This window comes from Palaemon carinicauda, chromosome 17 (genome assembly GCF_036898095.1).
Source record: "Palaemon carinicauda isolate YSFRI2023 chromosome 17, ASM3689809v2, whole genome shotgun sequence".
Classification (NCBI taxonomy): domain Eukaryota; kingdom Metazoa; phylum Arthropoda; class Malacostraca; order Decapoda; family Palaemonidae; genus Palaemon; species Palaemon carinicauda.
Genome location: NC_090741.1, coordinates 35167926 through 35240014, shown reverse-complemented (window position 1 = coordinate 35240014; position 72089 = coordinate 35167926). Strand labels below are relative to the sequence as shown.

General features: G+C 43.3%; 2 protein-coding genes across 2 annotated transcripts in view; one reads left to right on the top strand and one right to left on the bottom strand.

Moving 5' to 3' along the window:
- LOC137656665 (complex III assembly factor LYRM7) overlaps positions 1–24787 on the top strand; it is a 36314-nt gene extending 11527 nt beyond the window's left edge. Inside the window, exons 2-5 of the mRNA XM_068390838.1 lie at positions 21181–21253; positions 22629–22699; positions 23475–23556; positions 24412–24787. Coding sequence (XP_068246939.1) covers positions 21181–21253; positions 22629–22699; positions 23475–23556; positions 24412–24536 — 351 coding nt within the window. The 3' untranslated portion in view covers positions 24537–24787. The remainder of the gene's footprint in view (positions 1–21180; positions 21254–22628; positions 22700–23474; positions 23557–24411) is intronic.
- Positions 24788–29834: 5047 nt separating this feature from the next.
- Positions 29835–71558, bottom strand: LOC137656664 (LMBR1 domain-containing protein 2 homolog). Its single transcript, XM_068390837.1, has 11 exons — positions 71033–71558; positions 70319–70575; positions 60740–60904; positions 56389–56599; positions 55584–55760; positions 54715–54892; positions 54394–54575; positions 53965–54204; positions 47116–47317; positions 46675–46771; positions 29835–30325 (listed from the first exon to the last, which is right to left on the bottom strand). Exons 1-11 carry the CDS (start codon positions 71204–71206, stop codon positions 30079–30081), a joined length of 2130 nt encoding a protein of 709 aa, XP_068246938.1. The 5' UTR covers positions 71207–71558; the 3' UTR covers positions 29835–30078.
- Between the last annotated feature and the right edge of the window lie 531 nt (positions 71559–72089).

Here is a 72089-nt window from a genome sequence, read left to right as displayed (position 1 = left end):
GAAGGAGACCACTGCTTTTCCCTCAGGGTGTTCTTTGAGCGAGACAGGAGTATTATATTGCTTTCCTCTAGTGAAGGTAATATCCAAGTTTTCCTACTGTCCCATCCATTGTCGACCTTTGCAAGGTGTGCTGGTACAGTATTGATAGTGCTCCTTAGGTGGATAAGTTCCTGGAGCTGCTAGCAACCACTATATTACTGAAGTCTTCCTGCCTTGTTGCTGGTCCCATCCTGCCTGCGGAGGAGAGCGGTCAGGGGATGCCCGTGGATAAATACATTGTTGTTGTTGTTGTTAGAGATGAGCCGTTGTTGGTAGCTGAATAATTATTATTACTTGCTAAGCTACAACCCTATTTGGAAAAGCAGAATGATATAAGCCTGAGGGCTCCAACAGGGAAAATAGCCCAGTGAGGAAAGGAAATAAGGAAGCTACAAGAAAAGTAATTAACAATTAAAATAAAATATTTTGAGATCAGTAACAACATTGAAATAAATATTTCATATATAAACTATAAAAACTTAAAAAAAAAAACAAGAGGAAGAGAAATAAGATAGAATATTGTGCCTGAGTGTACCATCAAGCAAGAGAACTCTACCCCAATACAGTGAAAGACCATGGTACAGAGGCTATGACACTATCCAAGACCAGAGAGCAATGGTTTGATTTTGGAGTGTCCTTCTAGAAGAGTTGCTTACCATTGCTAAAGTCTCTTCTACCCTTACCAAGATGAAGTAGCCAGTGAACAATTGCATTGCAGTAGTCAACCCCTTGAGTGAGGAAGAATTGTTTGGTAATCTCAGTGTTGTCAGGTTTATGCTGCCTAACCTCAACCTTGGTGAAGGAGAAGCATGGTCGCTCCCCATCAACTGCTCCTTCTGTTCCTGGGCCTTTTTCATCCTCTGCTGAGGAGCTGCCTACTGTCAGGAAGAAGAGGAGTTCACTGAAGCATTGGCTCCTATGCCAGGTTTTGTGGGAGGAGTAGCATTGTACCAAAACGTTCCCCCTGGGGAAGCATCAAGGTACAGGGTTCAAGGGTCAAGGGCCTTGCCTCCAGTAGCAAGTCTCGCTAAGGACATGTTATGGTCACTACTGGTTAGTACAACGAGCTACGCTCTAGTCCCTCTTGTGCCCAGGCATGTTCCTGGATGCTTCTATACCTTCATCTCCATGCGCAGGAACACCTAAATGAATGAAGAAAGCTGTCTTGAAGGCCTCTGATGCTGATTGTGCCCTGGAAGAGCAACGAACGCCTTTTTCATGCGTACCCGCAAAGGTTAATCGTCAGGATTGTTTGTCCATTCTGAAGAAGATGGCTTTCTCCCCAGCAGCTGAGAAGGCTTGTAAAGCCTTCTCAGAAGTCACTGGAGATTCCATGATCTGGATGCTCGTGAGCTTCTCCACAATCACTTCCTTAGGCTAGACATTATTATTATTATTATTACTATTATTATTATTATTATTATTATTACTTGCTAAGCTACAGCCCTAGTTGGAAGAGCAGGATGCTATAAGCCCAGGGGCCCCAACAGGGAAAATATCCCAGTGAAGAAAGAAAAAAAAAGAAGATAAAATATTTTAAGAAGAGTAACGAAATAAAAATAGATATCTCCTATATAAACTATAAAAGCATTAACAAAACAAGAGGAAGAGAAATAAGATAGAATAGTGTGCCCGAGTGTACCCTCAAGCAAGAGAACTCTAACCCAAGACAATGGAAGACCATGGTACAGAGGCCATGGCACTAACCAAGACTAGAAAACAATGGTTTGATTTTGGAGTGCCCTCTTAGAAGAGCTGATTACATACATACATATACCAAGGCACTTCCCCCAATTTTGGGGGGTAGCCGACATCAACAAAGAAACAAAAACAAAAAGGGGACCTCTACTCTCTACGTTCCTCCCAGCCTAACAAGGGACTCAACCGAGTTCAGCTGGTACTGCTAGGGTGTCACAGCCCACCCTCCCACATTATCCACCACAGATGAAGCTTCATAATACTGAATCCCCCACTGCTGCTACCTCCGCGGTCATCTAAGGCATCGGAGGCAGCAGCAGGGCCTACCGGAACTGAGTCACAATCGCTCGCCATTCATTCCTATTTCTAGCACACTCTCTTGCCTCGCTCACATCTATCCTCCTATCACCCAGAGCTTCCTTCACTCCATCCATCCACCCAAACCTTGGCCTTCCTCTCGTACTTCTCCCATCAACTCTTGCATTCATCACCTTCTTTAGCAGACAGCCATTTTCCATTCTCTCAACATGGCCAAACCACCTCAACACATTCATATCCACTCTAGCTGCTAACTCATTTCTTACACCCGTTCTCACCCTCACCACTTCGTTCCTAACCCTATCTACTCGAGATACACCAGCCATATTCCTTAGACACTTCATCCCAAACACATTCAATTTCTGTCTCTCCATCACTTTCATTCCCCACAACTCCGATCCATACATCACAGTTGGTACAATCACTTTCTCATATAGAACTCTCTTTACATTCATGCCCAACCCTCTATATTTTTACTACTCCCTTAACTGCCCCCAACACTTTGCAACCTTCATTCACTCTCTGACGTACATCTGCTTCCACTCCACCATTTGCTGCAACAACAGACCCCAAGTACTTAAACTGATCCACCTCCTCAAGTAACTCTCCATTCAACATGACATTCAACCTTGCACCACCTTCCCTTCTCGTACATCTCATAACCTTACTCTTACCCACATTAACTCTCAACTTCCTTCTCTCACACACTCTTCCAAATTCTGTCACTAATCGTCCAAGCTTCTCATCTACCCTTATCAAGAGGAAAGTGGCCACTGAATAATTATAGTGCAGTAACCCCTTGGGTGAAGAATTGTTTGGTAATGTGTGTTGCCAGGTTTATGAGGAAAGAGGAGAATATGTAAAGAATAGGCCAGACTATTCAGTGTGTGTAGGCAAAAGGAAAATGAGCTGTAACCAGAGAGAAGGATCCAATGCAGTACTGTCCTGCTCGTCAAAAGACCCCATAACTCTCTACCGGTAATATCTCAATGGGTGGCTGGTGGCCTGGCTTACCTACCACCTGAAAATGGGAAAAGATCAGATCGTGAGTCACCATGCGCCCAAATACCTGGTTTGTTGCTAGGGACACTTGATGCACGTGCAACCGTATTGTCATGAGAACATTTCTCTGAGCACTCCCTTTTGGTACCTACAGCAGAGAAGCCTTTCTTCCTGGTAAAGGCATGAGCATGATTACCAGCCCAGTTTAATGGGCACTAAGGAGCAAATGGTTGCAGACTTTAAACCCCCCATCGGCTATTGTGAAGATCTCTCGAGATGTGAGAACCGATCTCTTATGGTGGCTATAGGAGGATAATCTGTTAGTGGGATCCCCTCTACAGGGTTCAACTTCAGACTTTCCAGTCTTTTCAAATGCCTCTTGCCAGGGATAGGTAGCCCATCTAAGAAAGGAACAAATTTCAGGACTATGATCACAGGAAGACAAGTTGTTCCGCATAAATAATCTGGAACTCAAAGCAGCGTATCTGGTGTTACTCCACTTTACAGAGACGATCAAAGGTCACTCAGTAGTGTTGATGAGCGACAACACAACCATAGGGGCTCGGTATCCCACCTCTTCTGTCAGTAGCGATGCAACACTGGGCACATGTAAATGCTGTTCATATCTCAGCTGAATTCATCCTGGGGAAAAAGAATGTGATGGTAGACAATCTGAGCTGACTAGGCACGATAGTTGTTTCAGAATGATCTTTGAATTCTATGGTGGCGAAGAGTCTCCTGACTTTGTGGGGTTCCCCGACCATAGACATGTTCGCCACACATCTGAACAGCAAACTACCCGTGTATTGTTCTCCAGTTCAGGACGTAGCAGCTTTAATGGAAAATGCTTTCCAAAGTTAGCACTTGACAAACCTCTTCTCAGAGGATCAGACAGAGACCTTACATTGAAAACAGTTTGTTCCGTAACCGAAATACAAACCACGCTATTTACATTGGGTTTACCTTTTAGCGTAGCTGAAATGACGAGCCAATAGTTTTTAACAAGGGTCATTTACCCCCGCGCTAGTTAGCGGGGGTAGGGGAAGGGATAGCTTGCTACCCCTCCCCCCCCCACACACCGGTGATTTGCTTCACTTCACTTTTGGCTCCGGCGATGAACAGACATGTCTGTCCATCGTCCTCGTTGACAGCCTTTAATCATTTTCTGCTTTTTCTTTCAGTTTGTGTGTGTGTTTTAGAAGTTGACCTCCTTTATTATTACTATGCGTACGTGCCCTGGAATTGCTGGCCGCCCTTGTGGTACTTTTATGTCGGCCGTGGACACTGATCCTCACACCCTTTGCCCGCAGTGTCGAGGCCGACGCTGTGATCAGGAAAATAAGTGTAGTGAGTCCAGGGAGTGGTCTGTCTCCCAGTGGGAGAGGTTTGGCCGCCGGCGTAAGAAGAAGTCCAAGAGAGACCGTTCTCCTTCCGGGGTTGCCTTGGAGGAGGAAGGTTCTCGGGACTCTTCTTTCGCCGCCCAAACCTCCTCCGAAGCTCCCCCTCGTTCGGCTCCTAAGGAGAGTCGGCCGAGTGGGAGCGCAGGCCCTAGTTCTGTTTCCCGACCTTGGATTGGGGGAGAGGGCATCGCCTCCCATTGCGGGGCGGTTCCTCCTCCTCCCCCGGGGGAGGTTATTGATGAATCTTTGTCTAACGATGATCTCTTTTAGATTTGGGCTTCCCTGGGGCTTAAGGGCCTGCCCTCCAGGGTAGCCCTGATTGACCTTGTCCAGTTGGGGGCTGCCGTTAAGCAGTCGCCGGTGATAGCAGAGGTAGATCCTCTGTCTATCGTCGACGTCGTGGTGGCAGAGGCTTCCGACGGGGCGGGTCAATCCTCTGCAGGTGCAGTTGTGGATGTTGGTGCTGACGGCTCTCCTCCCCCTTCCGTACATCCTTCGAAGGGGGAAGGGAGTCCTACGGGCTCTTCTGCTGTCCAGCTTCCCTCTAAGGGGAGTGCTTTGACTGAGACTCCCCTTCGGAGGACTGATGGTCCTGACGATCTTCCTCGTGGCCGCCTTCGCCGTAAGGCTAGCCGTCTGCTGCGTCGCAAGGGCCTCCCGTCTCCTTATAAGGGTGCTAAGAGGCGCCTTTTTGGATCTTCTCCTTCTTCTTCCGAAGGGGACTCTCCTCGCCGTAAACAGCCTGCAGCTCCAGCTTCCTTAGACCTCTCTGGGGATCAGTCTCCTATGCCTTCCAGACCTTCAACTTCTGGGGCAGATGTTCAGCAACCTGACCTCGTCACCCAACGGGCAACGGTCCCTTCGGGGCAAAGGGATTCTTCCCTTACGCGTGCAGTGTTAGCGCACAGGCGCTCTCCTGCTCGTCAGCGCTCTCCTGTTCGTCAGCGATCTCCTGTTCGCCAGCGCTCTCCTGATGATCGCCACTCTTCTCACCAGCGCTCTCCTGAGGACATCCTTCAACCTGTTGTTCCTGAGGAGCGCCCAGCGCGCTAGCGTTCCCCTGCTCGCCCTTCTGCAGTGTTAGCGCACAGGCGCTCTCCTGCTCGTCAGCGCTCTTCTGACCGTCAGCGCTCTCCTGCTCGTCAGCGCTCTTCTGACCGTCAGCGCTCTCCTGCTCGTCAGCGCTCTTCTGACCGTCAGCGCTCTCTTGCTCGTCAGCGCTCTTCTGAGGACCATCGCCCTTCTGCTCGCCAGCGCTCCCCTGTGGTCTCCGAATATCCTGCAGTTCCTGTTGTGCACCCTGCGCGCCATCAGTCTCCTGAGCGCCCTCGCGACCCTCAGCTTGTTCCTGCACAACATCGCTCGCGTTCTCCAGCGAGTGTTTCTAAAACACACGTTCGCCCACGCGCTTCCTGTTCCTGTTCGTGAACGTTCACCTTTGCGCCCCGCGCCGACTGTTCCCTCACAGGATTCCACTCGTCGCCCTCTTGCTTGCCAGAGATCAGCAATCACCAGCTCGCCAGCGATCACAGACGATTCAACAATCGCCTGCTCGTCAGCGTTCTCCTACGCATCAGCGATCACCTGAACATCGGCGATCTCCAGACCGCCCGCGTGACCTATCGCCTGCACGCAAGCGTTCTCCAACGCGCTGTCGCCCAGAAGATCTGGAAGGACATGGGTCGCCCTCTGTTAGCTCGCCCTCGCGCTGTCGTTCACCTGCGTGGTCTACGCGCTATCGCTCGCCAACGAGACACCATGCGCCAACGCGCCATCGCTCGCCTGCGCGCCAGCGTTCACCAGCGCACCAACGATCGCCTGCTCGCAATCGCGCTCCCACGCGCTACAGGTCTCCTGACCAACGTCGCCAACGATCTTCGGAGCGTTCTCGTTCTCCCACGCGCCAACGCGTTCCCTCGCCGACACGCCAACGCATTCGTTCACTGGCTCGCCCACGCGCTCGTTCGCCTGTACGCCCTCTCGCCCACTTGCCTGCGCGCCCGCGCGACCGCTAGCCTGCGCGACCACTCGCCGGCGCGCCCGCGCGACCGTTCGCCTATGCGCGGCCACCGTTTGCGCCGAATTTCGCAGCCCGTGACAGCAGCAGGAACGCGTGTCACCAGACCGTGCTCAGGATCGCCTCCACCAAAGCGCAGGTCCCTTGTGCAGGAAAGGGAAGACACTTCAGAGAGGTCAGTGCGTCTTTCTTCCCCTTTTCCTTTTCAGGCAGGTCCAGTGGTGTCCACTCCGAAGGATCGCCCGATCCCCTTCCCTCCAGCGAGGATTTTGGACTCTGTGTCCGTGGAGCGACAGACTTGGTTTGGTCCTCTGATGCGGGCGTTAGTGAGGGTTATGAAGCCAGCACTCGCCGATCAGGGGAACAAGCCAACGACTGCCTCACCTCCGCTGAAGAGAAAGAGAGGAGTGGACTTCGTGGTGACTTCCCCCAGGGAGAAGTTGATTCCTAAGAGGACTGTCGGGAAGGCCCCATCCCCTTCGCAGGCGTTTTCTCCTTCTCCCGTGGACGAGGCTTTTCCGTCCTCCTCGGGTGAGTCCAATGAAGTGATAGTCTCCCCCTCGGCACCAAGGGGGGAGCCTTCTCTTCATGGAGGAGAATCCTCTCGCGCGGAAGGGGCTCTCTGAACCTCTTTGTTGGGATCCTGTATCCCTCCCAGGAGGCAACCCAAGGACTCCAAGACCATCCCGAAATCGTCTTCAAGGATTCGCCAGGAACCCGCTGCTCCCCGGGAGAACGTCCACGCTTCGTCCCAGGAAGAGATTCCGGGGACGGGAGACTTAGCTGCCAGCCCGCAAGGAGGAGACCAGCAGGAATCTGAATATGCCTTCTGGCAGGTCCTGAGCCTGATGAGGCAACTCAACGGGTTCATGGATCCCGTGATCGCCCCCCGAGAAGGCAAGGACACGGTCTTGGACCAAGTGTTCGATGTTCAGAAGGCCCCTAAGACCAGTGCGGCTCTGCCCTGGTCTCGGGGATTGAAGAGTGCCAGAGCCCAGATCGCGATTCTTGCCTCCTCCAGTCGTTCCTCTGCCGGGAACAAACTCATCCCACCTCCTCGTCTCCAGCAGAGGAGGTATTTTGAGATCTTGGGTGAGTCTAGTTTCGCTCTTCGTCTCCATCACTCCGTAGAAGAGCTGGCTAAGAGAGTTCCCCTCGAGAAGCTCTCCGCCCGGCAGGTGTCGTTCTCGGCGTCGGAGATCCTGAGCCATGAGAAGGTCGCGAAGTGCGCCATGCAGGCCACTTTGTGGCTGGATATATGGCTGGGAACTCTGGGCATCCTATTGCGCTCCGAGGACTTGTCGAAGGAGACCATTAGGAAGGCCCTGGAGACCTTCTTACTCTCGGGCACCTGCTCCATCGAGTTCCTGGCGCACCAGGTCACCACCCTGTGGGCCAACTCGGTGTTGAAGCGGCGCGATGCGGTGACCGAGAGGTTCCACCCGAAGGTCCCCGCCGTGGATGTCTGTAGGCTCAGACATGCTTCCGTCCTTGGGGAGAATCTGTTGGAGCCACAGGATATGGAGCGAACGGCTGAGAGGTGGAGGAAATCTAGCACGGACTCCCTCCTCCATAGGGCCCTTACAGCTCGGCCCTATAAGCCTCCAGCTCCGCAACAACAGCAGCAGCAGCCTCGTAAGGCATCGAAGGGAGTGGCCGCGGCCGCAAACCCTAGGAGTGGCAGTCCCCCCGCGTGTCCACCTGTGGGGGGATGCCTTCAACGTTGCGTGCACAGGTGGCAGCAACACGGGGCCGATGCTTGGACGGTTTCAGTGATCGGCCAAGGCTATCGCGTCCTGTTCATAACATCTCAACCTCCCCTGACAGCGAATCCAGTGTCGTTGAGCTCCTATGCCACGGGATCGGCAAAGGGGCTGGCCCTTGGCGGAAGTCGAGACCATGCTCAAGAAGGGTGCTCTCCAGGAGGTCGTGGACGCCTCCCCAGGCTTCTTCAGTCGACTCTTTCTTGTAAAGAAGGCGTCTGGAGGCTGGAGACCTGTCATCGACCTCTCGGCTCTGAACGGGTTTGTCAAACAAACTCGGTTCAGCATGGAGACAGCGGACACGGTCAGACTTGCGGTGAGACCTCTAGACTTCATGTGCACACTGGATCTAAAGGACGCGTACTTCCAGATCCCAATCCATCCGTCTTCCAGGAAGTACTTGAGATTCTGCCTAGACAACAAGATCTACCAGTTCAAGGTGCTGTGTTTCGGTCTCTCCCCAGCTCCTCAGGTGTTCACCAGTGTTTTCACCCTGATTTCATCTTGGGCGCACAGGAACGGCATTCGTCTCCTTCGTTATCTGGACGACTGACTGATCCTAGCAGACTCGGAGTCGACCCTTCTTCGGCACCGAGACAGGCTTCTAGGTCTTTGCCAGGATCTGGGGATCGTGGTAAACCTCGAGAAGTCCTCTCTGCAGCCGTCCCAACGACTGGTTTATCTAGGCATGCTGATAGACACCAATCTCCACAAAGCCTTTCCATCAGACGACAGGATAGCAAGGCTGAGGAGGGTGGCGGAACCCTTCCTCAGGCGAGAAGAGCTATCCTGCCCAATCGTGGTTGCGTCTCTTAAGTCACCTGTCCTCCCTGGCTCGTCTGGTTCCCAACGGCCGCCTCAGGATGAGATCCCTACAGTGGCAGCTCAAGTCCCGGTGGAATCAAGGATCCGATTCCCCGGACGTTCAGGTCCCGATAGGATCTTTGGAACGGACGGACCTGCGGTGGTGGCTGGTCGACGAGAACCTGCGAAAGGGAGTGAGTCTTCTTGTCCTCCCCCCGGAATTGACACTGTTTTCGGACGCGTCAAAAGAAGGGTGGGGGGCGCACGTTCTGAACCAGAGGACCTCAGGCCTTTGGTCAGAATCAGAAAAGTGCCTGGACATCAACCTGCTAGAGTTGAAGGCCGTCTTTCTGGCTCTTCAACAGTTCCAACGGACCCTGGCGGGTCATTCCTTGGTGGTGATGAGCGACAACACCACGGTAGTGGCTTACAGTATATCAACAAGCAGGGAGGCACTTTTTTGCAGCAGCCATCCCATCTTGCAGTAGAGATTCTGAGGTGGACCGAAGTCCACTCGATAACACTATCAGCTCGCTTCATTCCTGGCAAGAGGAATGTGCTCGCCGACAGTCTGAGCAGGGCCTCGCAGATAGTGAGTACCGAGTGGTCTTTGGATCCTCAGATAGCCAACAAAGTCCTGACTTTTTGGGGTTCCCCGACCGTGGACCTGTTCGCGACAGCGTTGAATTTCAAGCTGCCTCTATACTGCTCCCCAGTCCCGGACCCCAAGGCTCTCTGGCAAGATGCTTTCCAGCAACGGTGGGACAACATCGACGTGTACGCCTTCCCACCGTTCTGTCTGATGAGAAGGGTGCTCAACAGGACCAAACTATCGGTCAACTGTTCGATGACTCTGGTAGCTCTGCTATGGCATCACGTGAAATGGTTCCCGGACCTTCTGCAGCTCCTGACGGAGCTCCCGAGGGAAATTCCTCCACGACACGAGCTTCTCAGACAACCCCACTCCAACGTCCCTCACAAGGCCGTGGCCTCGCTTCGGCTTCACGCCTGGAGACTGTCCAGCGTCTCCTCACGGAGAGAGGCTTTTCGCAACAGGTTGCGGAGAGAATGTCTCGGCACCTGCGAAAGTCCTCTGAGGGAGTCTACCAGGCGAAGTGGAGAGTCTTTTGTGGTTGGTGTCGTGAGAGGGGTATCTCTCCACTCGATGCCACTATTCCAGCAATAGCGGACTTCCTCGTATATCTGCGGGAGGAAATGCGCCTTTCTGTCTCGGCAGTGAAAGGCTATCGCTCAGCCTTAAGCTTGGCTTTCAGGCTGAAAGGCGTGGACATTTCTTCCTCGCTAGAACTCTCTCTACTCATACGTAGCTATGAGCTTACCTGCCCCCAGTCGGAAGTGAGACCTCCTCCTAGGAACGTGGTTCGGGTCCTCAGGGCTCTTAAGAGACCTCCCTTCGAACCATTACGCCAGGCTTCCGATCGCCACCTGTCTTGGAAGACGGCTTTCCTGCTCGCTTTGGCTTCGGCCAAGCGAGTTAGTGAACTTCATGGTCTCTCGTACGACATCGCCCATTCAAGGGGATGGGGGGAGGTAACGTTCAGGTCCGTCCCTGAGTTTGTGGCCAAGACTCAGAATCCTGGAGTGCCGGATCTTCGGTTCGCCTCTTTCAGGATCGCGAGTCTCCGCTCTGTAACAAGCGACCCAGATCAGCTGCTACTATGTCCAGTGAGGTGTCTGAGGTACTACTTGAAGAGAACGGCTGCAGTCCGTCCTCAAGTGCGAGCATTGTTTGTGAGCACAGGCAGGACGAAGAAGAGGGTCACCAGGAACACCATCTCAGCTTGGATTCGAAGGGTTATCCACCACGCCTTGAATCCAGACCCTCCTCCGTCACGTCGCCCTAGGGCACACGATGTCAGGGGTGTTGCTACGTCCCTGGCCTTCAAGAGAAACTTCTCTGTGACGCAGGTGCTTCAAGCTTGGGTCTGGAAGCGTCAGACGACCTTCACAGCCCACTACCTGCAGGACGTGACCCACAGGAGCCTCGATACGTTTTCTATCGGCCCTGTGGTGGCTGCACAACAGCTGGTCTAACCTCAGGCTCCTTTATGGACAAGTAGCAGTAGGTTGAGGGCGTTGTTACCCGGTTTTAGTCTGCGTGAATGAAAGAGTATGTCTGACCCTTACTTCTTTCTTCATTCTCCCCTCTCTTGGGGAAGCAGCATCCTGGTCCTCGCATAGCTGACCTCGACCTCTGCAGGTAACCCATGCTTCCTTGTGCTCCTAGTATTAAGCTTAATACTGTTGCGTCTCCCATACCCTGACGAGGTGGTATTGGGAACGTCCTATCCTAGATTCCTATCTAAAGGTCTCAAGGTCAACTTCATAGGACGAGTCACACTTTCCTCCACACACAACTTATGTAGGCCACTCGTTCCTAGCGAAGCAAGGAACTCGTGAGGTGCAGGGGCTCCTTCTCTCAAGTGCTACTCACTGAGGGATGGAGTCCCCGGGCAAAGCCGAAGTCAGTAAGGCTGGGGACTTTCCACCCTTCCTAAGGGGTAAGTCACCCAATGTAAATAGCGTGGTTTGTATTTCGGTTACGGAACAAATGACAAATTCGAAGATAATTTGTATTTTTCCTAACCATACAAACCTTAGCTATTTACACATATTTGCCCGCCAGCCCTGGCCCCCAAGTCAAGTCCTACCTCTAAGTGAAGTGAAGAAAATCACCGGTGTGTGGGGGGGGAGGGGTAGCAAGCCATCCCTTCCCCTACCCCCGCTAACTAGCGCGGGGGTAATTAACCCTCGTTAAAAACTATTGGCTCGTCATTTCAGCTATGCTAAAAGGTAAACCCAATGTAAATAGCTAAGGTTTGTATGGTTAGGAAAAATACAAATTATCTCCGAATTTGTCATATTTCTATTAGCTCTAGCATCATTAAAGAGAGTGAGCAAACTACATGGTCTGTCATGCTTAGTGCCACACTCCAGAGTCTGGAAAGATCTGGCTTTTTCTTTTGTGCCAGAATTCATAGCTAAGACCCAAATTCCATCTGTGATGATAACCGATTTGACTCCTTTATGATTTCAGCAATCAAGGAGATAACTGATTATCTGTTATTATTATTATTACTAGCCAAGCTACAACCCTAGTTGGAAAAGCAAGATGCTACAAGCTCGAGGGCTCCAATAGGGAAAAATAGCCCAGTGAGGAAAGGAAATAAGGAAATAAATAAATTATGAGAATAAATTAACAATAAAACATTCTAAAAACCGTAACAACGTCAAAACAGATACTGTATGCCCTATATAAACTATTAACAACGTCAAAAACAGATATGTCATATATAAACTATAAAAAGACTCATGTCAGCCTGGTCAACATAAAAACATTTGCTCCAACTTTGAACGTTTGAAGTTCTACTGATTCAACTACCCAATTAGGAAGATCATTCCACAACTTGGTAACAGCTGGAATAAAACTTCTAGAATACTGTATAGTATTGAGCCTCATGATGGAAAAGGCCTGGCTATTAGAATTAACTGCCTGCCTAGTATTAAGGACAGTCCGTTTTCATCTAAAGAGGACTTCACCCTTTTGTCCCTAACTTGTTTGTGAGCACAGGTCAAAACAAGAAGGGGGTAACCCAGAACTCCATCTCTTTCTGGTTATGAGAGCATACAAATCTTTGGGAGAAGCATGGACTGGGATCTGTCCCAAGGCTCATGATATTCGGGGTATTGCTGCAACTTTAATATTCTGGAAAAACCACTCATAGCACAGGTATTTAGTGCTGGGGTCTGGAAAAGACAGACCACCTTCACAGCCCATTACTTAAAAAGATTGTATCCACAGATCTCTAGACATATTTTCCTTAGGTGCAGTGGTAGCCACCCAACAAATAATTTAAACCTATGCCCCTGCAGGACACTTAACATGATGTCACGTTTTCAGTTATTTTTGGCGCAAGCGCCTTCCTTCCTCTCTTGGAAGTCTCCCTTCCTTGGGGGTACTTAGGGTGATGACCAATTATGACGTTGAGAATACCCATCTGACATTACATATATGGGATGTATTTTAAAATATTAAGAAATTGTTCTTACCCAAATCTCATACTTCTTGTGTTGTGGCTCTAACAATTATCACCAACTTTTGGGCTGACGTCATGACCTCGTATCTCATACAAGCCAGTCATGATAGTAAATTTTTTCTGTTTTTGGCTCAAGGGTCAGACAGATACCCAAACATTGTCACAGTGGGACTTCCACCTCAGGAAGACTCCTATATAAATGACACGTAGTAACAAACTACGAGACTAAAGTGATTATTGAGCCGCAGACTCATAAGCTCCTACCCAGCACAAGTGGGAACAGAGGAAGACCATACAATGTTGCCAGATCCACAGGATTTCCTTAATTTTGTTCGTAGCAAAATGACAAGGCTTTGTATAGGTAGGAAAAATAAAAATTTCTTGAAAAATGTTATTTTCATTAGTAAAATAAATTTTTGAATATACTTACCCGATGATCATGTAGCTGTCAACTCTGTTGCCCGACAGAAATCTACGGTCGGGATACGCCAGCGATCGCTATACAGGTGGGGGTGTACACAACAGCGCCATCTGTGAGCAGGTACTCAAGTACTTCTTGTCAACAAGAACTCAATTTTCTCCTCGGTTCACTGGTTCTCTATGGGGAGGAAGGGCGGGTCCTTAAATTCATGATCATCGGGTAAGTATATTCAAAAATTTATTTTACTAATGAAAATAACATTTTTCAATAATTAATCTTACCCGATGATCATGTAGCTGATTCACACCCAGGGTGGTGGGTGGAGACCAGCATACATGTTAACAAAGAAGCTAAGTATCCCGTATCTTATTTTAGCCGTTATTCAAAATAACAAACATAAAATAAATAAGTACCTGGTAAGGAAGTCGACTTGAACCATTACTCTGCCTTTTTAAGTACGTCTTCCTTACTGAGCCTAGCGATCCTCTTAGGATGCTGAGCGACTCCTAGGTGCTGAAGTATTAAGGGCTGCAACCCATACTAAAGGACCTCATCACAACCTCTAATCTAGGCGCTTCTCAAGAAAGAATTTGACCACCCGCCAAATCAACCAGGATGCGGAAGGCTTCTTAGCCTTCCGGACAACCCAGAAATATTTCAAGAGAAAGATTAAAAAGGTTCTGGAATTAGGGAATTGTAGTGGTGGAGCCCCCACCACTACTGCACTCGTTGCTACGAATGGTCCCAGAGTGTAGCAGTTCTCGTAAAGAGACTGGACATTCTTAAGATAAAAGACGCGAACACTGATTAGCTTTTCCAAAAGGTTGCGTCGAAAATATTTCGCAGAGATCTATTTTATTAAAAGGTCACGGAAGTTGTGATAGCTCTAACTTCGTGGGTCCTTACCTTCAGCCAAGCTTGGTCTTCCTCATTCAGAAGGGAATGAGCTTCTCGTATTAACAGTCTGAAAATAATAGGATAAAGAATTCTCTGACATAGGCAAAGATGAATTCTTAACTGAACACCATAAAGCTTCAGACGGGCCTCATAAAGGTTTTTAAAATAGAACTTAAGAGCTCTACAGGACATAATACTCTTTCTAGTTCCTTTCCAACCATATCGATAAGTTTGGAATAACGAACGATATTGGTCAAGGCCGAGAAGGCAGCTCGTGTTTGGCTAGAAAACCAAGATGTAGAACATGTAGCCGTTTCGGATGAAAATCCGATGTTCTTGCTGAAGGCATGAATCTCACTGACTCTTTTAGCTGGTAAAGCATATCAGGAAAAGAGTCTTAAAGGTGAGATCTTTCAGGGAGGCTGATTGAAGTGGTTCGAACCTGTCTAACATAAGGAATCTTAGAACCACGTCTAAATTCCAACCAGGTGTAACCAAACGACGCTCCTTCGTGGTCTCAAAAGACTTAAGGAGGTCCTGTAGATCTTTATTGTTAAAAAGATCTAAGCCTCTGTGACGGAAGACTGATGCCAACATGCTTCTGTAACCCTTGAAAGTGGGAGCTGAAAGAGATCGCTCTTTTCAGAAATAAGAGGAAGTCAGCTATTTGAGTTACAGAGGTACTGGTCGAGGATACGGATACTGACTTGCACCAGTTTAGGAAGATTCCCCACTTCGATTGGTAGACTCTAAGGGTGGATGTTCTCCTTGCTCTAACAATCGCTCTGGTTGCCTCCTTCGAAAAACCTCTAGTTCTCGAGAGTCTTTCGATACTCTGAAGGCAGTGAGACGAAGAGCGTGGAGGCCTTGGAGTACCTTCTTACGCGTGGCAGACGTAGCAGGTCCACCCTTAGGGGAAGAGTTCTGGGAATGTCTACTAGCCATCGAAGTACCTCGGTAAGTTATTCTCTCGCGGGCCAGAGGGAAGCAACTAGTGCCAACTTTGTCCCAACATGAGAGGCGAACTTCTGCAGTACCTTGTTGACAAACTAGAACGGAGGGAATGCATATAGATCTAGATGAGACTAATCTAGTAGAAAGGCATCTAAAAGAACCACTGCTGGGTCTGTTGAGAGCCTCTTGGACATCGAGGTTGCGAAGAGATCTATGGTTGGATGGCCCCAGGTGACCCAAAGTCTCTTGCATACATCTCTGTGGAGGGTCCAATATGTTGGAATTATTGTCCCTTCCTACTTTGACAAACTGCTAAGACATTCAAGTTGCCTTGGAAGAAATTTGTTACTAGTGAAAAGTCTAGACCTGTTGAACAGGAGAGGAGGTCACTAGCGAACTCGCACCATGTCAGAGAGTAGGTCCCTCCTGCTAGGAGATGAACATCAAAGCAGGGAGTTGTCCGTGTTGATCTCCATTACTTTGTCTTGAAGGAGAGACCTGAAGCTTTTCCAGGTCAGACTTACTGCCAGAAGCTTCTTGCAGTTAAAATGCATTGTCCTTTGACGCGAGTTCCATAATCCCGAGCATTCCCTACCGCCTAAGGTCGCACCCCAGCCTACGTCCGATGCGTCTGAGAAGAGAACGTGGTTGGGAGTCTGAACAGTCAGGGGAAGACCCTATAAAAGGTTGATAAAGTCCTTTCCTCAGGTTAGACCAGACTTATCTTCCGGAAACCGGGATCGAGACCGCTTCTAGCGTCTTGTCCTTTTCCAGTGAAGAGCTAGATGAAACCGAAGAGGACGGAGGTGTAGTCTTCCAAGTGACACCAAATGCACCACGGATGACAGTGTCCTAACCAGACTCATCCACAGCCTGACAGGGCCGTATTCCTTCTTCAGCATCTTCTGGATGGATAGCAGGGCTGGGGATTGATCTTCTTGTTCAGCCATGTCCTCATCAGAGGGTTCCTCATCCGAAACTGATGAGGAAACGGCAACGGAGTGGGCAACGTCTGACTCGCTGAATCCGGTCGCACTGGTGGATGCGTGACGGAGCCGGACACAAGATCATGGTACTGCTGCACAGTCTGTGAACTGTCAACCATGGGGAGCGAGGAAGTACAGCGACAACCCGAAACTGTCTAGACTGTCTGGGTAGTACAGACAACCCCTTATCGGGTTGCTGAGGTTGCCGCACTGCGTCACAACAAGTCACCTCTGCTGGTTGTTGAACGTCTTCCCAGTGACACACTGAACGTCCACAACCACCTCCGAGAGTAGCATAACATCAACGTGCGACTGGCAACCCACACTGGGTCGCACCGGTGGAGGAACCATCTCAACTGGCGGACGTGAGTAGGATACCTCAGCGTCAACAGGGCGTACAACCAACCGGTAGGAAGGTCGTTGGCAAGAAGGGTCTTCTCCGTAAAAAATCCTCTATCAAGGACTAAGCTTGGACTGCATGTCTTGCAACAAAGCCCAAGGTCTATGGGAGCAGGTGTGGCAACAGACGGGGTTAGCGACTGAAGCGGAACCATTTACCCTCCCTGGAAGCATGTTATGCTTAAATAAAAGTCCATAGGAGGCTAAGCAGCTTAAGGCTCCTCTCCAAATGACAGAGTCCTCAAGGGAATATCAGAAGGAGGGAGAACAGCACTTTCTCATCTACAGGAACCATATCCGAGAAAAGCTAGGTTCTCTCAGTGAGGGTTTCACTGGTGCAAAAGCAGCAGACCAGAAGGCAACGTTATGAAACTGCTTGACAGTCTGTGAACTGTCAAAAACTGAACTGTCAACCACAACAGGAGCGTGAGGACATACAGCACTGGTGTATAAGTAGCAGACCAGAAGGCAACGTCATGTAACTGTATGACAGTTTGTGAGTTGGCAACAACCAAAGTTGTGTGGGGAAGCCTCAACTCCTGACTGACTAGTTTGCTGCTGGCGAGTGGCGGTAACCACAGTGTGTTGCGGAGGCTGACACACCGTGTCAAAACACGGCAGCTTGTGGTAGCTCACGCACGGCAACGGAGTGCTCTGTGTGTGGGAGTCATCATACATCTGGCAGGGTTGACTGTGCATGGGTGGAGGAGCTCTCACAACAAGAGTGTGAGAGCAGGAAGCCATGCCGGGCGCACAACCGTGGGAGGTGTAGGCCCACGGGTGCATCGTCAACCTTCTCCGCAGTCGGAGTGTGGGAGCTGGCAACAACAAAAGCAGAGTGCTGGTGCGTGGGAGGGGCTGCGGTGGGTTGAGGAGCATGCGGTATGGTATGCGGAGCATGCTGTAAGGTATGCGGCTCATGCTGCATGGTATGCGGACCATGCTGTAAGGTATGCAGAGCATGCTGTAAGGTATGCAGAGCATGCTGCATGGGCAGCGGAGAATGCCGCATAGTGCTGGAACCCGGCAGCTCTACAGAACCTTCCCACTGCTGATGCGGTAGCTCACGCATGTTAGCAGATGGTGCAGCAAGAACATGCGTCTGGCAGGGTGGACTGCGCATCGGTGGTGGAGCTCTCACAGGTGGAGGGTGGGAGCAGGCAGCCGCAGTATCTGCTGAGCGCACAACCTCGTCGGGTTGTAGGTTAACAGGTGCATTGTCAACCTTCCAGCATGATACTCCTGCATGAAGGAGCAAGCTGAGACTGTATAGTCTGCAGCATGGACCACTAGGGTCTATGAAAGACAACAACAAACGGAGCTACTGTCCGTTGTGACTGAGGGTCTAAAACAGCTGGTGCGGCAACAGACGGAGTTACTGCCTGTTGCGGTACCACCTTGCCTCTCTTGGGAGGTGTGCAGTTGTCGTACTGCAGCGAGTCCGAACTGACCCAGTGGCTACACCTAGGCCGTTGGACTTGCGCGGAAAGGACCGACTTGCACTTAAAAGCTGCAAGATTTGGTCCATGGTTTCTGCGAGAAACCTCTTCCGCAGACGAGGAATAAATGGGCTCTCTCGTCTTTGTGTGGGTGGGGTGATCACGTCGGCAACGTGTGTAGATACACCCGAAACCACGGAGGGAAACGTCTGTTCGTCGATCAAGGCCTGTGGAACCCATAAGTCCTTCGACATTACTTCTCCCCTGGGCTTGGGAGCTTGTAAGAGGTATCGGACTAGGTGAACAACTGGCACGAACAGACGAACCCTCGAACGCAACACTGTAACATTTTGCGCATATCACTTAATCACTTTTGATTTTCTGTTTGCACTTATTTCACTGAACTCGAAACTTTAAGTGGTTTGTACCTGAAACACGCAATCCTACCCTTCATTAAAAGGTAGTAATTGCGAAAACAGTATTACAATGTAACAGAAAAACATAATGAAAGATAAAGAATTCAGTGGCTGGAAAAGAGACTAAACACTAGATCAAATAAACTACGTTTAAAATCTCTCACCGCATAAAGCCTGGGAACAAGAATAAAACTCTAGAAACGTTTTACCTTCTTCCCCTATAGCGACAAGGGAGAAGAGCAAAAAAAACGAGAACAACGTTACCCGCTTGAACGAAACGTTTATCCTCCTCTCTCCCTCCGTCTCTATCTCTCTCTCTCTCTCTCTTGACTTAGAACCTGAGAGATGAGCCCAATTATATATATCGTTAAAACATACAGTGAACCCTCGTTTATCGCGGTAGATAGGTTCCAGACGCGGCCGCGATAGGTGAAAATCCGCGAAGTAGTGACACCATATTTACCTTTTTATTCAACATGTATATTCAGACTTTTAAAACCTTCCCTTGTACGTAGTACTGTTAACAAACTACCCTTTAATGTACAGAACACTTAATGCATGTACTACAGTACCCTAAACTAAAACAGGCACAAATATTAAAGGTGATTTTATATCATGCGTTTCCTAAACATGCTAAAAAGTACGATAAAAAATGGCAACCAATGTTTTGTTTAGATTTATCTCTGATCATAATGAAGAAACAAACTGGAGGTAGAGCTTTGCTTATTACCCAGACATATTTCCCATACTTTTCCCTTAAAACTACATCACATCTTCCTACTTTAGATATATATATATATATATATATATATATATATATATATATATATATATATATATATATATATATATATATATATATATATATATATATATATATATATATATATATATATATATGTGTGTGTGTGTGTATATATATATTTATATATATATATATTCATATGTATACACATATACATACCTACATATATACATACATACATATATACATAAATACATGCATACATATATATATATATATATATATATATATTACTGTATATATATGGGTTATGGAAAAAATCCGCGAAGTGGTGAATCCGCGATGGTCGAACCGCGAAGTGGCGAGGGTTCACTGTATTATTTGTTAAAGGAAAAAAACTGAAAGGTTTCCCAAATAAAAAGTTCCTTTATTAGAATTAAAACCATTTAAGCTAAGAAAGAATGAACGAAACGCTAGAATCGGTTTACTCTTACTGCAACGTGAAACCGTGAAATACTCTCTCTCTATCGTAACGATAGAGCGCAAGTTGAACGTTCTGAACGTCAACAACTGCGGAGACTAAACAAAACGTTAGTTCAACTTTGAAAAAAGTACGAGACTATCAAAGAAATTCTTTCAAAAACATTAAAATTAAAATAGCATAAATTCTTAACAGGAAAAACGATATGACGGGCTCAATGTTAATTAACTTCGGTTCCAAGTAAGGACCGCCTACTATTAGGAAAGGTCGCATATAAACAAACATAAAAATTAATTTTTATAAGTTTATAATAAATGGAAAGTTAATCGAAGAGGCCTATAAATGGCGGAGAGATATAAAATAAAGTGAAAGAGAGTCTAAACTCTCTTCGACACCAACACTTCCGTCTAAGGGAAGGGTCGGCCATTTAAAAGTGAAAGAGAGTCCATACTCTCTTCGTCACCATAATTAAATCAAATTAATTCCAAAAGCTTGCTAAGCTAATGATAAAGCTTCCTGAATAGCGAAGGCTAAACTCTAGAGCAAATACATCACCAAATCGTGAACAATAACTCCAGAATCAACAGCGTATCCAAGTAGGTCTAGCCGGTGGCACGACAGAGGAAAAATTGAGTTCTTGTTGACAAGAAGTACTTGAGTACCTGCTCACAGATGGCGCTGTTGTGTACACCCCCACCTGTATAGCGATCGCTGGCGTATCCCGACCGTAGATTTCTGTCGGGCAACAGAGTTGACAGCTACATGATCATCGGGTAAGATTAATATTGAAAATTTGCAGTGTTACATTGTTAAAAATCTTATGGCTGTTTCAGCTTTGCTGTAGTCCAACTCCTATTAAAGGTCTCAGATTTGTTTGTGTGTTTAGGAAAAATACGAATTCATTTTCAAAATTATGATTTTCCTGTAAGCCAGATGTAACAATGCAGTTGATTTCATTCTGTAAATTCATCTCATATACATGTACTGTACTGTAGTTATTTTAGAACTAAGACAGATCAAATCTTTGGAAACAACTTATATAGATTTTATAAGAAATTAATTTTCCACCAGAAATTTATAGCCACTGATATTTTATTCTTTACATATAATTAAACAGCTAGATACTGTACCTCCAAATATGGACTAAAAAGTCTAACTCATAGTTAAAGTAAACAGTACCAGTTGTACAGTAGCCGTATGTAGAAAATATTTCTTCTATTTGGTGTTGCTTTCAGTTTTTCAAATTCAATTTGCAGTGGTGATTGATGTTGAAAAGATAAGATGCCACTTATTAGATAAGTACAGTATATAACTTGATTTGTAAAGTAACTATTATTTTGCAGGTGTTGTCGTGCTTCAAACAGCTTCACCGAGCACGTGGGGTTGCATTTCGTGGAGATGAAGTTGCCTTGGCTGGTAATATGATACACTGCACAATGACCTTTAATATTCAAATGTTATTGTTATATTATAAGAAATTATTTGATGTACAAGATTATTCTTCCTGAAATTTTTTAATAAATTGGCAGGTCTTAGAAAAAGTAGAGTATTTCTTATACTTAGGCTCACATCTAATTGTGAAACAGAAGTTGAGAGGGCAGTAAGAAAATACAAATAGCTCTAGAATAGATGGGATTTTGAAATATAAATGGCTTCAGTTAGGGAGAGTAGAGACTTGGCTACATGGTTTCTACTACTCTAGGCAGCAAAAACAGGAATTTTGAGAACCTATGGCTGAAGAATGAAAGATTCATGACCAGTACGTGTTGGAAAAATTACATCAAATGATGTGACAGATAATTGGCGTCTAGAAACTGATAAATATATTGTAAAAAAAATCTTAAGAATCAAGTTGTTTTGTCTTGGGACACGCAATTACAAGGAGAAAGCCATGGATATCAAATGATACTTGGGATACTATAAAAAGGAGACAAAGACAGAAATTGGTTGTTTAAAGTTTTCGAGAAAGTACTGAAAATTTCAAGGTAGAGCCTGCTAAGTATTCCAGTATTGATAGTGAGGTCAAAAGAAAAACCAGGAATGACTGGAGAGGATATTTAGACAGTAAAGCAGATTAACTGACGCAGTTATGGAAAATGAGGACTACTGTACTGTGTCTGATTTGTCCAGGAGATAATTCATTTCACATCTGACCGCATAAAATTTCATTGAGGTTAACACATCAGTTAATAGCTACTTGGTTGTATAATTATACTCCTCAAATAATTAGTGAACGTTATAAATTACTACAATTATTAAGCATTTCAATCTGACTAATGAATCAATTCTTTTAAAGCTCATATTGCTGACCAAAGGTTAAATATTCTTTTATCCTTTATTTCAGTGTGATTGTAGTCCTCCCCCAAAGTTGTACATTGGCATTGAATAGCTTCAGTCTTTAATAAGATTTACGGTTTATTCAATAAGTTGCAGTTTTTTCTGCACGATAAAAAGCAACAGGAATTGTTTACCTACCAATGATTTTAAAGCTTTCATAATCAAGCGATAGGAGAGTAAATTAAAAAAAACAATTTAAATAAAATCTCCACATTCTACTGTATCTGTTTTAAAAACTTAAAAATCCATTCTGGAAATATATTTAAAATATGTAATAATTGCAGCTGTCAAGCATTTTAGTTCCATCCACTGAACATTTCTTTTTGTTAATTAACTCTTCATATACAGTTTGATAACCATCTTCATTTTCTAATTTTTGCATTGGATTGCAGATTTAAAGTGCAGTATGATTAAGAAAGAAACTTGAAGGAATTAAAATTCTTTTTTTTTTCAGCTGCACGAATGAAAATAAACAACGAATTTAGCAAGAACAAGTCTGTAACAGATATCAAGGCTATTGAAGAGGTAAGTTTTATGAATATTGTTTGAATTGTAAAGTTAAAAGGTAGTTTTTACAAAGAAATATTTTGTATATAGGAACATGGAAATATTATACTGTAATTATTTGTATGAGAGGTTTATTCATGTAGTGAAATCTGTAGATACAAAATTTTCTGTATACGAAAAATTAATTTTACGAAATGACAAAGATTTTTTTGCCTCATATTACGAAAAAAACACTGGGGATACGGGACGAAATTTGTGCGGCTTTATTTCATTATTAAAAAAAGAATTATGCTACGAAAGCCACTCCAGAACGAATTAATTTCTTATCCCAAGGTACAATATTACTTTATATGCTTTGTTTTGCAACACCCAAGATTTTTAAAATGGAAGCCACGAAAGAAATATGGGAAAATTTATAGATGCGTAGTGGGCTATACTAAGTTGCATTTCTGTTGTTTAAATGATGGTAGGAAATATGAATATATAAGCTACAGGTTGTTTAAAAGAGGTCAGAAGCCAACTAAAAGAGGATTGTGCACACAAACTTTGTTTTGCATGCGCAGTATAATACTGAAATATTGCAAAAAGAATGAAAAATATAATAAAATTTTCATCTACATTTTTCTTTCCTTAATTCTGAAAGTATTTTATTTTAAATGTATTAGATACAGTTTCGCTGCCATATTGAAGTTTCTCCTTTTATTTCTTTCTTACTTAAAAATATTAGCTACTATTTTACTCGTATGTTTCTTGAGATAAGTTGAAGTTGGTAATGCTTAATTACGTATTTCAGCTTCTCACGTTTGGCAGACAGGTAGAGGAGGTGCTGCGGAAACATGTCCTCCAGGCAGTGAAAACTGATGAAACTACTTTCAGTAAGTTTTGATCTTAAAATTGTGTGAAATTGGTTTTGGTTCGTTTTTTAAATTAACACTGAAAACTGCTATGAAAACATAAAAGTAAACTGGTTAAATATGAAATACACTGGGAACTCACCTTAATTATCTACTGTAAAGTTTAACAGAGTCAAGGTCTTCACATTCCCAGCTTGTACTATAAGACAACACTGTTACACCACTAGTGCTACTACACACAAACATCGGCCGAGATACCACAGCAGGAGACAATCGCAGCCCAGCATACCACAGGACAAACATAAACACTGGACAAACAACATGGCAGCAGCAGACAAACACTCACCTTGCCTACTGACAGCCTGCTCCTCCCCCCACCTGTCTAACCCCGTCTGCAATCACCACTCGAGAAAACAGCTTTTCACAAGCTAGCCAAAATAAAACCATATCCAACAGATTCCTGAGCCCCACAATAACAATTCCATCCTTCACTGCCCTCAATACCACCGTTGCCAATCTCACAACTGCAGTGTTCCCAGTGCTTTGCTTTACTGTACACTTGAAACTTACTTATCCTATAACTAGACACTAATAACTTCTACACAATACTAATAACATACTTAAGTCTAGAACTATTCATTAATCTTATTTACCATGTACACCACATAAACTTTATAAAATTCATTATTAGTGAAAGCAACACCTAAAAATTAATTTGGAACTAACAAATTCAAGTGTATTCATCTTTCATATAAATAGACCTATAATTGATAGTACTGTAGTATAGATTTTATTTACAGATATAATTGATACCTGTTTATGAATGTGATTTTTGTACTACTGTATTTATAACGTGTATTGGATATATTTTTTCAGAAGCTCAAGTAAGAGAAGACTTAACTATGATTGATACTGCACCTTACCAAGAGATGCCAGAAAACATGATTGGGCCTTTCAGAAGAAGAAAGAAGTGTGGGGACCCAGATGGCAAGGGTAAATGATTTAACAAAGTCATATGAATATCCAGTGTCACAATACTGTACTCTTGTAAATATGCTAAATTAAGCATGCAGAGAAACTAATGTAATAAATGATCTCTGTTTACTGAATAGTTGTAAATTACTTATAAGTTAAGAGGAAAAATATGGCTTTAGATAAAGGGAATAAGAATCACTCAGAAAGTATTTAGATTTTATTTTCACCGAGTGTATTTGACTACAATATTTAGAATAAATCTATTTGGTTGCTATAATGATCCTGTACTAAATACCCTGTATGTCTTCAGACTAATGTCTAACACTATGAACTATGATGCTAGACCTAAGGGACTGTAGGGTGGTAGTAGCTACTTGGTTATAAGTTTAATATACGAAGGGATCTTGCCAGTGTTCTTTACACTTTCAATTTCCCTTCCTTGTTTTAAGAACAGACCATTTGGCTTAACACTGTTAGTCTAGGAATGTATTTGGTCTATTAGCTGAAACTACCTATAATAATAAAAATTCTCCACACCCATAATTGCCAGATCTAATGAGTTGTCCTTTGGAATTTGACTGCCTTTGCTAAAACATTGGAATAGAATTTTGAATCAAATCAAATTCAGCAAAAACATGGGCTTGCTTCAATTTCATATTTTTTCTAACAAAGTAGAATCACAGAAATAAAACAAAGGCTGATAATACAGTGGGGATATTTCTTCTTCTTTACAAGGCAATACTATACTTGTATTGTAGCTTAGAGAAAGAAAATAAGATGTTTTTTTTTTTGTGGGTACAACACTTTGAACTTATGAAGAGAGGACTTCACTATTGCATCATATTTGTTTACATTGAAATTTTGACATTCTGTAATAAAAAAAAAAGAATTATGAACAAAAGTAGTTTGAGCTATTTTAGCTTAGATAAACTTTAAATCATCAGCTGTACATACAACCATTTATTTGTACACAAATAAAAAACTTTGAGGAATTAATAAATTATATTTGCAATCATAAAAGTAAGTACTACAGTTTTTCAGACAAATACAAATGACAGAACTTAGATATTAATATCACTGGTTCCTTCAAAAAGAGACATGAAAAGGTGTACATTAATCTTTATACAAGGTACTGAATGCAGTTTAATGTGGCTGACTTATCATGGTTCTTCATAAACACAAAGTTTGTTCTTAAAATCAAAAGGGTCTTTACCACCTGAATAATAAACTGCATTTAGTTTTTTAATGTAACAATGCAATGAAGCTGCATTCAGCACCACTTGACTACAAAGGAAGACTAACGGCTTGTCCACCATAATTTTGCTTGCGCTATATCTTCTTAGGTGACCAATGACTGCCCCTGTCTCCTCATTGAACCTCTACAAAACGAGTTTCCAAAACATGTAATGCTTGGTAAACACACAAGATCTATAACCATTTTTGCATGTTAGATTTGTTTTTACAACCATCACCTAGATTGGTAATATTAATCATCCGGTACTGTACTCATAAAAATAAGCAAAGAATTGATTACATTGCATCCTAAATTTATTTGGATAAATGGGTGAGCAAATACATTTTGAAAAGCAAAGCACAGTACAGTATTTGTTCTTTATGATAACTTATTACTTTCTACAAAATTGCTTGAAAACGTCAATATTTTGCGCTCATATTTTATCCTCTTACTCTATGAATATCTTTGCTTTCACAGCAACTTAAAAGATGATGATAATGAAAAATAAGAAGGTAATAGGAGGAACTCAGTTATGATTTTCATGTTGCATTATCTTCAATAAGAATACAGGCAAATGCTGTGAAATTACCTGGTGGTTTCTTTTACTGGTAAAAACTTGTGTACTTGTATGTGTCCATTGCAAACTCAACACATAAAATAAATTGTAAAAATTTAATAAAAACACTAACTATTAAATAATTCTCAATAAGTTAACTATCTAGTTCTGCACTGTTACAGACTCAGGGGAGACAAAAAACATAGGTTTGATAGCTATCATTAAAAGTTAAAATCAAACCACTATTACTGATAAAACGGAATAAAATTAGTTACAAACATATTCCATTCAGACAGGAGATGAATAGTGGTAGTCTATCCATTTATATTTATTCATTAAACTCTTAACCCTGGATAGGTACGGTGGGTCGTTTGCGACCCCGAGCGTCAAAAAAAAACAGGTTTTTCTCACGTGACTCACCCCCGTGACTGAATTTGTGGGTGATCGACCTGCAGGAGGTGTCTCCCCTACACGCTCTAGTAGTGTCCAGATGTGCATTGCTGTAGCTGTACTCCTTCCCCGATTTCTGAGACACGTCGGGGTCGTTCGCGTCCGAGTTTACCCTTCTAGGGTAGTTTGCATAATTATCAAAGTTATTACGTATTATGAAATTGTCGTAGAATGGTGCAACTTGTATAGGTTATCAGTTGTGGAAAGTCTTGGTGGATTGTTTGGCTACCATGTGCATGTTTTTTTTTTTAGTTAAAATGTCGTTCATCACCACGAGGACCATTTTACCGCGAGTGCCCCTTTTTCATTTTTTTTCATTTTTTTGCCAAGTCATTTTTCCGTAAGATATTGCCAAATAGTGTCGTAAAACTTTTGCTTGTTTAGTGTTGGAAAGTGTGTCTAGATGATCTGGCTACCCATGCATGACTTTGTTTTTGTCAGATACGACGTAGTTATTGGTATATTGGGTATTTAACTGCGGTTACCAATTTCTGTTTTTTTTTCAATATTTGTAAAAATTACTACGTAGTAAGGAATTGCCGTATATTATTCATTTTTTTTTCATGTTTATGTGTTAGAAAGTGTGCCTTGATGGTTGGGCTAACACGTGCATGTCTTTTTTTTTATCTGAGATGTCGTATATTAGAATGTCGGGCATTTTACCGCGAGTGTCCCTTTTTCATTTTTTTTCATTTTTTTGCCAAGTCATTTTTCCGTAAGATATTGCGAAATAGTGTCGTAAAACTTTTGCTTTTTTAGTGTTGGAAAGTGTGTCTAGATGATCTGGCTACCCATGCGTGATTTTGTTTTTGTCAGATACGACGTAGTTATTGGTATATTGGGTATTTAACTGCGGTTGCCAATTTGTTTTTTTTTCAATATTTGTAAAAATTTACTACGTAGTAAGGAATTGCCGTATATTATTGATTTTTTTTTCATGTTTATGTGTTAGAAAGTGTGCCTTGATGGTTGGGCTAACACGTGCATGTCTTTTTTTTTATCTGAGATGCCGTATATTAGAATGTTGGGCATTTTTCCGCGAGTGCCCCTTATTATTTGTTTTGCATTTTTTTGCTTAGTCATGTTACCGTAAGGAATTGGCAAGTAGTGTCGCAAAACTTATATTTTTATAGTGTTGGAAAGTGTTTCTAGATGATCTGGCTACCCATGCCTATTTTTTTTTTAGCCAGATATGGCGTATATATAAGTATGTGTTCGATTTTCCTGTGATTGCCATTTTTTCGTTTCTTCCCATTTCTTTCAAAATTACTTCGTACTAAGGAACTATCACAGAGTAATATTTCATTTATATGTTTATTTGTCGGAAAATATGCCTTGATGGTTTGCCTAGCACGTGGCTGAAATTTTTTTTTTTTCTGAAATGCCGTATATTAGAATGGCCATTTTTCCACGAGTGCCCCTTTTTATTTGTTTTGCATTTTTTTGCTTAGTCATGTTACCGTAAGGAATTGGCAAGTAGTGTTGCAAAACTTATAATTTTATAGTGTTGGAAAGTGTTTCTAGATGATCTGGCTACCCATGCCTATCTTCTTTTTTTAGCCAGATATGGCGTATATATAGGTATGTGTTCGATTTTCCTGTGATTGCCATTTTTTCGTTTTTTCCCATTTCTTTCAAAATTACTACGTACTAAGGAACTATCACAGAGTAATTATTCATTTAGATGTTTATTTGTCGGAAAATGTGCCTTGATGGTTTGCCTAGCACGTGGCTGAATTTTTTTTTTCTGAAATGCCGTATATTAGAATGTTAGCCATTTTTCCTCGAGTGCCCCTTTTTATTTGTTTTGCATTTTTTTGCTTAGTCATGTTACCGTAAGGAATTGGCAAGTAGTGTCGCAAAACTTATATTTTTATAGTGTTGGAAAGTGTTTCTAGATGATCTGGCTACCCATGCCTATCTTTTTTTTTAGCCAGATATGGCGTATATATAGGTATGTGTTCGATTTTCCGGTGATTGCCATTTTTTCGTTTTTTCCCAATTCTTTCAAAATTACTACGTACTAAGGAACTATCACAGAGTAATGATTCCTCTAGATGTTTATTTGTCGGAAAATTTTGTTTACTTTTGTTTTGATTGAATATCATCAAATTTTTTTAGCTAAAATATTGTTTTACATTTTTTTTTTCGATTTTATTTCCCTTCAAAAAAATTTTTTTGGGTCAGAATTTTAATTTCATAGTCGTAAAATAATCGACAATTATCCAGCAACCCACCATACAATTTTTATGCATATCCAATAATAATTAGATTAGTAAATAACACCTTGAAATTGACATACCCTTCCTACATTTCAAGTGGCAGATTAGGGAGTCTGAGTCAGTGTGGTTGGCGGCCATTTTGTGGACATATCCGAAGCGTAAGCTGCCCTATCTATATATATTCTTGTTCCCTATAGAATTTGTGATATTTTGGTATATTTTTACCTGCATAAATATCATATTATATATTAAATATATGTATTTTTTTACGGAATTTCTAAGTACTCAAAAAATTACCTTTAGATATGGCCCCTGATATAAATGTAATTTACAAAATAATGAATATTTTTTTACATATTTATATTTTAGGATAACATATGTTTATTCCCTAAAAAAATTAGCCACTTCCTATTTCATTTGGGTACCCAAAAAAATTCATGAAATTTGGACAAATTTTTTTGGCCAAAAAAAGTTACCCTTTTTTTCTCATTTCAGATCTTCACCTCCATGGGTCTGACTTCATCCAAAATACATCAAGATGTGTCCTAAACATTCAAGAATCAATTCCTAAAAGGATTTGTGTATATATGTATAAACTTTTTTTTTATGAATTTTTATGTCAGGTCTTTTTTTTTTTCTACTTAATTTTTTAAAATATTTATAATAAATATTTTTTCTGCAGATGAGTAGTATTTATCTATACAGTTGTTTTAAGCATTCATTGAAGTTTTTTTTGGCAAAAGAAAAAAGGATGTTACTGCAAAAACTGATTTTTCAAGAATTTTTTTTGGCGTCGGGGTCGTTCGCGTCCGAGTATACCCTTAAAGGGGTGTCCGAGGACCGTACCTATCCAGGGTTAAATAACTTTTGGGCACACTGACAGACAAGGTTCACTCTGACAAGCCCATACTGATCTAGGGATGCCAAATCATCCAAAGAGGAGGATGCATGAAAAGAACCCCAAAGGTATTAAGTATTGTAACTGCATAATTCAGGTGCAAAGGGATGGAGTTTTCCAGTCTTATTCTATGGCACAGTCATTTTATTAAGGCTATCAAGGAATGATCTTGTTCACTACAATCAGAGTAGTTCTTTGAAAAGAGGACTTAGATATCATCAAAGAGTCCTTTATCAGGCTTGTGAGATCTAACGCGTGAATATTGCATCCTTCCTGGCATGTGGTTTCCTTGGGTAGGGTCAGTTTCATTTTCCATGGTTAGGGATGAAGTAGTTGTGTGTGAAGCATAATCAGCAATATTATCTGTTCCTCCCAAAAGCTCAAGTTGAGCAGACTCGGCAGAATCTTCTCGTTTCAGCGGACGAACCAACTCTTCCGCTCTTTGTCTTGCAGATCTAAAAATAGATACAATTCTGAGTAACAAAGCTATTGTAATAAGGTTTCAATAAAATGACCCGATGCCAAGATCACTTTATCACTTTCAATCCCAATGTCACATGAATAATTCTATCACTCAAGCTTCAGGGCATTTTAGGGATGTCTTACTTAATTCATCTTAGAACAAAAACTATTAACTTAGGATGAAATTCTTGTTTTATATAGCTGAATAAAAAACCCTTTTTATTGTTATATAGTTATACTGTCCATTTTCTGTAAAAACCTCATACAGTAAAGTAAATCCCCAGGATAAGAATATTTGACTTATAAACTTTATTAGAAATAGCGTAAGAATTCATGATGCATATGTAGGAAAGCTCACTAGTGTTAGTAAACCAGGTGACTGAGAACAATGGAGATTAGGGGTTGAGGTTATGAGCTGGATGTTCAAGTTAATCATGTTGGACTTGAGAGCTTTTCAAATCAAGAATCCTCACTTGGAATGAATCTCTATCATATGTAGGAGACTTAGGAGACTCACTGTAATTGTAAATAATAATGTTATGAAAAAAAAAATGAGAAAATTATCCGACATGCAATGTTAGGGAAAGAAAAAACCATTGGAAATAGATTGTTAATGTCAACAGCAACATTTCCCCAAAAAGCTAAAAATTTCCCATTCTTCCCTTCAAGAGGCCATGCCTCTGGTTCACCAAGGCGACATCTAGTAACTTATGGCAACTTGTCGTAATGCCTGGCCTTACCTAAAGGCCTTTCTTCTTGAACTCATTAATCAGTGGGGAGGAGGGTGGGCATGTATATGAACATCAGGTGAGTAAATAAATAAATAAAAAAAATTGACTGCATTATCTCATGAAGGAAAAATATAGGAAATCTAGTTCTAAAAATGCTCATTAAAGCACCTTAGATACCTCTTAGTCTAGTGCCTCAGTACCAAACCGTTACAACTCAAGTTATAACTCTATTCTCCACATTATGTTCTTAAATTCCTTCATTATCGCCAGCCACTACTAAGGAACGTCAAGCCTAGTATTCTGGATAAGAGAACCAGGAACTTTTAAGATAATGTTACCGAATACCAATTGATGACCTTGAGCTGCAGCTAAAACTCTTTCCAAAGAAAAGATCTTTGCAAAATTCAAGTGATGTACCTGTACTGCTAATATCAAGCACTCTAACCTTCAAGTCTCTTCTTGATTTGGATGCAACTCCTCATGAGCCTATATGACCAATCTTTTAACCAGAAAAGATATAGCATTTAGACAAGAACAATTTGACAACCTAAACCCACATCAAAAATTAGAAAATTACCTCTAATATCTATAGTTTGCTAAAATAATAATTAACAACCCTACCTGACCAAGCAAACCATTCCTTGATGCAGTCTTACTTCTTAATTTTAAAATCTGTGGTTAATCTTTTGTCTTAAAGCAAGTAAAAGCAATGAGGTCGTCATATGTTATCCAAAACCTACCTTACAAGAAAGATCTTGTAGCTCCCCAAATGCATTTATATTATTACTAGCTAAGCTTTAACCGTAACTGGAAATGCAGGGGCTCCAACAGAGAAAATAGATCAGTGAGGGAGGAAAGATAATGAGGAAATAGAAAGAATAGTGTGAGTGTACCTTCAATAAAGATAACAATAACCCAAGACAGTGGAAGACTACGGTACAGAGACTATGGTTTGATTGTTTAGTGCCCTAGAAGAGCTGCTTACCATAGCTTGTCTCTCTTCTACCTTTACCAAGTGGAAAGTAGTTACTGAACAATTACAGTGCAATACTGTAGTCATCTTAGTGTTGTCAGCTGTATGCGGAAAGAGGTAGATGGTGCCTTGGCAAAGCTACTACACCTATAATGATAATGCCAATAGAAAAATTAAAGCTGTGAGAGTATTAATAGAAAAAATTTATAAGGCCTTACATATCCATCCATCCATATACCAAGGCACTTCCCCCAATTTTGGGGGGTAGCCGACATCAACAAAGAAACAAAACAAAAAGGGGACTACTCTCTACGTTCCTCCAGCCTAACCAGGGACTCAGCCGAGTTCAGCTGGTACTGCTAGGGTGCCACAGCCCAACCTCCCGCAATTCCACCACAGATGAAGCTTCATAATGCTGAATCCCCTACTGCTGCTACCTCCGCGGTCATCTAAGGCACCGGAGGAAGCAGCAGGGCCTACCGGAACTGCGTCACAATCGCTCGCCATTCATTCCTATTTCTAGCACGCTCTCTTGCCTCTCTCACATCTATCCTCCTATCACCCAGAGCCTTACATATAATACTGTGCTATATTTAAATGCTAAAAGTTTCCTTTGATTACAGAGTTTTTTAACAATAGGACCCCAATACATTGCAATCATACCAGCAACAGATAAATCAAACCCTAAATGTTTAATACAGTATGCACCATGGAATTAAAATCCCTCAAAAACTGAAATGACAGCATCTTCTAGGAAAAAGATTAGTCAACGATAATTAAGGCTCACAAGGATCTGTCAGATTAGTTTCTATAATGCCAAAGAAGTACAACACACTTATATTTATACAATATAAACATTTAAAGAAAAGTAATAAAGTAATCTAAAATTTAGATTATGTAATCAACTATGATATAATTCATAAACTTAAAAACATATTAGCTTTGAATGCAAAGAAAAGAGATAAGACGATTGAAAATTTTACAAGGTCCAAACTAGTAATAGTTACTGACTTACTTTTAAACTGTATTAAAATGAATCCATTAACCAGGATAATCTTATTAGAAGACTGCATATTCACTTTGCTCCCAGTAGGGGGGCACTGCTTGTTGTTAATCAAAACAACTTAATCCCACCTTGTTTTACCCTGAACTAGTTTAGCTCGACCTTTTATATAAAACTAATTACATTTGGAAGAGACATTAAACACAACATAGCTCATTTCTTTCACTAGAAACTTTGGTACCTATTGGATAGGACCTACATTGAAATAACTAGAGGGGCACTCAGTAAACTGCAGACCTCCATCACGACAGCTTATTTCTTGGCCTTTTGCTTGACCTTGACCTTAACATGTATTAATTGTTGTGGATTTTCATATACTCAAATATGAACCAAGTTTGAAGTCTCTGTGACAATTTCCAATCTTATAGCTGATTATGTGAATTGGACATTTTGCATGACAGCGACCTCGATTTTTTACCTTGACCTTCCAAAATATAATAATTTCCAGCTTTTTACCTAAGTTAATCCCAGCAAGTTTCATTACTCGACGACTAAAAATGCGGCTAGGAAGCTGTTCACAAACAAACGCATAAACAGGGGAAAAAACATAACCTCCTTCCAACTTTGTTGGCAGAGGTAAATATTCAGAAACTTGGCAAAGGTAAAGGTTTGGATATGGGAGGATCGGTAGTACAGAGGGATTCAATGAGCCACTAACATTACTGACAGCACTCACAGCACATGCCTAACCACACGGAAAACTTTCCTCCTATCCACTCAAAACTGCTCAGACTCTGTGATATATGCCCTTTCTTCTTGGCATGGCAGAGCTGAAAATAAAATTACACACAACTTTATTAGTAGTCCGGGCACTTGGTCATTTTTAAATACCCTTATCTCGGCCAAATAAAACCAAATTTATTGAATTAACATCCTATTTTCCCCTTAGCCCAAGTATGTAAAAAATAAAATTATAAAGAACATTCCAATAAAATATTACTGTCGTGTGAACCTGAAAATTATTTTCCACTAAACAAAATAAAAAGAACCATTTCTCGCTGTGCTTTGTATTAACCAGGAACTATTACACAATTCACCATCTGGTCTATATTTATCCATCTATACGGCAAACATCAATGAAAACTTATGCCGGGTAATTATAATGTTACTACATTTATTATCCTAGATATTTATTAAAAGTAAATTCCACCTATGCATACAACTGTCAAAAAATTACGAACATTCACATGGCTTATCACTAGCAAAAAACTTCAAATCCCATTCTGGTTCCATATGCAACCATGTTAAGTAAATGCTTCTTACAAAATTCATGGTGTTGATTTAGTGATGCAAATTTTAGTAATTTCTTTGAAAAATATGTAATTACCTTATTAATTTATTCATATCTAAATAAATCCAAAATAAGATCAAGCAAAATTTCCTTACACCAAAACACTGCCCTTACACTTTTTTACTTTTATGGGAACCTTTGTCCTGCGCAGGGTAATAAACACGTTTTAGCAAATGGATTTCTAGCACTTACATTAATATCAATAGGGGGGAAAACACCATGATGAGCTAGTATCATTGCTTGTAGTTGAACAAAGCGCACTGGCATCTGAATGCAATCCATCAAAAATAGGGACCACATGAAATGCCGCCATAAAAGATAAAGGAATAAATAAGTGATTCCTACTGGCTCTCACTTCAGCAAGTGGAGATACTGTATATTATGATCAGGCTACCAGCTTGGTCTTCTACTGTACGTCATAATTCCAATATAACAAATAATCTATTAGTCTTCAGTGATTGGAATACGAGTTGGGTTGTGCACTAGAATATTCACAAGTAGTCAACAGAGCAAGGCTCTAAGAAACGACTCGGCTCTGTAATGTCCTGTGTACCATCAGAACCCTTGCTGACTGGCACACTAGAGCTGCAAGTCAAAACTAGAATTTAGGCTATGGTTCGAAACTGGGCTGGTGTTTAAATTTTACTCGGGTGAATAACCGATAGACTAAGTTCTGGTTTAATCAAACTAAACTAGAGGCCAAGACCATATTATAAAGCTCATTTTTATCTAAACCAGAAAACTTGTTAAAAGTTGGGTCTTTTAAACGGTTAAGGTCAAATGGAGGCCCAGCGGGGCGCTCCCAACTTCATCCCCTCTAAGACTAACCAGCCTAAAATCTTTGAATTTTACCCTCAACTAAAAGCTAATTTCTTTTACTTTTGGAACTTCTTTATACAAAGTTGAAGCTACATTAAGTATTCTAGGAGTTAAAAAGTCTTTAATTCTTGATTAGTTAGAATTATTCTAGGTAAAATCAGTGAGGGGTAGATGGGAATGGTTTGGACACGCTCTTTGCACTCCCCAAGAGAGATTAGTTCACCAAACTTTCAAATGGGCTCCACAAGGCACTAGGAGAGTTGGAAGACCCAGGCCACTTGGTTGAGGATTATAAAGTGTGAAGTAGGAGGTGATGAATGAAGTACTGATTTAAAAGCTCAAAATAGAGACGACTGGCAAAATCTAACCGAGGCCCTTTGTGTCAATAGGCGTAGGAGGAGATGGTGATGATGAATATTAGTTTAATAATACATTTATCTAAGAATAGGTAATATAGAATCTAACTATACTAAACCAAATTCCATGTTTCTTGGTTCCGTACTGCTCACTCTGCAAGATAAGTTTGCATCCACTCTCTATTAATAGATAAGTGCTAACTTCTTAGTTTCATACTATAATCAAACTTTTTCCTGTAACCACAAATACAAGTTTTGATGAAAATAAGTTTTAAGTTTATCCCATATTTAATGAACACTGATATCAATTATGATAATATTTTTTTCAGTTTTGGCAACCTACTGTGGTATTTTTTAAACTCTTCTTTCAGATTTTTTACCTAACTAATGTATTTCACCCGATTTCTGCGAGGATTTTGCAACACATCCACTCTTATATCCTTTCTTTTTTATTTCATAATTTTGGGCATATAAATAAATATTCTTTGCACCTGTCAAATAAATGATCTATGGTAAATATTTTCTCCTGAAATTTTCCTTAAATTTGAGTACATTTAACCTAGCTTTAAATTGATTTCATGACCATTCCTACTATTGCTCAATTTTTATTCAATCCTACATTTTAAACTTCTATTAAAAACAAATAGTCAATGTGTAACAAACTTAAACCATTCATCAAGACTAAACCTTTCTCTAAAATCTACTACAAGGAAGAAAATGTGAAAATTTCTTTTCTATTCTCTGGTCTCTTTAGAATTGACTATTCAGAACCTGGTTAAAAGATAAGAGAATTTTTATAAATCACTCATAAAAGGGAAGTTTTAAAAACTAAACAGCAATAGAACGAGAAAAATTTCTATTAACGGAGCTCGCAATTTAGCGATAATACTTCTATAACATTACAAAACTGTTAAGGATAAGATGTCTTGGCAAAAAAACAAGTACCAGAACTCACCTCGATTAAAACATTCATATTCTTTACCAAAACAAGTATCTTTAGAGATTGAATATTCTCAGCAGAGTTCTTCTGTTTCACAACTTATTTCTTAATTTTTGGAAAATTCAAAATAAACATTTCAACTTCATATCCTATTGATTTTTAGTCATCAAAATTGTGAGCAGTAAACATCTCAAGCCTACAAGAACTGAGCTCACTGACAATCGAAACATGATTGAACCAACAAACCCTACTAAAGTTATTGAAACAAAACCTCATATAATTTCCTGTTTTCCAGAAACTATTAAAAAATCATGCCATAATACTGTATATAAAAATGTATTAATGAATAGTATCTAATCTGTTATTACCTCAAACGCTAGAAGTTCAAAGTTCCATGCCAGCAATGGAAATTAGTGAAGCATACTTTGACTATGGATCAAAACTAAATAAAGGCATACACCAAGAGTTAACTTGAGTAAGTATGGCGCCTAAAGTGGTCAGTTGTTAGCTGAACAGAACTGAAGAGGAAATATAAGAAAACAAACTTCTTCCAAACATAAAAACGAAACACTTTCACAAATTTGAGTGCACCACTCTCACCGACATACAAAGCAATTCCCAAGAGACAACCTGATTAATAACTAAATCAAAATAAAAAATGAAATATTCAGTTTGGTGCAGAGGTGCTTAAAGACGTAGTCAAATTGTCAACAAGTGGTAAATAATGAGTACCTTGGTATACACCTTTTTTTATTGCAGTTTTTGGTTATCTAACTCGGAAACCGGTGTTCTACGAAGGATATGTTACTTTATGTTTGAACACTCGGTAAAAAGAAAAACTAATGCAAATGCCCCGAGAAACAGCTGAAATTGGGATATGTATACATCACAAATTTTAAGTAATTTGTATTTTTCCTAACAGTACTTACCTCGAACTACTTTCTTAGGAGTATCTGGGATCTCCTCCCAACCGACCAGAGTTTTGTGTAGTTTACCCTTGTCCCATTTTCTATGAGGGGTAACCTCAGGAGGAGTGATACGTGCCCTGAGGCTAACCCCGGGTCAGAGAGCATGCTTGCTCAGGTCTCGATCTCCAGTAAGTTCTTGATAGCTTAGGTATCTATGAAGTCCAGCAAGGCACTCGGGGTAGGATGGGCGGGCCATTACCCGAAAGTAGTTCGAGGTAATTACTGTTAGGAAAAATACAAATTACTTAAAATTTGTGATTTGTTCCAACACGGAGTACTTACCTCGAACTACTTTCTTAGGAGACTTATATCTTAGGAGGTGGGAGTTTCCTTCAGGACCTAGAGACCGTGACGAGTATAGAAGAGGAACCAAGGTAGGAGACTAGGTTCTGCTGACCTCAAGGAAAACACGAGAAAATAGGGAAAACTACGCAAAAAACCATCTTAGTGTCTAAGTAGCTCACTTCTGCAAGAATCCTAGGAGACATGTCCTTCCAATGATAGTGTATCCCATGGCAGTTTCAGGGGGCTACCCGAGTCATTTCCGGTAAGGGAATAGGGGAAGGAAGAACAAGGGGGCTCAGGAAGGAACCTGTGTTTCTTGGACTTACTACCCGCAGTTACCCCTGGGGCTACACCTTTAAACCATTTGGAACGCGGAAATGACGGGGCCGAGCGTGAACCCGTACAGGGACTTTCTCGAGTAGTCCTTTAAGTAGTGAGCCGTAAAGGTCGACTGGCTAGACCAAGTACCTGCCCCCAGGATTTGGACCACTGCCATGTTTTTCCCAAACGCCAATCAAGTATTTAGACCCCTAATGTCGTGGGGTCTGGGCTTTCCTGGAAGGGGGACCCCTGCACTACTGTAGGGCCTGACGATCACTTGCCTTAGCCAAAAGGAGATAGTGTTCTTGGAGACTGGCTTCCTCACAGTCCCGAGGAAAATGCACAGACTCTTGATCTCGGGACGAAGTCTAGCTGTCCTCTCTAAATACTGCCATACTGCCCTGACAGGGCACAGCAGCAAGTCCCTCGGGTTGTCTGAGCGAGGGATAGCTGGCCCTGAGAACTCTTTAACTTTGGGGTCCCAAGCAGCTGGATTCTGAGTCTTGGCTACAAAGGAGGGTAAGAATCTGAAAGTAGCTTCTCGCCAGCCCTTCGAGTGTGAGATCTCGTACGACAGGCCATGAATCTCACCTACTCTTTGCTGATGCCAGAGCTAAACAAAAGACTGCCTTGAGGGTGAGCTCCTTGTCTAGAATGTCTTTTAGAGACTCGAAGGGAGGTTCCGAAAGCATCTTCAGTACCCTAGCCACATCCCCCTGGGGCATTCTAGCGGCTTGGGGGGAACACGACTGCTCGAAGCTCTTGATGAGCGTCGAGATGTATCTGGAGGCACCTAGGCCTAGGTCCTTAAGGAGGAAGACTTGAGATGGATATGCCCACTTCGTCTCTGAGATAGACAAGGAAGTCTGCTATCTCGTGAATGGAGGCCCCTAACGGCCTGATGTTCTTCGAGGAGCACCCCTTAGAAAAGGTAGCCCACTACGACTGGTACACCTCGACTGACGAACGCCTCGGGTACCCTGACATCCTTGATGACGTTCTCGACGGAAATCCTTCCTTTCTCAGGAGACGGTCGATAACCTCCACGTGTGAAGGCGGAGGGACCGAGAGTTTTCGTGGAACCTCTGGAAGTGAGGCTGCCGGAGAAGGTCTGGTCTGTCTAGAAGTGGCCAAGGTGGAAGTCGTACAAGTTCCTTTAGATCCGCGAACCACTCTCTCTCTGGCCACAAGGGCGCTACCAAAGTCACCCACAGGTTGGCCGTCCGTCTCACCGTGAGGACCTGTCTGAACATCCCGAAGGGTGGGAAGTCGTTAACGTCGAGGTTGTCCCATGGGTGTTGGAAGGCGTCCTCGAACGCTGCTGCTGGATCTGGCACAGGAAAACAAAACACGGGGAGCTGTGCGTTTAGTCTCGTGGCGAAGAGGTCTATCACCGGCGAGGCCCACTTCAGGAAGAGGGTTTTGACCACTTCTGGGTGTAGGGACCACTCGGGCCCTACCACTTGACCCATCCTGCTGAGGCCGACGGCCAGGACGTTCCTCTTCCCCAGAGAGAACCTGGCTGAAAAATTGATTTGTTCCACTTCGGCCCATTCTAGGAACTCCAACGTGAGACTGCACCGTTCCTTCGACTTCAGTCCTCCTTGCTTTTTCACGTAGGCCACCACCGTGGCGTTGCCGCACACCGGAGCCACGGTGCTTCCCCAGGGTAGAAGGACGAACTCTAGGCACGCCCTTTGTAGGGTACTCATCTCCAGCACGTTTATGTGCAGGTTCGTCTCCTCGACTTCCCATTTACCTTTTGCCGTTTTGTCGGGAAGATGGACACCCCAGCCCTCCTTGGTTGCATCCGTGAACAGGAGCATCTCCAGAGGGTCGGTTGCGAAGGGCATTCCCTTGAGGGTGTTCGTTCTGACGCGCCACCACTCCAGGACTTCCTTCGTCTCCGGGGACACCAGGACTATCTTGTGCGGGGAGTCCAATCAGTCTTTGCCAGTCCTTGGCTCTCCTGGGCTGGCCCGACAGGAAGGGCCAGAGTATCTGTTTCAGGTTGTCCAGTCTCTCCGCGGAGGGGAAGGCCCTCGCCATCCAGGAGTCTAGGACCAACCCTAGGTAGGTCATCCTGGTGGAAAGTATCAGCTGGGACTTCTCCAGTTTGATGATGATACTCAAGACGTTGCAGAACTGCAGGAGCTTCACGCCTTGCTCACTCAGTACTTCCTCTGAGGCTGAAAGCAACAACCAGTCAGCTAGGTACCGAATCTGGCGGACGCCCTGTTCGTGCGCCCAGTCTGAAACTGTTGCGAAGACCCTCGTGAAGCCCTGAGTGCTGTCGACAATCCGAAGCATAGGGTTTTGAACTGCAATGATTGGGTATTCCATTTTACCCATAGGAACTTCCTGCTGGAGGGATGGACAGGGACCTGGAAGTAGACGTCTTTGAGGCCTAAGGACCTCATGAAGTCCTCCTCCTTCAAGGCCGCTAGGACCGACTTCAGAGTGTCCATCTTGAAGTCGGTGTTGCACACAAATTTGTTGAGGGCTGAAAGGTCTATGACCGGTCTCCAGACCCCTGTTGCCTTCTCCACCAGGAAGAGCCTGCTGTAGAACCCTGGACCCGGTTTCTTGACTGGTTCTACTGCCCCTTTCGCCAGCATTGCCGAGCCTTCTTCCTGCAATGCTGCTACTCTCAAGGGGTCCTTGGGTGCCAACCACTCCGCCTGTTGACCTGGGATCCGAGGTGGGGGTCCGCTAGGAAGGGCAGCCTGTACCCCTCCTTTAGTACTGCTACGGTCCACGGATCCGCTCCGTGGTCCCACCATGCTTGCCAAGATCGTTTATGGCATCCCCCCACCTGAGGCGTCGGCAGGAGTAGGGGGCCTCCCCTCCTACCTCCTTCGAGAGCCGCGGCCTGAACGCCCTCTCCTGGAGCTCGAGTAGGAGGGTCTGAAGGCTCACTGTGGAGTCGAAGCTCCTCTACGGGGGGCAAGACAAGGGAAAGATACGTGTGCAAGTTCTACATCTGACGGGCGGACAGAGCCGAAGAGGCACTGGGCAAAGGTGCGGGGGGGGGGGGGGGGGGGCTCTCCCTCTCTCTCCAGCGGCCACTGAGGCAGGCACTGGAGAGGCAATAGCCCTGTTTGACCCGCTAGGGGGAAAGCCACTTTGCCTTCGTCACGGATGGAGCCGTCAGGAACGGGGGGTAGCCGTCATGGGTCTACACCCTCCCGGGGAAATCCGTGGGGTTTAAGTACCCTGCCATGTCAGCGGCCGCCTCCGATGCTTGGATGGGGCTGGCCGGGATGATGGCTCGGCTGGCTCCATCACGGATGGAGCCGCCGGGACGGAGGTAGCCGTCATGGGTGTGTCAGCGGCCACCTCCAATGCTTGGATGGGGCTGGCCGGGAAGATGGAGCGGCTAGCTCCATCACGGATGGAGCCACTGGGACGGAGGTATCCGTCATGGGTCTACCCCTTCCCGGGGAATCCGTGGGGTGTGAGTACCCTGGTATACCAGCGGTTGACCACGAAGCCTGAATGGAGCTGTCGTGGTACCGGGTATGGATGCCATGCTGCCGGGTCGAGCCAGCGGCTGTCTCCGCTGGACGAATGGAGCTCCTGCGGAGATCCATGGAGCCGCGGGCTTCCCCATGCTGGCTGGTTGGTTCCTTCGTTCAGGGTGGGCCATCGAAGAACCGGAGGCCGGGACAAGGCTGCCAGTCCGAAGGGGCGACTCTCTCCACTGGGCGGGAGAAGTCGGAACCTTCGCGGGCTTATGCCTGTCGACCGAGACCTGGTGCGATGACTTCCGTCGATGAATGGGTCTGCTGGAGGAGACGTACCGCGAGGATGGCGAAGGAGCTCTTGGGAGCCAGCCAGTGAGGGCCTTTGCTGCCAGGGGGGTATCTACCAACCTGCTGAGGCCCGAGAGCCAGTCCACATCCGTCGCGGGCTTCGGTTCGTCCAGCCTGTGGTGCCGTCTGATGAGGGCTAGTACTTTTCTGTACACGGGGGCCTCGTCCGCTGAGCCTTCTGTCGGATGCCCTTCTGCCTGAGAAGGAGGACCTACGACGGGGGCCCCGCTTGGGGTGAAGGCATCCTTTGTCGTGGTACGACTTCGGCGGTTCTGGATGGAGGACGGGCATCGCCGCTGGGACGGAGGCCTCCATCCTGGACTTGTCTCTCCCCATGGAGGACCAAGCTGCTGCGGGCTTCCTCGTAGCTGCTGGTTGTCTTTCACGTTCTGGCCGGCCTGTTGAAGTCTTGGAGGCTGGGACACGGCTGCCAGACCGAAGGGGCGACTCTCCACTGGGCGGAAGGAGTCGGAACCTTCGCGGACTTATGCTGGTCTGCCAGAGCCTGCTGTAGGGGGCGTACTTCGGAGCGGGAGAACGAGCCCTTGGGAGCCAGCCAGAGGTACCCGGAACTGCTGAAGCTCCAACGAGGTGTCTGTGTGGGATGGCGACACGCACCCATTCCTCCCTAGGGGGACGACTTCTTCTGTGCCTCCTTCTGGGAGATCCTCCGACGGGCGTGCTGACACATGTGACGGGGGTACTACGACGGAGGACCTCCCACGTGGGGGAGTCCTGGACCGACGCTCTCGCGGGGGTTCCCGTCGAAGGACGGGCATCGCCGTCGAAACGGGGGCCTCCGTCCTGGGTCCAACATCTCTTCCGGAGGTTCTTGTATCTGCGGGCCTGCCCGTCGAGGAAGGCCGAGGGCTGCGCTCGTGACGAGCTAGGTGGCCTTTGGAGGTCAGGACTCGGCTGCCAGACCGAACGGGCAACTCTCCCCGCTGGGCGGATGGAGCCAGAACCTTCGCGGTCTTACGCCTGTCGACTGGAACTTGCCATGATGAGTCCCTCCGTCAGGTGCCGCTGCTGCTGGAGGAGTATCTATCCGGGGAGCTCGTCCTCGGACGCCAACGTGAAGGGCCCTGCACCGCAGCTAGCTCCAGCAGCCCGTCGCGGTGAACCATCACCCACTCACTGCTCTTGGGGGAAACCCACGCAATGGGGTCCGACGGCGGGGAAAGCTCCTTCTCGGCGGCGTCCTCGGCTGCAGAAGTGACTGAAAAACACGCCAAAGAGGCTGGAGAAGAATTAGGGACATTTTCCCCCCACATGGGGTCATCAGAGGAGACATGGCCTGCTTGCACCAGGACTCAGTCTCCCGTACACACTGCCGCCCCTCCCTCAGGCCCCTCACTCGCCTGGAACGACCCCACAACCCCACTATCCTGAAGATCAGACTCTTGGGGAAGGGCCGCGGCCGTCTTCCCCGTAACGGACTTACCTCGTCCCCTACTCTGGGTAGGGGAGGGTGGTAGGGAAGATCGGTCAGACGAGACGCCCGGCGAAGCAAGAGAGGAAGGGACGCTCGGCTTCTTAGGCGACCTCTTCGTCGCCTACTTCTTCTTGGTGCTATACTGCACCCACTCAGACTCCTGGGGAAGAGCAATGGGCCTCTTCCCCACAACTGACATACCTCGTCCCCTACTCTGGGTAGGGGAAGGTGGCTGAGAAGCTCTATCCGACGAGGCATCGGGAGAAGTAAGTGGCGAGGAGAGGCTCGGCTTCCTATGTGACCTCTTGGACGCCGCCTTCTTCTTGGTGCCAAAGCGCACCCACTGCACCTCGTTCCAGGACTCGCACTCCGGACACGTGGCTGTAGGAGAACATAAGCTGCCCCTACACGACGAACACAGAGGAGAAGGGTAGGAAAAGGTATAGAATGAACACAATGGGTCCACTTGGGGACCGCGTGAGACACAAAGGGGGTTGGGGACACAAAGGGTCGCACTGGGTAAGGAGAGAGCGTCGAGATGTTATCGCGACGCGACCACAGAACTTATTGGAGATCGAGACCTGAGCAAGCATGCTCTCTGACACGGGGTTAGCCTCAGGGCGCATATCACTCCACCTGAGGTTACCCCTCATAGAAAACGGGACTAGGGTAAACTACACAAAACTCTGGTCGGTTGGGAGGAGATCCCAGATACTCCTAAGAAAGTAGTTCGAGGTAAGTACTCCGTGTTGGAACAAACTGCCATTTCAGGCAACATCAGAGACTGCCTGAGCAGTTAATTAAGTCTAGGTCTTTACTAGAATTGCCATAAGTCACTAAATGTTACCTTGGTGGGCCTGTTGAGGGTAAAATGAGAAATTTTTAATTTTTGGGGGGTAACATCACTGTTCAAGTTGGCCTCAGGGACAAAACTATATGAACATCAGAGGTATTTCATGAAAAGATTAATTCAAATATTTTACTGGAAGCAACATACAGTATTTTAAAGCCTGTTAAAGATTTTTTGCTTTTGATCTTGGCTCAGGACTGAGAGGGGTGGCTGAGGTGGGAAGTTAAACTTTAAAAGGACTCAGGTTTGTATAGCTTGGGAAATGAGAAAATCCGTGATCTGCGCTAGAGATGCTCTGAACGGAAAAGTATCCCTTCTACGACACAAATCGCAGAAGATGGCCCACTTTCCCTGGTAGACAGCTGCAGAGTATCATCACAGTTATCAAGTCATGTCTTGTGCAGTGACTTTTGAAAAGCCTTTTGCTCGGAAGATATGCTGGATAGTTTCCAACTGTGAAATTCTAATGGATTGGTGGTACTTCTGAAGATGCAGCTGACAGAGAAATGTAGACCAGTTGGATAGTTTTCTCAGGATTTCAACTGAAAGTGTCAAAAGATCGGGATATTCCTCTGGCATGTGGCCATCTGTGAGCCATTTGGGCCCCTGGCATAAACAACACTCAGTTGATCAACAGGCACATCAGGCTGAACAGAGGAAGGGCATAAGCATCCAGGTGATACCATATGAGTTGGAAGCCATCTTTGAACACTGCCCATGAGTCTGGGAAGGGGAAAGAACACAGGGAGTTTACTGTTTAGCTGTGTGGCGAACACATCAATCCTCATAAAACCTCACTAGGCTATTTTTTCCTGTTGGAGCCCTTGGGGTTATAGTATCCTTCTTTCCCAAGTAGGATTGTAGCTTAACTAGTAATAATAATAATAATCCCAAACATTTTCACATCAGCCTTTTTGTTTACAGGGTTAGAAGTGGAACGAGCTATCGCCACTCTTTTCCATCCCAACTCCAATCAGGTCGAGGCTATTTCTTTTAATGGTAAATGATTGATTGATTTAAAGTTTTCAGGCATCATGACATCTGTGGTCATTGACGCTGATATCATTTAGTTTATATATATATATATATATGTATATATATATATATATATATATATATATATATATATATATATATATATATATAATAAAAGAATATTCAATTAAAACTATAAAAGTTGAATGTCATTATAGAAGTTAAATAGTTTTCAAAAGACCAACTTCTGAAATAATCTAATCTAAAAATGTCATTTGCATAGTAGGAAACATCACGTCCAAGAATCTTGGCAAGGATGAACCTGCCACCCTTACCTTGAGCCTCAAACAAATATCTATTCCTTAAGTTATTATAATTGGGGCATTCAGTCAACAAATGCCTCACTGTTAGAGGTACTAAACAGTCTTCACAGTATGGTTGGTATTGGCCCTTCAACAGAAACTTGTGTGTCAACCGAATGTGACCAATACGGAGACGACAAAGAGACGTCTCCTATTTTCGGGGCATGATGTTATACAGTACCTCAAAGGAGATATGACATTTGTTACTTCTCTCATTTTATTGCCATCTAGACTATCCCAGTGCTGTTGCCATTTATTGCAAAGCAATTTCTTGATGTTAGGTAGGAAATCAGTACACGGAATGGGGTACCTTCTTGGCAGCATATCGGATGCAGCATTTTTCGCCAATGAATCTGCCTTCTCATTCCCACATGTGCAGGAACCCAACAAAATCGAACCATTATACCTCTCAGTTCAATAATAAAAAGCGATTCTAAAATCTTTATAACTAGAGGGTTACTAGAATTAAAAACTTCTAAAGCTTGAATGACACTCCTTGCATCACTAAAAATGGTAAATTTACCCTCCTTTTCCAACGCTATTTTCTCAACAGCGGTTAGTATGCCATACAGTTCGGCAGTAAATATGGAAGCTGTTAGAGGAAGTGCACCTCTATGATTAAAATCATTACTATGTACTCCAAATCCAACGCCAGCATCAGATTTGGAGCTATCAGTATATATAAAAGTCGATCCTTTTTTATGCTAATGATCCACTGGATATGCTAACCTTAAATGTATTCCCAGAGAAGTATTAGATCTATGGCAGTCTCCGCACGATTGAATGATTTCCACTATACAAACCGACAACCTTCAGCAACGATATGGCAACTACAGCTTCTACTGAAAATTGAAATCTACTTGTACCTCTTTTAAATGTATCCATAACTGTATTCCTTATTTTTTTGTGCAGAAAAGGTCTAGTTATGGCATCTTAGTTTATGACTTTACAGACCTTCCTTAATGCACTGGAGCTATCTCCAAACAAGGGAGGCTCAAAGGTTGTACATTTTGCAAGAATGTCAAGTCAATTAGCCTTCAGCTACCAAGTCTGGTCCAAATTACTTTTCTCGTAAAGAAAGACCGAGAATATATAGTAAACATTTAGGCTCTTCAAATACCAAATCATCAATCTTAAAGTGTTTCCCATTTGACTAACCTGTACATATTAGCAGATGATTCACCCCCACCAAACCTTTCAGTAAAGTCTCTTCTACGAGCAGCGTTATCTTCCATTCTTTGACGACGACGGGATTCTGTAAGAAATTAGGAAATAAATTTCACCTAAAAAGTCTTAACTTGAAATTACAAATTAATATCCTGTTAGTATAAAATCAAATTTTGAGAATCCTATAGATAATTCTATACATTATTTACTTTATAACCAGTGCTATAACATGCTATCTATTACTGTCTTTATCATGGAACTGTATTTTGGTACAGTTACAGTTTCATGAGTATTATTTAAACTCTAATAAGATTCCAAAGATATATATATGCCATCAATTTATTTCTAGTAACTAAGATGTAATATGAGTAAAGATTGATACTAATTTTACTCCGTTAAAAAAGTACCTACATATACCTGGCAATCCCTTACCTCTGCTAATTAGCGTTTTGCCTTCATCAATTAGGTCTGTGGTGAGATCGTCATCACACATGAACTGCTGGAAGCCGAGGGCAGACAAGAGTCTTGAACCGAGACTGTAATATGTTGCCAGACAAAGGGCCACAATCATCATGGGGAAGTAGATGTTAAAGCCGTCGCTGATGATCCGAATAACATCCATGTGTCCCATGATCTGAAATACAATTCACAGATCTGTACTTCAGAAGGTCTATTTACTACCACATAGACAAAATAAAAAAATTTAATTTCAATATTCAAATTTGTCATTTAAATATTCAACTTGAAATCATCCTGCTAATAGCATGGAAGCCAGTGGCTTTAATGATATTAGCATGATATCTACAAATTAAGCTTCATTAAAATAAGGCATCAAGTAAATTGCTACACACTATTAGCCACAACCTCCTCTAATATGTTATTACATTCAGAACAATGAACTAGTAGGGAGCAAACGAATCCTATACATGGAACTCATTTCAAATGAGGATCAACCTTTGCTAATAAAAGCTTATTAATTTTGCAATCGTCACACAATTTTCCTATAACAAACTAGGGAGATGATAATGTAATTCAGTCACAACTGCTACAATACAAGAGAATAGTTACAGGTGGTTTTAAATTATTGGAACCTATATATATATCTACTGTAGACTATAGAGCCTTTAAATATGCAGCCTCGAGACTACAATAAGCTCCCACTAGACATTAAAAAGACTGAAGATATTAAGGCTTTCAAGAGAAGAAGACTCTTGTTCTCAAAGTACTTCGATAGAGTGGATTTGACAATAAACAACCAATGTGTGGTGTGAAATGTTGAAAGCTTTTGAACAAACATGATAAAATGGCAAATTCGGAGGTAATTTGTATTTTTCCTAAGGATACAAATCTTAGCTATTTATAGGAGTATTACTTTCGGCGAAGCTGAAAGGACGAGCCATTAGAAGTTAAGCGAGGGTTAACTACCCATCCGCTAGTTAGCGGAGGGGAGGAGGGGTAGCTAGCTACAACCCTCACTCACACACCTGTGACTGAGCCTCACTTTGCTTGGAGATAGGATTTCGACGGGGGACAGGATTGGCGGGCAAGTATGTATAAATAGTTAAAGTTTGTATCGTTAGGAAAAATACAGTACAAATTACCTATGAATTTGTCATTTATTCCGTAACTGGAATACAAACCAATGCTATCTATACGGATGACTCATCCATTAGGAGGGTGGATGTACCCGCCAATCTGGCTTTTGGCCTTACCCAGGGTACTCACTATCGGAGACCCTAACATCTCCCTAAACCTTCTAAGCATGGTCTACAGCCAACAAAAGCTGTGTGTGGTGATATACTAGCAATGTGAAGGTCAAGGTAAAAGTTATTGTCTCAGGAAATAACCGAAGAGACAGAGACATTCGCAATACCACATCGCCAGGTTATGGGGACGCAACAGTATTGAAACAATATTAGGTTACACTAGGGAGCAATGGTTTACCTGCAGAGGTTTGAGGTCAGCTTGGACAGAGGATCCAGGATACTTTTTTCCCCCAGAGAGGGGAGGATGAAGAAAGGAAAAGAGCCAGATATTCCTTTTCATTCACTCAGACTAAAACCCAGGTAACCTATGCCCTCATCCTGCTACTTGTCCAATAAGGAGCATGAAATACTAAACTAGCTGTTGTGCAGCCATCACAGGACCAATAGAGAACATATCGAGGTTCCTGTGTGCCACGTCTTGAAGGTAGCGGGTGGTGAACGTAGTTTGACGTTTCCACGCGCCAGCTCGCAATACCTGTGTCACAGAGTAGTTCTCTTTCTCTTTGAAGGCCAGGGACATAGCTACGCCCGACGTCATGGGCTCTGGGATGAGGTACTGGAGGAGGATCGGGATTTGGGGCAAGGTCTATGACCCTGCGAATCCATGTGGAGATAGTGTTCTTCGTGATCCTCCTCTTGTTTCTGCCCGTGTTGAAGAGCGAGGGTACTCTGGGACGAGCTGCAGCTGTTCTCTTGAGGTAGCGCCTCAAACACCTTACTGGGCATAGTAGCAGATGATCTGGTTCGTCAGTTATAGAGAGGAGACTTGTTATCCAGAAAGATTCAAATCTAGGATACGAAACCCCCGGATTCTGAGTCTTTGCAACAAACTCAGGGACGAAGCTGAAGCTTAACTCTCCCCATCCCCTAGAATGGGCGATGTCATATGAGAAACCATGAAGTTCACCAACTCGTTTAGCTTAGGCCAAGGCGAGCAGGAACACCATCTTCTAAGTCAGGTGGCGATCTGTTGCCTGGCGTAATGGTTCGTACGGAGATCTTTTTAGGGACTGAAGAACTCAAAATCACGATCCATGAGGGAGGTCTCACTTCCAACTGAGGACAGGTAAGTTTATACTTCAACTTCGTATGAGGAGGGAAAGTTCTAGCGATGAGGAAATACTCATTCCTTTCAGTTTAAAGTCGAGATTTAAGGCTGAGCGATGGCCTTTAACCGCTGAAACTGAAAGGCACATTTCTTCCCGCAAATACACGAGAAACTCCACTATTGCTGGAACAGTGGCATCGAGTGGATCGAGACCCCTTCCACAACTACCACAGAAGACGTTCCACTTTGCTGGGTTGACTGAAGCTGATGACCTTCGCAGGTATCCAGACAACCTTTTCGTATCCTGTTGCGAAAATTCTCTCTGAGTGAGGAGATGCTGGATAGTCTCTAGGCGTGAAGACGTAGCAAAGCTACTGCCTTGTGGTAGATGTTGACATGTGGTTGTCTGAGTAGATTGCGTCGTGGTGGAAGTTCTCTTGGTGGCTCGTCAGGAGCAGCAGAAGGTCCGAGAACCATCCTGTGTGATGCCATAGCGGAGCTATGAGGGTCATTGAAAGAATGACCGATGTTCTGGTCTTGTTAAGAATTCTTCTCATTAGACAAAATGGTGGGAATGCGTATACGTCGATGTTGACCCGCCAATGTTGGTATGCATCTTGCCAGAGAGCCTTGGGATCTGGGACTGGGGAGCAGTACAACGCGTTGAAGTTCAGGGCTGTTGCGAACAGGTACATAGTCTGAGAACCCCATAAAGTCAGAACTTTGTTGGCTACTAGATGATCCAAAGACCATACGGAACCCACTATCTGCTCTGCTCTGCTCTGCTCAGATTATCGGCGAGCACATTCCTCTTGCCTGGAATGAAGCAAGCTGATAGTGAGACTAAGTGGACTTCTTCCCATCTCAGTATCTCTACTGCTAGATGGGATAGGGGCTGCAAAAAGTACCCCTTTGCTTTTTTATGTAAGCCACTACTGTGGTGTTGTCGCTCATTACCACCACTAGGTGACCCACCAGAAACTGGTGGAACTCATGAAGGGCCAGAAATATGGCCTTCATCTCCAGGAGATTTATGTGAAGGTACTTTTCGGACTCTGACCGAAAGCCTGAGGCCATGTGGTGCAGCATGTGGGTCCTCACTCTCCTTTTGATGCATCTGAAAACAGCATCAAATCAGGAGGAGGGACAAGAAGATCGACACCTTTCAGCATATTCTCGTTTGCCAACCACCATCTGAGGTCTGTCTTTTCCTTTGATCCCATGGGAACCAGAGTGTCCGGGGAATCGAAAGCCTGATTTCAGCTGGACTTCAGACGCCACAGTTGAGATCGAATCCTGAGGCGACCATTGGGCACAAGACAGGTCATGGATGATAGGTGTCTCATGAGACATAGCCTCTTCTGAGCTGGAAGTTCTTCTTATCTGAGGTTGTGTAGTTTGGTGTTTAATATCATGCACAGGTATATCAGTCTTTGAGTGGGAAGCAGGGAAGACTTCTTGAGGTCCCCAGTCTTGGCATAGCCTCAGAAGTTTGTCTCGGTGCTGAAGAAGGGTTGCCACCGAGTCTGCTAAGATCAGCCAGTCGTCCAGGTACGGAAGGAGACGGATGCCAAGCCTGTGAGCCCAGGATGACACTAAGGCAAACACTCTTGTGAAGAACTGAGGTGCTGTGAAAGGACGAAACACAGCACGCACCTAGAACTGGTATATTTTGTTGTCGATGTTGAATCTCAGCTACTTCCTCGAAGACGGATGGATTGGGTTCTGGAAGTATGCATTCTTTAGATCCAGTGTACACATGAAGTCCTGTGGTCTTATTGCTAGTCTCACCATGTCTGCTGTCTCCATGCCAAACGAAGTCTGTTCGACAAACTTGTTCAGAGCTGAGATTGATGACTGGTCTCTAGTATTCAGACGCCTTTCACAAGAACGAGTTGACTGGAGAAGCCTTGGGAGCTGTCGAGGACCTCCAGGAGAGTGCCCTTCTACAACATGGTCTGAATTTCAGCCCGAAGGGCCTGCCCCTTTGCTGATCCCATCGCAAAGGAGCTCACAAGCACTGGATTCATGGTCAGAGAAGGGAGAGATGAGATGAACAGGATGTGATACCCTGAATGAATCACTGAGATTGTCCAAGGTTTGGCCTCGAGCTGCATCCACATGGTCCAGCAGCTATCTAGGCATCCGCCCCACTGGTGGACAAGCAGGGGGATGACCTATCCTAGCATTTACGGTTTTTGCCGCCACCTCCAGGGAGGAGTTTTGGAGCTTGGCAATCTTGGCTTTAGGGAGCTGCAGGTGGAATCTCTCTGCCACTGCGTCCCATTGTTTCAGGATGGTGTTATCCCACAGGGTCACCACCTAGTGGGCCAGAAACTCAATGGTGAGGGTGCCAAAGAGAAGGAAGGACTCCATAGTCTTCCTAGTACGTTTCTTTGAGAAACCCTCGGTCCGTACCAGGATTCCCACAACTCCCAACCAAAGATCCAGCCAAAAAGTCGCCTGCATGGCGTACTTCGGGACCTTCTCTTGGTTCATGATCTCTGACGCCGAGAACGAGACCTGACGCGAAGAGAGCCTCTCTAGAGAGACTTCCTTGTTCAGTTCTTTTCAAGGGAATGATGGAGAGACATCGTCGAGCAAGTTTCGTTTATAATTTCATAATACCTCCTCTGGTTGACACACGAAGGTGGGAGATGTTTAGTGGACAAGGTCGAGTGGTAAGACTCAGAGAGGGTTGAAGGCTGGGAGGCGATCTTACTCTGAACACCCTTTAACCCCAAGGATGATGGCAAAGCTGCACTGGTCTTTGGAGGCTTTTGGGTGCCTAAGACAAGGTCTAAGACCGTGTCTTTGCCTTTTTGTAGGGCCGTCATTGGGTCCGGCAACCCGTTGAGGGCCCTCATGATGGTCAGAACCTGCCAAAAGGCATGCTCTGACTCTCTCTGGTCTCGGTCTGAAGCTGGGCTGGCAACAAGACCTTCATTCACCGCAGAGGTCTCACCTCAAGGTGGGTCATGGTCATCAACGGAAAGGTTGACTCAGCTCCTGATCTCCTCAGTGGGTCTCTGAGTCCTGGAGGAGGACTTTGGCACCGTCTTGGAGTCTTTAGGTTCCCTTCTTGGGGGAAACAGAGATTCCAAGGCCGAAGGTCTGGGAGTAACAACCTTCTCAGCAAGGAGAGAACAAAGAGCTGGAGGTAGACGGCGTTCTCTCCCCTTGGTCTTTCCGTCCATGATGGGAGGGGAGAGTCTGAAGCTGACTCTTCCCTCTGAAAGCCTCTCGAGATGATGGGTGAGGCATTGTTGGGCAGAGGCGACGATGGATCCATAGGAGGAACCTCTACCCTTGGCGTCCTGACCAGAATCAGTTTGACCCTTGATGAAGGAAGCTTGTCAGGAGATCCCCTCTTCCTCTTCAGGGGAGAAGCAGTTGTGGTCCGTCGTCCCAGACCGGTTGAAACAGAGGAAGCTCCCAAGGAAACCCAGGGGGCTTCTGCCAGTTGCGAAGGAAGCATCGGAACGAAGGCCTGTGTTACAGCTCTGACCAAGGCGCTGAACCACGACTGCTTGCTCATCAAAGCACTATCCGAAAGATCCCTCAAATGGTCCTTCCGCAGGGTCTCCACTCCCGATGCTGAGGGCTTAGGTGCTGCAGATATTGATTCCCTTCTGTGCAAAGGCAGTTTTGGAATTTCAAAACCCTGAAGCTTGCCCCCTTCCTCCTTCTCCAGCTGACGCGCTGTTATGTGTTTGAGGAGAGGGGAATTTGGCGACGGCGAACGATCATTAACCACCTTACCTTTCCTAGCAGCTACTACCACTGCCTATGGTGGCTGCAACTGGTGATTCTTGATAAGAAGGAGAGCATCTCCGTGTCGACGAGCAATACCGCAATAACGAGGGTTGATCGTTACCGCTGAACGAGAGGCTCAAGTAGGCGAATCACAGATCGCTGGGAGTGAAGGATAACAAATGTATGACGACTCACTTTGAAGCGATTCACACACTGGTGGGTGAATGCGCAGTCCAAATTGGAGAGGAGGAAGAACGGTGGCAACCGTTCTCCATGCGAGCCAAAAGCAAAGTGAGGCTCAGTGACAGGTGTCTGAGTGAGGGGTGTAGCTAGCTACCACCCCTACAATCCCCCCTAACTAGTGGATGGGTAGTTAACCCTAGATAAATTCTAATGGCTCGTCCTTTCAGCTTTGCCGAAATTAATACCCTATAAATAGCGTTGGTTTGCATTCCAGTTACGGAACAAATGACAATGGAGGTCCTGTAAAGAGTAGGGTTCCCCTGCTGTATAGGACCAGAAAAGCAACCCTTAAAGTAAAGTAAAGTATTGGAATAGTATGTGGTACTGAACATTACAGGAGAAGGGTAGAAGGCTGTTAGAGCCTATTGCTTGTTCTTCTTGCACTGTAAACCATAGCTAGTAACCACTGAGTAGAAACTCCCAAAGCATGATCTAAAAACAACAGATGCTCGACCACATGTCACTTACTTGCGTGTAATGGGTTTCTTCTGTGTGTTCCTGGATGACATGAGAATCCATATGGATGAGGGAAAGGAAATTGAGGCACATGGGGGGAGTGAGACGGCACAGCATCATTCCCGAGAAGATCAAAGAATACTCATCTGTCTGGTGGTACGGTGCAAGGTAATAGAGGTTCAACACGCGAATCTTGAACAAGGTGGAATACGCACACAGTGCAATGTAAGCCATTGACAAAGAAGATATAATCTGTAAAATGAAAGGATGCAAATAATCTTATTAATTCATTGAAATAGTCAAAACATATAAAAGTACAGTAAAGTATATTGTACAATATTTCATGGTACAAAAGAAACAATAACCAACACTAGCTAATAAACATTACGAATGAATCATATCAGGCTTTAAAAAAAGGATTTCTATAAAAACTTAACTCACCTCTATTGTAAAGTAGTCATAATTTGCTTTGGCAAGATTGACAAATACTGCAAAGAGAGATAAGGTTGGTGACGTGCTGAAAAACGTAAGCTCTGACCACACAACCACCACCGAAACAAGGGCGCTTATAACAGCTAGGGCCCTTAGTAGATATCCACGGACTCGACATCGCCATAACCATTCTGGAATAAGTGGTTTGAAATGCAGTTCATTTGGCATTTGTACCTAAATTGAAATTCTGTCAGAAAATTGTACAAGACTGAAAACATGTCTCATAATTTTCATTCTATCTAAGACACTGCAATAATGTTCAGTACTCACCAATAGCTGGAGTGTAGATATAAGATATAATATAATGTCTGTGAGGTGGCGTTGATGGCTTGAAGGACTTTTCGTGAGAGACAGAGTTCCGATGAGTGTCTTCAAGATCTACAATTTTACTGACCAATAAACCCCACTGTGTCTCAACACGACGGTGGTTCTGCAGAGCTTTGATGAGCTGTGGAAAAAGCACTCTAAAATGTTTCCTTTCACAGTTAAAAAGATACTGTAGATATTTAAATAAATGCAACATTAAAATTGTATTGTAATTTACTGTAAAATCAAGAAAAATCTAAAAAGCTACTTGTTTGGACAGTCATTGTTTAATGATCAAGCTGCATTACCTTCAAGATACTAATTTATTAACATTCTGCATTCCCTATACCCTGTTGTCAGTCTTTATTTCATGTTATGTGAATCAGATCTTCTGTTCATGTACTAAGATTCACAATACACAGAACAAAGTCATTTATCACATACTGCATATTAAAAATCTGATTCTAAAAAAGTACAGTAGGGTACTGAGTTTATAAAATGAATAAACAAGCAATATAAAACATGAAAAATCGATTCAAACTGTCACATTAGAAAGGTCTTGTATAAATACAATGACAAAGCACTAGATATGTGAATACTGTTTTTGTGACGACTGGTCACATCAGGTGCAAATTACTTAAATGTGGCAACTGAGAGACTTAACAACCCCAAATAAGGAATAAAATAGTCTACAGTACAATAAATTCCTTAATCAAACAAAGCATAATCAAAGGGTTGTCCACCTGCAGCATGTCAAAGCCTCCTACACACATTACATCATTTGTCCCTATTTTGCTTGATAACCAGAAAAGTCCTCTTCAAAATTATCTAACCTGTTTGTGTAGTCTGACAAGAGCTTTTTCTGATGGAACGTCGGCATGGGGTGAATCAGGGGCTAAATGACGACGAGCTTTGTCCAGTAATTCTGTTGGAACTTTACTCTCGATGATGTCCATATGCGTACGCAACGGGTGACCCAGGCCAACGCTTCCTCCAAGCGCTTGCATACTCTAAAAGAATTGAAAGTAGTTTAAATAATGAATAAGAAATATAAAATTTCAATTCTTATTTAGTATTTCTCAAAAGCACACACGTATATATAGCACTGTACATTCCTTTGGTATGCAAACTTTTTAATATCTTAAAATCATTAACATCTTTCAACTCATAATATCACAGATGAGAAATTTTCCTCTGTACTAACTGATGTCTCACCAAAAATTTCTAAAATTTTAGCACCAGAGATTTCAATAAATTTTACTCTACTATTCTACTTTCTAATGAATGAGAGATGATAGTTGAGTTTTCCTCTAATGATAAAGTGTTTAGTCACATTTAATCAATTGCAACATGGTCACTTAACACAATTTGTTTTCTTTGCTTATGGTATCTATGTCCCATACTGTAATATTGCTGTGCACCCTGGAAAAGACAGTTCATATATTTCTTGTTGCCCTGTTCCTTACATCACTGTTACAACAATTTGAATATGCAAAATCCCAGAAAGTACTGTAATGCTTTTGACAAAAGTTTCTTTCATAAACCTGTCTTTTAAGTTATTGAAGTGTATATAAAAATTCACTAAAATACAGAGCAACAAAATATAGCAGTGTTGTAAGTTTTTAAACTACAGTATACCTGAAGGAGATCGTTGACATGCTCATTGGCCTCCGCCCGTTCCTGAGACAGTTTGGCGGCACGGAAATAAGCATGATGTAGAGTGTGGAGAGTTGAAGCAGAGTACCACAGAGATCGAGGTACTTCGACTAAACCATAACCCAGCAACAGCACGAGCCAGAACAGTCCCCAGGTGTTAGAAGCTGAAGCCGCTATTGCACGTAGTTTGGAACTGCAATAAAAGGAAGTCTTTAATACGTTTTCCTATAATTTGTTTTCTATTTCTTGTTTTTTGTTCTTTTTTTTGTGTCGGCTACCCCCAAAATTGGGGGAAATGGCTTGGAAGATATAAAAATTACTTTATTCATTTATTGAAATAAAAATTGCCAGACCAATACAGTCCGCCCTCCAGTATTGTTGGTTCTAACATCACAGTTTTGATATTCCGTGGTACCAAATTCCACATACTATCTTAAATAGTTTCGATTCTTCATGGGACCTTGTGGTTAAAGCTACTGCGCGCAGTCCAATGTTTTCAAAACACCCGTGCTTCTTTGTAACCGGCCTTCGAGCCATTAACCTCCCTGCACAACACCACTTCTTTGGCAGTTTCTGTATAATTTTCCCCATGTCCATTGCAAAAGAATCTTTTAAAAGTGTTAGTCAAGCAACTAGTGAAGAGTTATGTAAGGATTTGTTGTATGCTATGTACAGTATGTAGAAGTGCGTATTCATGCACACCTCATTATCATCATTATCATCATTATTACTAGGTACAACACAACCCTAGTTGAAAAAAACACGATGCTAAAAGCACTAAGGTTCCAACAGGGAAAATAGTCCAGTGAGAAAATGGAATAAAGAATGAATAAACTATATATTTGAAGTAATAAATAACAAATGTAAAATGTTTTAAGATCAGTAACATTAAAATGGATCTGTCATATATACTGTATACTATGAAGAGAAGAGACTTATTTCAACTTGGCCAACATGAAAACATATCTACAAGTTTGAACTTTTTAATTCCAATGATTCAAAGACAGAATTAACTGAATATATAGTAGTATGTACCTGGATGGTACAGTCTGGGAAGATCTTAATACAAAGGATGGTCAGAATTGTGAAAAATTTTATGCAACATGCATAAAAAATTAACTGAATGACAGTGCCAGATATTACTATCAAGATCGGGAATAAGAAATTTAACAGACTGCAAGTTCTTGTCAAAAAAACTAACACAAAAATCTGCAGCTGAAGAACAGACAGAAGAACAATACTGTCATCGAAACAAGGTAGAATAAAAAGAATTAAAACATTTATTCAGGATAGAATGATCACCAAAAATCTTAAAATGCTTTCAACAAGCAATTTTTCTGCAATTGAAGAACAAACAGACCAAATGTGTCACAAAAGTAAATTTGCAACTAAGAATCACACCTAGAATATTAAAGGAGTCATACAGAGTTAAAGGAACATTATTAATGTAGAGATCTTGATGTTGAAGAGCCACTATCCTCGACCTACTTACAATCATACTTTGAGTTTTGTTCGGGTTCAACTTCATGCCACACACTTTGCACCATGCACTGATTTTGGCTAGATCTCTATTAAGGGATTCAGCAACCCCAGATCTACAATCAAGAGATGAAATTGATGCAGAGTAGTCATCTGATTATGCGACAAACTTGTTTTCAAAGCTAAACCACATATGCGTATAAAATATGAAAAGTAATGGGCTAAGAACACTACCCTGAGGAACACCAGATATTGCATTCCTATACTCACTGTGGTGCCTATCACCAACTACTCTTTGCTCACTATGGTGCCCATCAACAACTAATCTATTAGTTTAAAATTCAATAATAATGACGAAGAAAAGAGTCAACTACTACACTCCCAACTGGTTGAGTTTAAAAATAATTGCCTCATGATGAACAAGGTCAGAGGCATTTTCAATACTTAACCATATTTCTGGGCATTAAGGATACATCATGCATCAAAGATTTTTTTTTCTTATTCTTACTGTTACAATTGTCTTAGGATAAATATCCATATATTCATTAAAAAAGAACTACTAACAGTGCATATACGGTACAGTACTGTAAATGAAATACTGTACTTTTCGTAGATGCAGGCTACTTATTAGGTGACAAGCTGGTAGGATCGTGAGGTGACTTCACAAAGACAGAGATCACTTACAAGTGATATGTTATCTCACTTTAGCTAAATTAAGCTGTACTGTAGTGATAGTACTGTGCATACTGTACTGTATATTACTGTAATATACACAATAGTTTCAGTGAATGTTGTTAGATAGGAACAAGTGTTTTGTTCTTACTTATACATAGTGGAATGGCGACGACTTATGCATTATGAGTCATCTTAGCTTGTACTGAAACTGTTAGTAATGCACAATTACCTTTATAATGTAATATAAACTCTACAGTTATACCACAATAGAAACCACAGTGTAGCAAAGTACAGCGAGTTATCTAGTGTTAGTTGTCTGCTCGTAGGTAGTGGTTATTGTTTCAACGGTGATGTACGTGAGGTTTTTCGCTCTATGTGGGCATCGAGGTTAACTAACCGCCACGATAATGGAGGGCTGATTTACTTGAAATTCATTAATCCTATGGAGCTGGTCAATAAAACTTCTAATTCTAAATCATACTGAAAAGTAATTATATCTCAATACAGTATGACAGTTTTCTATAACTAGAGAATAGTATATCTTGAGGATTAACAATATTTCTTCAATTAAATTTGCCTCCAATACAGATGGGTATAGGTTTTCACTTCTCTTACAATCATAAGAGGGAATTTAAGGCTCACACAATTAAAGTCTCAGACATATCATACATGATATCTTATGAAAAAATATATTGAAATTTGAGGGGTAAAATCACAAATTGAAGAAATCTTTTGTATCTTTCCTAACTATACAAATATGAGTCTTTTAATAGAAGTATATCTAAAAACTCGGTTAAAAGTTTATAACAAGGTGTTGGTAGTTCCCAACAGGTGGTAAGGAAGTCCTTGCCACTGCCAGCTCACTGATGGGTCGATCGCAATCGAAGGACTCCAAACTCCTCGAGGGGAAGAGGAGCACATTCTCAGGGATGTCCAGATTGTTTCCTGTTTGGTCTGAGAACTGCACCTGGGCGGTAATCCTGTGATGTTGATGGAACTGGACTACAGTATCCCTTGCAGCCATTCATTCCTGCACTTGCCTTGGATAACAGAGCAAATGCCTATACCTCCTAAGGGCTCAAGCAGTCACGTCGGGAAGACCTGCAGACTGATATGTCCTTAGGCTGTTCCCTCGGCCAATGAGGAATCTCTTCGATGGGATCATGGCGTCTTGATCTTGTCATCTAGTTGCAAAAAACAGGTATTTTCTTCTAAACGGGGACCTTGTTTGCGGTGATCGTTCCCATGCGAGTCTCTGTCGACTTCACGCTTTTCTACTTTACGGTGTATATGGGTTCTCAAGAGGTGGGGAGTGTAAGGGTGACATAACTCGAGAATGAGAAAGACTGCCTCAAGGGGATCAATCATGTAAGGAAAATCTCATGATTAGCTTCTTCTGTTGACCTGCACTCAGGGAATCCTCCTCTGAGGATTATGTACCGAGTGGTGAGCTTGTGCACCGAAATATGATGAATGTGTACAACCTGAAGAGCGTACATGAATGAGTAATATCTAATACATTGGTGTTAGTCTATTGACTGATGAGCACTTGTGAACAGGCATGTGCAATCTAACAGGTTAATGTGTGCTAACGTTGACTACTGCTTCCTCCTCTTGCTTTATTCCAATCGCTGCGAGGATAGCCAGTCTTTACAATCCTCATAGAGGGTTGACTACATGTAGTCATGACCTCTGCAAGGAAGGGACAAAGAATATGGATCCATGGAGATCCTGCTCACCAAAGTTCTGCACTTGCGACCAGATACTCATGGGCATGACCAACTCACACATCAATCTGGAAAGATAAAGAAAAAGAAACATACTGCCAAGTTTGTCAAACCAAGCGTAAGCCTGTACTACTCGTCGGCTGAAGTCAAAATGGCTATTCAGTGAGCTGGCAAGGGGCCGGGCTTCCTTGCCATGCATCGGTAACTACTGAAAGCTCGTTATTAATCTTAACAGCTGACTTTCCAACTTAGCTGTAATTGTACTTCTTTTAAAGGACAAAGATTTGTATTCTTGCAGGAACAACTAAGTATTCATATTAAACTGAACTTAAGGAATCAAAGTTTATTTCAAGCAAAACTTGAGCCATTTCTTTACAATAGTTACAAATAATGAATCTGTTGTTTATGACCTTATACTTTTAACTATAAAATGAAGAAGAATATCATCTTACCCATCAAGTCCAAGATCTGTAAGAGCAATGTAAAGAAGAAGGATTCCCACTATCAATAAATAGGAGCCATAATAAATGGCGTTGTCTATCAATGCAGAACGTAACTTTGTTCCGAAAGTGAAGTCTCCAGCCTTTGTGTAGGACTGCATCAAGGGCAAAATTAACCTGGGGAATAAGAGGATAAGTCAAACACTATTGAAAAGTTAAATTCTTGTAAAAATTGGAATTCAATAAAAGAGTTTATTGACATTTTTTTTGTAACAGAAGACTTGTGCTTCATGTGTCACCATTTAATCCCAAAATATTAAATAATCAACACTTGAGTTTAAAATACCAAGTAAACAACAACAGAACACTGGAGAACAAATGCATACAAACTTGAATAAGGAGATCAAATGGGTAAATGTGACTTTCTAGAACCTGTATAGATGGGGTGTGTATCCAGAGTGGCATAACACTTTTGCTTGCCTCTGCACCAGTGAACACCAGCAAAAAAATTGTTCCTAAATCTATTGCTAAATCTTTATTATTTTTTTCTTATGTATATTTATGCAAAATGATGCCTAAAAGGTTATTACAGTAGTAGTAGTAAGTCCAAACAAAAGGTTATGAAAGTCGTAATAGAAAGGAGAAGAGGGATAATTGCTAAGTTAGAGACTGGTGTGCTTGAGTTCCATCTAACCAGGCAGCCTTCCACCTAAGTAGAGTTCAATTTTCCATTTTTTGCATAATTTCATGCATGCAAGTACTTTAATGTATACAATATCTAAATATGTTTTACAATGAGCAATTTTTGGGGTCAGGAAGGGATTAAGTCACTGATCATGGAGAGTATGAGCTGCGTTCAAATATCCTTCTGGTGCAGGATAAGTTTGATCTCTGGGGTTAAGTGATGAACTGCTATACAATTTTAAAATGAATACAGAATTCAATTCATGAATGTACATTCTATTTTACAACTTGGAGCTTAACATCATTTTAATTATTCATAAAAATGCGCTTGAATACTGATGCTTTTCTGAGGTTATTCAACTTATAAATACAGGTAACTCAGACTTAGATACTGTTCCTCTGGTGATTGAGTGTCTCCTAGAACATTCCTCCATTATTATTATTATTATTATTATTATTATTATTATTATTATTATTATCATTATTATTATTAGCTAAGATACAACCTTAGTAGGAAAAGCAGTATGCTATAAGCCCAAGGGCTACAATAAGAAAAATAAGCCAGGAGAGGAAAGGAAATAAGGAAATAAATAAACTATGAGAGAAGTAATGAAAAATTATTATTATTATCATCATTATTAGCTAGACTACAACCATAGTTGGAAAAGCAGGATGCTATAAGCCAAAGGGCTCCAACAAGGAAAAATAGCCCAGCGAAGAAAGAAAATAAGAATAAAATTATTTATATGAGAAGTAATGAACAATTAAAAGAATATTTTAAGAACAGTAACAACATTGAAACAGATATTTCATATATAAACTATAAAAAGACTTATGTCAGCCAGTTCCACATAAAAAAATTTGCTCCAAGTTTGAACTTTTGAAGTTCTACCAATTCAATTACCTGATAAGTTAAATTATTTCAAAAGATCACAGCTGGAATAAAACTTCAAGAATACTGTGTTATGTAGTGCCACATGATAGAGAAGGCATGACTATTAAAAATAAACTCCATACCTAGTATTATGAACAGGATGGTACTGTCTGGAAAGATCTGAATATAAAGATAATCAGAATTATGAAAAATGATATTTTAATTATAAAATAAATTTTTGAATATACTTACCCGGTGAATATATATAGGTAAATATATATAGCTGCAACTCTGTTGCTCGACAGACAAAAAACAGTAAAAACTCGCCAGCGATCGCTATACAGGTTGCGGGTGTGCCCACCAGCGCCAACTGTCGGCCAGATACCATACTCGATGTAAACAAAGACTCAATTTCTTCTCATCCCACTGCGTCTCTATTGGGGAGGAAGGGAGGGTCGTTTAATTTATATATTCACCGGGTAAGTATATTCAAAAATTTATTTTATAATTAAAATATCATTTTTAAATATTTAACTTAGCCGGTGAATATATATAGCTGATTCACACCCAGGGTGGTGGGTAGAGACCAGTTAAATATGTTTACATCGTATAAGCTAAGAGTTTTTATTTCATTTTGGAAGTTATCAATATAACAAAAACAAAATAAATAGGTACCTGGTAAGGAAGTCGACTTAGACGATTACTCTGCCTTGTAAGTACGTCTTCCTTACGGAGCCTCGCGATCCTCTTAGGATGCTGACAGACCCCTAGGAGCTGAAGTATCAAGGGCTGCAACCCATACAACAGGACCTCATCAAAACCCTAATCTGGGCGCTCTCAAGAAATGACTTTGACCACCCGCCAAATCAACCAGGATGCGAAAGGCTTCTTAGCCTTCCGGACAACCCATAAAAAACAACATAAAAAACATTTCAAGAGACAGATTAAAAGGATATGGAATTAGGGAATTGTAGTGGTTGAGCCCTCACCCACTACTGCACTCGCTGCTACGAATGGTCCCAGTGTGTAGCAGTTCTCGTAAAGAGACTGGACATCTTTCAAGTAAAATGACGCGAACACTGACTTGCTTCTCCAATAGGTTGCGTCCATTATACTTTGCAGAGATCTATTTTGCTTAAAGGCCACGGAAGTTGCTACAGCTCTAACTTCGTGCGTCTTAACCTTAAGCAAAGCTCGGTCTTCCTCACTCAGATGTGAATGAGCTTCTCGTATTAACAATCTGATAAAGTATGACAAAGCATTCTTTGACATAGGCAAGGATGGTTTCTTAACTGAACACCATAAAGCTTCAGATTGGCCTCTTAAAGGTTTAGTACGATCTAAATAGAACTTAAGAGCTCTAACAGGGCAAAAGACTCTTTCTAGTTCATTGCCTACGATCTCCGATAAGCTGGGAATATCGAAAGATTTAGGCCAAGGCCGAGAAGGTAGCTCATTTTTGGCTAGAAAACCAAGTTGCAGCGAACAAGTAGCTTTTTCCGACGAAAATCCGATGTTCTTGCTGAAGGCATGAATCTCACTGACTCTTTTAGCCGAGGCTAAGCATACCAGGAAAAGTGTCTTAAGAGTGAGATCTTTCAGGGAGGCTGACTGTAAAGGCTCAAACCTGTCTGACATGAGGAATCTTAGTACCACGTCTAAATTCCACCCAGGAGTAGCCAAACGACGCTCCTTAGTGGTCTCAAAAGACTTAAGGAGGTCTTGCAGATCTTTATTGTTGGAAAGATCTAAGCCTCTATGCCGGAAGACCGATGCCAACATGCTTCTGTAGCCCTTGATAGTGGGAGCTGAAAGGGATCGTCCTTTTCTCAGGTATAAGAGAAAATCAGCTATTTGGGCTACAGAGGTACTGGTCGAGGATACAGAAACTGACTTGCACCAGTCTCGGAAGACTTCCCACTTCGATTGGTAGACGCTCTCCTTGCTCTAGCAATCGCACTGGCTGCCTCCTTCGAAAAGCCTCTAGCTCTCGAGAGTCTTTCGATAGTCTGAAGGCAGTCAGACGAAGAGCGTGGAGGCTTTGGTGTACCTTCTTTACGTGTGGCTGACGTAGAAGGTCTACCCTTAGAGGAAGACTTCTGGGAACGTCTACTAACCATCGAAGTACCTCGGTGAACCATTCTCTCGCGGGCCAGAGGGGAGCAACTAACGTCAACCTTGTCCCTTCGTGAGAGGCGAACTTCTGCAGTACCTTGTTGACAATCTTGAACGGTGGGAATGCGTAGAGATCCAGATGTGACCAATCTAGGAGGAAGGCATCTATATGTATTGCTGCTGGGTCCGGGACTGGGGAGCAATAGATTGGAAGCCTCTTGGTCAGCGAGGTTGCAAAGAGATCTATGGTTGGTTGACCCCAAGAGGCCCAAAGTCTCTTGCACACATCCTTGTGGAGGGTCCATTCGGTTGGAATTACCTGCCCTTTCCGACTGAGACAATCTGCTATGACGTTCAAGTCGCCCTGGATGAACCTCGTTACTAGGGAGATGTCTTGACCTTTTGACCAGATGAGCAGGTCCCTTGCGATCTCGTACAACGTCAGTGAGTGGGTACCTCCTTGTTTGGAGATGTACGCCAAGGCCGTGGTGTTGTCCGAGTTTACTTCCACCACTTTGCCTCGAAGGAGATACTCGAAGCTTTTCAAGGCCAGATGAACTGCCAACAGCTCCTTGCAGTTGATATGCATGCTCCTTTGACTCGAGTTCCACAGACCTGAGCATTCCCGACCGTCCAGCGTCGCGCCCCAGCCCAAGTCCGATGCGTCCGAGAAGAGAACGTGGTTGGGTATCTGAACAGCCAGGGGAAGACCCTCTCTTAGGTTGATATTGTCCTTCCACCAAGTCAGACAAGACTTTATCTTTCCGGAAATCGGGATCGAGACCGCCTCTAGCGTCTTGTCCTTTTTCCAGTGAAAAGCCAGATGGAATTGAAGAGGACGGAGGTGTAGTCTTCCTAGTGATACAAATTGCTCCAGGGATGACAGCGTCCCTACCAGACTCATCCACAGCCTGACTGAGCAGCGTTCTTTCTTCAGCATCTTCTGGATGGAAAGCAGGGCTTGATCTATTCTGGGGGCCGACGGAAAAGCCCGAAAAGCTTGACTGTGAATCTCCATCCCTAAATACAGAATAGTTTGGGATGGGACCAGCTGCGACTTTTCCAAATTGACTAGGAGTCCCAATTCCTTGGTCAGATCTAGAGTCCACTTGAGATCCTTCAGACAGCGACGACTGGAAGAGGCTCTGAGAAGCCAGTCGTCCAAATAAAGGGAGGCTCGGATGTCCGATAAGTGGAGGAATTTGGCCACATTCCTCATCAGCCTCGTAAATACGAGAGGAGCTGTGCTTAGGCCAAAGCACAGGGCCCGAAACTGGTAAACCACATCTTCGAAGACGAATCTCAGAAAAGGTTGGGAGTCTGAGTGAATGGGGATGTGGAAGTAGGCGTCCCTTAGGTCTAGCGAGACCATCCAGTCTTCCTTTCTGACCGCTGCTAAGACTGACTTTGTGGTCTCCATGGAGAACTTCGTCTTTGTGACAAAGACATTCAGAGCACTGACGTCTAGCACCGGTCTCCAACCTCCTGTCTTCTTTGATACTAGGAAGAGATGGTTGTAAAACCCCGGTGATCGAAGGTCCGAGACTTTGACCACCGCTCCCTTCTCTAGCAAAAGAGACACTTCCAGTTTCAGGGCTTGTCTCTTTTCTTCCTCTCTGTACCTGGGAGAGAGATCGATGGGGGACGTCGCTAGAGGGGGTTTGCGTACAAAAGGGATTTTGTACCCCTCTCTGAGTAACTTCACAGATTGTTGATCTGCGCCTCTCTTCTCCCAGGCTTGCCAGAAGTTCTTGAGTCTGGCTCCTACTGCTGTCTGAAGTTGCGGGCAGTCAGACTCTGCCCTTAGAGGACTTGGATCCTTTCCTCTTCCCTCGCTTCCCTTCGGCACGAGCACCTCCTCTGCTGGAGGCTCTGCCACGAAAGGGCGGAATAAAGCGAGACGCTGAGTGTCTATCCTCGGTCTAGCAGACAATGTAGGCAAAGGGGGAGCTTTGCGAGCCGAGGACGCAACTAGATCGTAGGTGTCCTTCTGAACTAAAGATAAGCCAATCTCCTTTACCAAGACTTCAGGAAAAAGGCACTTGGAAAGGGGAGCAAAGAGTAGCTCAGATCTTTGGCATGGCGTCACTCCAGCAGACAGGAAAGAACAGAGAGACTCTCGCTTCTTCAGGACTCCGGACGTGAATGAGGCGGCTAGCTCGTTGGACCCATCACGGACGGCCTTGTCCATGCAGGACATAATGAGCAAGGAAACATCCTTATCTGTAGAAGAGATTTTCCTGCTCAGGGCTCCTAAGCACCAGTCTAGGAAGTTAAAGACTTCGAAAGCCCTAAATATCCCTTTAAGAAGGTGGTCCAGGTCCGATGGTGACCAACAAATCTTCGAGCGTCTCATGGCAAGGCGGCGGGGAGAGTCTACAAGACTTGAGAAGTCGCCCTGGGCAGAGGCAGGAACTCCCAAGCCGAGAACTTCTCCCGTGGCATACCAGACGCTCGATCTAGACGAGAGTTCAGATGGGGGAAAGGCAAATGCTGTCTTTCCTAAACTCTTCTTAGTCTCTAGCCAATCTCCCAACAGCCGCAAAGCTCTCTTGGATGAGCGAGAGAGAACGAGTTTAGTAAAGGCAGGTGCGGTAGCAGGCACGCCTAATACAAACTCTGACGGCGGCGAACGAGGAGCCACAGAAACAAAGTGGTCAGGGAACAACTCCTTAAATACAGCCATGACTTTTCTAAAGTCCAATGATGGTTGAGTTGCCTTAGGCTCGTCAAGTTCTGAAGGTTGATCCTCTTGTGGTTCAGCAACGTCCTCATCTGATAGTTCCTCATCCAAAAACTGATGAGGAAACGGCAAAGGAGTGGGCAACGTTTGGCTCGCTGAGTCCGGTCGCACTGGTGCATGCGTGACGGAGCCGGACGCAGCGTCATGGAACTGCTGCACAGTCTGTGAACTGTCAACAACCATGGGTGCGCGAGGACGCACAGCGTCCACCCGAGACTGTTTAGACCGTCTGGGTTGTGCAGTCAACACCATACCGGGTTGCGGAGGTTGAAGCACCGCGTCAAAACAAGTCACCTCTGATGGTTGCCGACCGTCCTGAACGTCAACAACCACCTCCGTGCGTCGCCTAACGTCAACGTGCGGCTGGCCACCCACACTGGGTCGCATCGGTGGAGGTACAACCCCAACTGGTAGACGCGAGAAAGTTACCTCAGCGTCAACAGGACGCACAACAGATCGCTTGGATGGTTGTTGGCCAGAAGGTTCAGCAGCAACCTTCTCCGCATTGAAGTCCTCCATCAAGGACGCAAGCTTGGACTGCATGTCCTGCAGCAACACCCATTTAGGGTCTACGGCGGCAGGTGCGGCAACAGACGGAGTGAGCGACTGAGGCGGCACCGCTTTGCCTCTCTTAGGCGGCGAGCAGTCATCAGATGACGGCAACGAGTCCGAACTGACCCAGTGGCTACAACTGGGACGTTGGACTTGTCCTGAAGGGACCGACTTACGCTTCAAAGGTCGTGAGACCTTGGTCCAAGGTTTCTTACGAGAAACACCTTCGGACGACGAGGTAAAAACGGGCTCTCTCGTCTTATGTTGGTAGGGGCGATCTTGGGGAGATACGCCTGATACCATAGAGGGAACGTCTGTTCGCTGATCAAGGCCTCTCGAACCCATGAGTCGTACGACATAGCTTCTCCCCTGGGCTTGGGAGCTTGCAAGAGGTCCCGGACTAGGAGGACGACAGGCACGAACAGACGAACCCTCAAGCGCAACACTGTTCACAACACTTTGTGAAACACTAGGCACTTTATCACTTCCCGCGGCACTTTGGCACTTTAGTTCCTTAACATCCGCCATGAGTTGATTGCGGTCACTTGCAAGGGACTCAACTCTCTCCCCCAAGGCATGGATAGCACGCATCATGTCAGCCATCGATGGTTCCTGAGTGCTAGGAGGGGGGTTAGGAACAACCACTACAGGGGAAGGATTAGGTTGAGGGGCATGAGGAGAGGAAAAATCTACCGACCTAGAAGAACTTCTCCTTACCCTATCTCTCTCTAGTCTGCGTGTATACTTCTCAAATTCGATAAAATCGAATTCCGAAAGGCCCACGCATTCCTCACACCGATCTTCCAATTGACAGGTTTTACCCCGACAATTGGAACAAACAGTGTGAGGGTCGAGAGAAGCCTTTGGAAGACGCCTATGACAGTCCCTAGCATTGCATTTTCTAAACTTGGGAACTTGTGAAAGGTCAGCCATTTTGAATTGGTCAAGGGAAAATTCCAAAAAACGATCTAAGTCATCAACAATGAATCCGATACAAAAAAGAGTTCAAGGATTTATTTGAAGAAAAACCCTGTACTGCGAAAGCTCATAACCAAATTAAAGTACTTCACCAAATATGATGGGAAAAACTCCAGGTTTCAACAGCGAGTAAAGTACGTCTTGTCGACACGTCGACAGAGAAGAAATTGAGTCTTTGTTTACATCGAGTATGGTATCTGGCCGACAGTTGGCGCTGGTGGGCACACCCGCAACCTGTATAGCGATCGCTGGCGAGTTTTTACTGTTTTTTGTCTGTCGAGCAACAGAGTTGCAGCTATATATATTCACCTATATATATTCACCGGCTAAGTTAAATATTTAAAAATCTTCTGCAACATGCATAGCAAACTAATTGAACGACAGGGCCGGAGATTAATATCTAGGTCATATATAAAAAAATTAACAGACCAAAAGTTCCTGTCCAGCAAATTAAGATGAAAATCAGCATCTTAAGACCAGACAGGAGAACATTACTATACTGTACTCAAAACAAGGTACAGTAGAATAAAAGAATTAAAATACTTCTTCAAAATAGATTGATCACCGAAAACCTTACAAAACTTTCTCAAGTTAGCCATTTTTTTTTTGTGTAGGTGAAGAAGAGACAGACCTAATGTGTTTCTCAAAAGTAAATTTGTTGTCGAGAATCAGACCTAAGATTTTAAAAGAGCCATACAGAGTTAAAGAAACATTATCAATGCCAAGATCCGGATGTTGAGGAGCCACTGTCGTCGACCAACTCATAATCATACTTTGAATTTTGTTAGGATTCAGTTTCATGCCCCATAATTTGCACCATGCACTAGTGGGAAATGGATCTTGCGTACAACTCTATCACGTTGTGTGTTGACAATTGCAAAGGATCTGTGAAACAGAACCACTTTGCTTGTAGACCCAAGTTACAAAGATGGAGTTATTGTTCTTAAATGCTACTGGGTGACGTATAAAACCTGTTAGGAAGATAACAAAAGCACTGCTTATACTTCCTGTTGGTTGAAAAGTAGTTTACTTCTGTGAAATGCTTCCCTGAGGTGTTCCTGTACTCAAAAGGTGTCGCACGATCCCTGGATTCATCTGAAAATGGCAGGATCCCTGGATATGGGGTTTGAGTAGAACTTCCCTGAAGAGGAAATCAACAAAGAGTCATCATGCCTCATCTTCTTCTGTTTTTTGTTGCACCGAAACCGGAAGAGAAATTGCTGGATGATTACCAGTGAGGCTTCAACAATCCTGGAACAATCGCTAGTGTGGAAGCCCGTGTAGAATGAATTCCCTCATAAGTTTTTGGTTGTGAGGGAGAGACTGTGCTACTTCCCTCTGTTTGCTGAAATTAATCAATATGTACCTTCTGTCTTGAGCCTGCAGAAGAGATGACACAGAATGCTCAGGTGCATAAAACCTTCTCAGCATTGAGAAGGGAGTGGAGGAAGACCTTATTTGATAGGATTTGAGAGCATTCTCAGATCCACAGATCTGATTATCAGCTCAATCCAGGCCCACTGCTAATCAAGGTTTGTATATGCATAGAAACAAAGCAGGATTAATAACTGGTATCGAAATTTTGAAGCAAAATGAAGATGAACAATAACAAAGCAGTCAAATACAGTAAAATCAAATGACAAACCATGTAAGAAATTGTGATGTCCAATAGACGACTCGCCAAAAAATGGGGAAAACTCCCTCAGGAACGAGACTCCATGGTTCATGGCATTCTTGCTGAACGGATGCTGGCGCTGGCGTCAGAGTGACTGTGCTGTTTATGTCGTATGTTGTAGGAAGGATTCCAGTTACATTGGTGTCATTACCAGCCTCTATTACCATAGGCTGTGATGATTGCACATGCGATTCTAATATTTTCTCCTTGCAGTTTCCGTAGATGGTCTGGTTTAAGAAAACAGATATGACAAATATGGTATATATAGTTAGACGTTGTTACAAAGTAAATCTGTACTTTGGAATAGTATTTCATACCAGAAATAGTTTAAATGCAAAGCTGTAGTTAATGACAATTCTTTTGATTATTAACCTTCTACTTCTAGAACACAGGTACTGATACAAACACCAACACAGTAGTCAGTGCCTTTAGTAAACATAAATAAATACTACCGACAAAATAATTCTACTTTACAATTTAATTTTGACATTTCTTCCGTAGTCTTTTTAATGTAGCACCAATCACAAAGATCTATTTCATAATAAATGCTAGCTACATTTATGAAAATTGATGCTGATTACAGCATAGAAAAAAACAAAATGGAGGAATGGAACTCGACAATTAATATACCATACACAAGGGTCATAAAACATATGCAATGGCAGCAATATGACAGATACTTACATTAGAAACATCAAGAGGGAGGATGAAGACTATTAACATGGAGAAGTACCATGCTATTAACACAGACACTGTAACCACCAAGTGGTGCCTGTACCAGTTTCCGTAGCGGAAGAGTACAACCGCGGCAACCAGAAAAGTCACCAGTACTCCACCGACTAAAGGTCCAACACCCATGCTGCGAATCTTTGCTTCTCCGCTGACAATATGTACGAGTCTCCTGTTGCCCAATAAACCTAAATAACTTTCTAATTTCTCTTACTATCACTTGGTGCTTTCAAATTACCATAATCACTAGCACACTGCAGCATTCACGGACAAAGCACAAACACTAACTAAAAGTCTTTGTCCATGACTTGAAGTGCAATTAGCAAAAATTCATGGTGAAATGGTAAGTGGAGGAGCCAGTGTCTAGTATGCACAATTACTTCACATGACTGAAGTTCTCACACAGATACAGAAGTCCTAAGGTGAGTAGAAAAAGGACATGGAAACAAGATGAGGTGCAGGAAATCAAGAAGAGAACTATCAGAACATTTGAGAAGTGCTGCGGCCGGATGGCAGTCCCTGCGATTCCTGTAGCTGCTGCTCTTGTTGCTGTCTTCCTTTCTCTTGCAAAGTCTTCTGCATAGTTTCCAATTTCTCTAATGTGACAGATTTCAGAGGCATCAACTTGGGCCTGCAAAGTGCCAAATTGGCAAAATCTTCTTGGTAAAGCAAACCCTTGCGTGGCAAGACTTCCTTCAGCACCACAGCAGATCCCGATCCTTCCTTCATCCTAGACAGAAATGAAGCATTGAATGCTTCACCTATGAAAAAGAAAAAAAAAAAAAAATTCATTACTTCCCTACACTGCAGTCCTCGTATAACAGAGCCAATAGCATTTGTTGCTATGTAATTTCTTGCTCAAAGAACGTACAACCTATATACCTTCTTTATAAAAAAGAGCTAAATTAATGTATGCATCAATCTTACTTCATATTGATAACTTACAAAAAACTCAACTTTCAAAATCTTATCATATTGGTAATAAATTTGAATTAAAAGAAAATGTAATACA

Bases quoted from the DNA above. Each gene is read 5' to 3' on its own strand.
- LOC137656664 (XM_068390837.1), bottom strand. From the start codon at position 71,206: ATGGGTGTTGGACCTTTAGTCGGTGGAGTACTGGTGACTTTTCTGGTT. The intron at 56,600-60,739 runs GTAAGATGATAT...CTTTTATTGCAG, and splicing joins ACAGATCTTGGACTTGATGG to TTCCAAACTACGTGCAATAG. The intron at 30,326-46,674 runs GTTAGTCAAATG...ATCTATTTTTAG, and splicing joins TCATCTGCTAATATGTACAG to ATCTGCAAGACAAAGAGCGG.